We start from the raw sequence: 72,089 nt of genomic DNA, 5'->3' as shown, positions 1-72,089 counted from the left end.
TCCCTGACAAATTCAGGTGGCCAGTCTTGTTCAGCTAAAAGAATGGCATAACCCTGAGAGAGCTTCTCCCAAAAGAGTCCTCATATTTTTCTAGTTATGCCCCCCTCCATCCGGAGTGTTACTTTATATAACTTACGTGGGTCACTAACCCTGGTATCTGCAGTTTCAACTTGGATTTACTCATTCAAGTCCACTGTCTCCAGATGATCCTTCAAGTTCTTGTGAGCTACTGGGACTTCTGCTGCGCTGTCCAACATCGTTTGAGCCAATTCCCCGTTCTTGAGTTGTGTCCTCAAGATGCTCGGCATGTCTGATTTTTAGACCTGCTGCCTTCTTTTTGGTGAATTGAGTTTTATTATTTTTTGGAACGTGTTGATCATCTTTGGACTTCCCGCGTTCTTCCTGTGTTCTGACCGCCATCTTCTTTCGTATTTCTGTGATGACGTCTGAAAGGTACGAGAGGGGCGTGTATCAGTATCTTGATATCTATCAGGTTTTCTCAAATTATCCCTATTCCTGAGGTTATACCTCCTTTCAGAGGGCTCCTTTTGAGGAGACCTACCTCGGGACTGAGATCGCTTCTCTTTAGAAGTTTGTTTAGTGTTCTCCCACTTCTTTTAAGGAGGAGTAGGACATTCAGTGAGTTGGGGTTTCACTGGTTTACCACCCAAAGTGTCTCTATCTAGTTCTTCACGGGTTATTCTGGCTAGTTCTTGAGGTTGCTCAGTTACATCAAATTCTCTTAGCTTTTGGCGGATCGCCACGGATGCTGCTTCACCTTTAGTATTAGCTAATACTATTGTTGAGACCAGTTTGAAATCTTTCAGTAATTTCATACCTAAATTTCAAGCAGGCTCTGCCCCATATTCATTTTGAATCTGTTGCAGGACGTCTGGTATTACCGCCATAGACAGAGCACCATGTGTTTTGGTGTATATTGCAGCAAAGACTGGACCCCAAGTGTCGCAGTCCTCCAGATGTGGAGCGATCTCCATAGGTAAACAGATTTTTAGAATTCTGTGTTTCTCATGAGGGGTAGTATCAGGAAATACTGCCTCGATTTGAGTAATTTTTTGAGCTATCCAGAATGGAATTTGTTCCCGTTTTGAGGGTAATTTACCAACAACAGAATGTAGAGTCTGTGGTGCAATTTTATTTGTGTTACCCTGCTAACGGGTGTGTTGCGGAATCCTTATTGCCGTTTGTTCCGTAAACCAACAGAAAGAAATACGCTACTGCAATATACCAGCTACCATCCTAGAGGACTCAGAGATGGTTTGCCCTTCGGGCAATTTCTTCGTATCAGGAGAAACTGCAAGTGGCGTCATGACTACTTTCGAGAGGCCGATATCCTAACAAAGAAACTTATCGCCAGAGGATACCCTAAACGACTTGTGTCAAGAGCCCGCAAAAGAGCATGGTATTGCCACAGAGAACACCTGCTCACCGGTCAACCAAAAAACCCCTCAAAAGAATCCCGTTTGTCTCTAAATTCAGCCCCAGCAGCAACAAAGTGGCCAAAATAATAAAGAAGAATTGGTCGATCCTCTGTCCTTTTGCTCCCTTCAAAGAGGAACCTCTCTTCTCGTATCAACGCGGGGTTAACCATTTGGTACATGCCATTACTTGGCCTGAAAAAAACACGGACCGCCACACGATCACTGCTACATGGGGTCTACCTCCAGTTCTGGGCCATTACAAATGCCAGAATTGTTCGATGTGTGACGTTACCATCAATACCAAAGTGTTCAAATATAAAGACAGAACCTACACCTTGAAAAATCACACGAACTGCAGATCTACCGATGTGATCTATGCCATCGAATGCCCTTGTGAATTAATCTACATTGGTCAGACCACCCAGAGTGTCAAGAACAGAATTATCCAACATATAAGCCAGATCAATTGCAAAGTAATCACAGCTCCCTTGGTGTCTCATTATCTTGACAAAAACCACAAGGATACAGACATCATTTGGCAGGTTATCGAACGAATGACACTTCCAACCAGAGGTGAAGACATTAGATTCCTCTTGAACAGAAGTGAATGTAAGTGGATGACATTATGTGACTCAGTCAACAGTGGATTGAACACTCTTGATGAGTGGAACGGAACCATCACCATCTGAAATCCCTGTACTGACCTCTCTGTTTCCCTCAATGATCTGCTTCCTCTAACCCTCTTCTATCACTATTCAGGATTCCCTCAGTGTTCCTACACGATTTAATATTGTATTAATTGGTTCCTTTGTATAACCACTGTAATTATTTTTCGTATTAATATGACATATTGCAACCATCATGCATGTTAATTGCCTGTGCAGACACTAATGCTATGTTTACATTTTGATGAATTAACATCTGAGAATGATTTGTATCTCGAGCTGCAGTTATATGTATCCACCATAACTAAGTATACTGTTACACACATCCTTAATTATTGGTCTCCCATTGACTACTTCTCATGCCTGCCTTTAGCCGGCAGTCTCCGACTTAATTGGGCAATTACTCAAATTCCCACACAGCACCAAGTTCAGAGCGCACCCTAGCAACCGGAGTGCCCCCTTGCTCTGGTCCCTCCCCGCCCTCATTCCTGCCCCCTTCTCACACTCCTATCACCAAGGGGCTTACGAACGCGTTCTGACCCACGTCACCGAGCGCTATCCACCGCCCAATCCTTACATAGCTCTGTCGCAAACACACGGTTGCCCTAACAACGCCCGGACAGCGATTCATTCGTGCCTTCTTGCCCTCAAGGAAAGGTACGTCTCACGCCAGTCCTTTTTCCTAATTCGTACGGATCGAAACGCCGTCGACTCATCAGCAAGATCCTAGGCGCCCCTCACAGAGTGGTTCTCGCAAAGAATGACAAACGGAAAATAACCCTTTTAAATCATTTAAAAACCACTCTGTGTTTTTTATTCACTGTATATATCCATGCACCAACACCATGCGCCGCCCACGCTGATCACTCTGTCACTTGTGTCACCGCAGTGTTATTCACCTCCTCACTTGTGCACCTTGTACAACTTTGGGTTCTTATTCTTGAATTGTAAATTGCAGTGCGGATAGTAACTGTAATTGTACTTGCCCAATCCTTTGGAAAGTTGAGTAAAATGATGCCTTGAGCACACGTGACAATCATATAGAGTCTCCTTGTTCCTCCTTGGATAATGTTGTATTCATATCCTCACTAACTGTCTACAAATCATACCAGTTAAGATACTGTATTGTTTATATAGTTCACTACCCCAATCCCAACAAGGTTGACGGGTTACCACTCCTGTTTATTTATACAAAACCCTATTTACAAGAGCAGCGTAAATGGGAAGCAGCGCCAAAATAAGACCAGGGAAAACCTGGTCTTAACTTGGCGAAACAAGGAGAAATGCTTAATTTCTCCTCGTTTTTGTAAAACGCCTTGGATTGTTGATGTTCAGGAAGGCGACCCTTCCTGCACATCAACAATCTTTTAAAAAAATGACATTTTGTAACTTCCATGTGTGATGCATTAAGCATCACACATAGAAGTGACAAAATGACATTTCAAGATTGTTTATGTGCAGGAAGGGGGACCTTCCTGTACATAAACAATCTTCCCCTGTTAAGTGTAGCGCCAGCGCTGGGGAAACGCAGGGCTGCACCATATTCTTGTAAATATGGTGCAGCCCTGCGTTTCTGAAGTAGTGGAGTGTGTTGTTAAGCCAAGGAGGCTGGTCTGGAGAAGCACAAACTCAAGGAGTGCTGGTCTGGAGAAGCACAAACTCAGGATTCAGAACATAACACAGTGGTTAGCATTGATTTTAACAATAAAAATGAATTTCCACCCAAAGAAACCTTTTTAAAGCATCAGGATACTGGAAAAAAAAACATGTCACTAACTTGTACCTTGCAGTTTGCAAGCAGCTGTTTGATGACAGTTTTTTGGTCACTGTGCTAGATTACGATTGTCCCTTATGAACTGCACTGTAACAAAAGAATCTCTCTGACAAAAGCAGTAACCCACTGACCGATGCATATCAAATACTGTTTTTTAAAATGCATGGTTTACCTTCTTTGCAGTAGGCATATTAACCCTCTGTGCTACATTACTTCAGTCACAGCTGCCACTGGACAAACTCTCATATCTCTCCAGCAGGGAAATTAATCACTTTCGTTATCTTGACACTTTTATTGTTCTTTGAAAACTGCTAATTAAACAAGATACTTTGCAGTGCTTTAAAACTGCTGCCTGCAGACCCCCTGGGAATGTGTCAGGGACCATAGGAGAAGTGTGGCTCACTGGTTAGAGGAGGCAGACCTGGAGGAGAAGTGTGGCTCACTGGTTAGAGGAGGCAGACCTGGAAGCAGAGGTCAGCCTGGGACCAGGGTTCAATTCCCGGCTCGGCGGGGTCTTGAGTCCTAAAATGTCCATGGACTTGACAATTCTCGCTCCGGTGCCTACTCGATTCACGGGTTCACGCTCTGCGACTCTGGGCAATAGCTTGCTTAATCTCCACAACGGCCCCTCGTGGCGGGATGCCTGGCTTTCACCTTGCGGATACCCTGCCGGGGTTATCTCACAGGGGAATACCAGGACGGGTTCCCTAAGCAAGCGCTTAGAAACCGCTTGGTGATTTGTGCTATATAAATTCCTGTACATTTACATTTACATTGGGGGTCCGCGGACCACAGTTTGGGAAACACTGTACTAGAGGATAAAGCACAGGTTAATTTTGTGACTTTGTATTTTGCCCTGACAAGGATTTCAGTTGTTTCCTGAGTGGGACTTTCACCACCCTAAACCAATAACCCAATATCTTACATCCAGTTGTTGGTTTAATTCTGCAAATGTCATTCTTGAACTTCCTAGGTACGTTTAAAATATCATGCTGAAAAATGCAATCAAGCCTATAAGTTGTTGTTAAGGCAAGATGCGTTATGCTTGCTTATGAGTTGTAGAGCTACAGTATTTCGAATTGAAGAAACAATGAATCATTGTTTAAAAGCGAATGGAGTTTAATGGAATTATTGTGGCACACACATGAATTCAAGTTCATGAAACGCAACTACAAAAAATGTCGGGAGAGATGATGGCGCACTAGCAAAGACCCCACAGACCGAGCTACCTTCAAATGAGCCCTCAACAACAACCATCAACACATACATGACACAAAGAAATATGCCATGGTAGTTCACATCAAAGCCTCCTACAACTGAAGAAAGGAATTCTTCAACTTTGTCAGGGAGTAAACCTTGCTGTCAGCCACCGAGAACACTATCTCCCCAACCCAGGACCTTTGCAACACCCTGGCAGACTGCTTCAACAACAAGGTATCCACCATCTACAGTAACTTCAAGCTCCAATCCACTGACCTCTGCAGCCTCTTCATGCCAAACTACCCCTCCCACATGCCCCGCTCACAACTTGGGAACAGCTTGTTCATAGAGCATCACAGCCATCATGAACTCCATCCACTCCGGAGCTGCCACAGACCCCTTCCCCCACCACTTCTTCAACCTTGAAAGCAAGGAAATCAGCAGCAAACTCACCTCCATCATCAATGCAACCATCACAACTGCCACCTTTCCTTATCAATTGAAACATGCACAGGTCAGACCCATCCTCATGAAACCCCAGCAATCTCAAGAACAACTGCCTTATCTTTCTGATTCTGTTTTCTAACAAAGTCCTTGGGAAGGGCATCAAAAGACAGCTGACCGAATTCCTGGAGAACAACAACCTGCTGAATACTTCCCAGACTGGGTTCGGCTCAAACCACAGCACTGAGACTGCCCTGGTTGCTGCCACGAGGCCATCAGAACCCTCCACAACTGAGGAGACATAGCAACCTTGATACTCCTCGACTTCTCAGCAGCATTCGACATGGTATGCCATCACACCCTCATCAAGACACTCCGCCACATTGGGATTAAGGGAGAAGTCCTCAACTGGATCGCATATTTTGTCACAGAATGAACACAGAGAGTCCGCCTACCTCCCTTCACGTCCGAACCAGAGAGCATCATCTGCGGCATCCCTCAAAGTTCATCTCTCAGCCCCACGTTGGTCAACACCTACTTGACACCTCTGGCAGACACCATCAGAACCCCCAGCCGCAACATCATCTCCTACACAGATGAAACCAGCTCAACCTCTCTCTCTTAGAAGACCCCCACCACCACCAGAACCAGCTTCCACAACTGCATGATGAGCAACGCCGACTGAATGAAGGCCATCTGCCTGAAGCTCAACACGGACAATTCCCCATGAAATGACACCTGGTGGCGGGCCAAACTTGGACCCACAACAACAGACCACAGCATCAACCTCGTCATCATCCTGCACAGCAAACTCGCCATGAAATGCCAGGTCAGCGCAGTCTCCTTCGCCTGCTTCCACACCCTACAATGCTCCGAAAGATGTTCAGATGGCTTGCCATCGTCACCCAAGCCCTAGTCACGCAGCTCCTAAAGAGACTCTAGACGATCCAGAACTCCTCTGCCAGACTCATCCCTAACCTCCCTAAACGAACCCACATCACCCCACACCTCAGGAACCTCCACTGTCTTCCCATTAAGAAAAGATGCCAATTCAAGATGCTGACACAAACGTTCAAGTCCCTCCACGACTAAGGACCATCATACATCAACCATCGCCTGAACTATTACCAACCTGCCAGACACCTATGCTCCGCATCCCTCGCCCTCACGTACAACGCTTGCATATGCTGAAGCTCCAGCAGAGGGCACTCCTTTTCCTACCTCACCACCAAAGCCTGGAACAGCCTTCCCCTTCACCTCTAACAGCAATTTCCCTCACAGAATTCAGAAAGCGACTCAAACCTGGCTCATTGACTGACTGCAGCAGAATCACAGCTCCTGGATACCCTCACAGGTGATTAGCCGCGCTCTACAAATCCCTACTGATTGATTCATTCAGCAGTTCGTGTGTTCTGTTCACCTTGGATTTACATTTTGAATCAGAACAAATGAGCTGGCACCTTTATGCCAGTGCCAATACTTTTATTTTGAGGAGAAGTGAATCACATTCTAATTGAACTCAGATGAGTGTTGTGCTCTCTTTCACTACTATATTTATAGTGGATTGCGTTGGTAATGCTGCCGCAATCTTCTTCAAGCCATTTATTATACAATGCCTCCAATGAGAAAATCAAGTCTTGTGATTGCAGTCTTGATTCTGCATAGAGAGAGCATTAATAAAGAAAGCAACAAACCTCACCATGCCCATGTGGGCTAATGATCTGGTATTGCCATGCCACTGAAAAGACTGAGGCAGAGATTGTGGTGCATGGTACAGCCCATCAAGCCCATCAGAGCTTCCTATTACTGCGCATAACTCTATCACATGCTCCCTGCTTTATGTGTCTGAATCCAGGGCATAAACGGGTGAATACCCGATTACCGCTTATTCCTATTCTATATGCAACTGTGAAGTGATGGACCAATACCGCATTACTTCATGGACATTCTATAAAACAACCTGCACATAAAGCAGAAAAAAGACAACTCCAGGGGTAAGAGCATGTGGAAACAATTTTACCTAATTTCTCTATTATCTTCGGATTTAGCACTCTAATGAAATGAAGGACAAGTTGTCCTGAAGCATTATACCGCCAATGGCTGCAGCCATTGCCCTAGGACCCCAGTTAGATTGTACCCTCTCACTAGAACGCATCAAAACATTCTACGAGTTCATAATTCTGTTGTTCAATGTATGAATAGCCCGACTGGAAATGAAAATGTCAGACTGAATAATTTTCTGACTGAGAATGAATAGCCTTAATATCCTGGTATACATTTTACCCTGGAATACGAACGCATTCTTATTAAAATATTTTGGACGAGGTTAAAATGAACCCTTTCATTCGATAGATTTTCCAGCCACTGTTTGCGTTCACTTACTTTAGTTTCCACAGGACAAAGTCCCAGTCTGCGTGTGATTTGGCAGGCGTGGGGATCTGTGAATGCAGACACTGCTGTCCCAAACATTGCACCTCACAACTCAAATTAGTGCTCGTTAGACTAGACGTGTGCTTTAAAACAACAAACAAGGCAGTAAAACTTGCCTTTCATTTTTGTTTCTTTAACTCTGAGAACGTCTCAAAAACATGAATATTCTCTTCCTTCTTTTCTTGAATGTTGTCTCTCTTGATTTATTTAGAAATCGTCGCTGTTATTACAATTCATAGATACAGTAGCTCCTTTTGTTCTTTTATAAACGATAGTACTGCAGTTCGTCTCTAAGCAGTTTGCAGTTTCTTTCGAAATGCCTCCTGTTTTCTCAATAACCATGAAGTCTTTCTTTAGCATTTTCACAAAAGCCTCTCATTTTCCTCACCTTCCTCTTAGTTGAAACCGTGTCTGCAGTTTTAATTCCCGCAGTGCAGTCGTGGCCAGGACCAGGGTTCTAGTTGGAGCTGTGACCATGAGCCGAGAGCTCCAGTGTGTGGGGGAACAAGCCCTCATTGGTTTGAGGATGACTTGGGGTGCCTGATTAGATGCATTGTTTTTTGGCAATGCTCAGTTAAGAGTTTATTCTGTTCAGTAGATTCTGCGGATCTTAATGGCTCATGGGATATGGGTCATTGTTGTGATACTGAACTTTTACAGGTGGTAAAGTGTTGTAGGTTTTGAAATCCCCTAGTGCTTGAAAAGACTGTGCAACTCCAGTGGGCTTGCCTTCGCAGGTATAAAAGCAGCAAGTGCACAGTCCAGTGCAGAGGCAGTGTGGGTGTGTTTACAGACAAGGCTTGAAATCCCTGTAATAACAATGAGACTGCAAGGTAGTTACAAACAGATCTGCAGAACAAGACATGGATTTACTGAGGGAGCAACTGTCATCAGATGCTGCGGAGGGTGCACACAGATTTTGTGGTAATACAGGGGACACTGATCATTTCGCTTTCGCCACATGCTCATGTTACACGGCCCCATGTCTGTTTGAGAGCATTGCTTGGGCTTTGGTTATCTCACCCCCTCCCCGGCCCGCTCCTCCATTTGAGCGTTATCTGACCACTGGGGCTACTCCATCGCCAACATCGTGGCCCACTAGTGATGCGGTTTTGGCCTGGCGTAATCAGTAGAGGATAAGCCGCCCGCAGCCATAAGGAAATCGCTAACCCCCTACCTACAGTGTTATCCTGCTGCAACATAACTGTCCCTATTGGAGTGGCAGAGGTGAAGAGGAGCGAGAACTGCTGCTGCGGGCTCCACAGCGACGTGGCCGCCAGTTGTGATCCCCCCCCCGCTGAAATCTTCCTAATAATCCTACCAGGACTGTACCTGACCTCAAGATGGCGTCTGGAATTAATTCAGTCCATGGTTTCTCTCCCCCCACCCCAAAATCTGACAATCTCTGAGTACTCCTGACCTCCATCCTGACAGCGGAGCCCGAGCCCTATGTCCGACGCCCGGTGGAGTTGCTCTGTTCAGCTATTGAGGAGATTGGCCTTGGTTCATCCCCTGACCGTCACCTACCCAGCCGAACTTTGGGCACAGTTTGGGCACAGTTTTTCTCCCCATCTCCCTGTCTCGCCCACCCCCCTCATCGTATTTCCGTAACTCTGCGTTTTCGTTGTCTCCTATCTAGCTATCTGTTCCCATTTAGCACTCTTTCTTTCTTTGTCTTACTTTCTTTGCTTCTATCCCCTCTCACCTGAATCTTTCCCCTTGCCGACTACACCGTCTAGCCCCCTGTCCTTTTGTGCCCTTTGACTAAGCACTCCTTCTCCCCTTGTTGGGGAAAGATCCAATATTTATACTCTGGAGTCTTAGCGAACCCGCTGAGAGAGTCCACAGTGCCTAGGGAGCCACTCACAGCTGAGGTATGGTATGGCACCCCTTGCCAAAGCACTCCCTCTCCCCTATTTGGGGAAGGATCAAGTAGGGAGACCTTGGAGTCTCAGAGACCCCTCTGAGAGAGTCCATTGCGTTTAGGGAGCCTCTCGCAACAGAGATGGGGAAATTATACCACTTCCCCTTGGATCACAGCTTACTGGACTTTGGACACAGCTCTGACTCGTCTACCGGTTTGTGTCCCCGTCACCACCCTCCTTTTTCCATGCTGTGTCTCTCACCCTCCCCTTCTCTTCCCTCCTGCTCTTACCCCCTCCTCTCTGAATCTCTCCCCATGCTTGCTTTTTCCCTTACGTATATGTCTTTTTTGTTTGTCTCGACCTTACTTGTTACTATGTTGCCAGGCTCTTATAACTATGTAACCTTTGTAACAATGTAACCTGCAATTATGGTCTGAATACTCATGTAACGCACTCTGGTACCTCCGGGTCTAGCCAGCGCTATATAAATCCTTTAATATAAATAAATAAATAAAAATAGGCAGATTTTGTGATTACCTCCATCACATCTTGAGACAAACTTGGAGGGGTTGGACAATGAGATAATTGCCACTAAAATCAGGGATCTACCTTGTAGATAATGGGGACGTGAGAAAGGAGATGAAGAATTTCCTCATTGATTTGCTTCTGCCTGTTGATCAGAGATCCAATGTCTGATAGATTTGCGTGATCTTATGAGAGCCTAAGTTGCCATTAACAGTTTGCTTCTAGTGGACAACACTTTGGTAGTAGCTGTAAATTGCACACTGAAGGGGATATAGCATGACTGAACAGTAGAGTTGGCTGTGGTGAAGGTGATATTAATTTTGTTAGTCTTGAAATGATTTTAAAACAGTGCCCTGCATAACATCGCCCAGCATGGATATTCCTGTGTCGTCCCATCTCTGAAGCCCATGCAAAGACTCCACTTGTCTAAGAAAGATGTCCCACCATAAGGGAGTCTCCAGTCTCAATCTTCCCCAACACCCTAACCATCGGAGAGAGAGCCTCCAGGCACATATGAATACCTGCGTCAAGGGGGAAGAAAGCTTAGACCTCCTGCAGAGGAGGTCTAGGAGTGGGACATCACCTATTACCCATCTCTCTGTCGCATATGCTGGATCATCTTGAGCGCAATTAATGGCCAATAAATGAGAGGCAAAATAGTAATATTGCACATCAGCACTGGCAATGCCCCCACAATATGTGGACTGATAACATGTCCAGAAGGCAATGCGCAGCACGCCCTCATTCCATAAGTAGTGGTTTAAAACTGTGTTTACATGTTGAAACCAAGATGCTGAGATAATGTGGGGGACATTTTGAAGCTGGTAAACCCTACCAGGAAGCAAGACTATTTTGAAAATGGCTGATTGGCCGAGAAGAGTGAAAAGAAGAGACACTAGGGTAAGTTGAGGAGCTCTTATTTATTCGCCTAGATGCATAGGTCTCCCGGCAGCAACTGCCAACATCTGAAAGCATACATTCTCTCCTCGAACATAGAATCTTAAGAGATGCCCCGCGCGGGTTGACACGCAGGACATTAACAGGACATTAACATCTTAAAACATCCCCTTTCCTTCATTGCAAACAAAGGGGTTCAACATTCCCTTCAACATTCCCTCACCACCCACCAATAACAAAATAATTTAAAAAATAAAATAATAAATAAATAAAAAAACAAAATCCCAAAAGCAGTTATGTACAAATAATGATGACAGTTCAAGATACAACAAAATCACGATACTTAGCAGGCACAGATTTAACTCTTGATGATTTTTGCTGAAAATTAGAACTGTAATCAGTGGAAGTTGTAGTTGTAATTGGATTCATGACACTAGAAGAATCAAAGGAATTTAAACCAAATTTGTCCCTCACAGATTCAATCTTAGATTTGGGTACAATTGAAATACAAGACTTATTCCAAATCTTACCATTGTCAAGTATTGCAACATGATCTTTCACTTCCTTGACTTGTAAAGGAGGAGAGAACTTGGCTTGTCCTTTGCGTATAAGCACCTTGACACACTGGAGATGTTCTGATGCTCTTTTGTGCATATTTTGCTTGAGCAGCACTCCTGATATCAGCTACTCTCCCAATTTTGGTTACATCAACATCCTTTCTCAGCATCCAATCTTTATTTATTTATTTAAAAAAAAACCTTTATTGAGTTAATCAAAGTATGACAAGCGCAGGCCTACAACCACAGAGGCCGGCCGCAAACACAGGAATCAGATCAGGAGTCATGCACGTACATACGACCAAATAATATCGACAATACAGATACAGCATGTGATTGTATATGCCTCAACGCAGAAGGATATCAAAGGTTTAATTTTAAAGTTATAAAGAAGCAGAAGTGGCTGTACTATCGGTGGCGTCACACCATAACATGAAGTTAAGAAGAGATGGGGGGAGGTACCCCGCAGTGCAAACAAGTCCAGGTGATGAGCAATATGAACCTTGGGCACACTATGCCCGCCGAGGCTGACGAGGAATAAAAGACAATGTAATAGCAAGCGATTAGCGAGCACACCCTCCCGAAAACCCACCCTCCGGAGACAGTAAGGTATAGGCAAGTATAGACGCCAAACAGAGAAAGAAAAAAGATGAGAAGAGACAGCCAACCCTACTGTAAGGGAGGAAAAACCCTACCCAAAGAAAGAGGAAAGAAAGAAAGGGGACCATAGAACAAAACAAACTAAAATAACAAACCCCCCCAACACCTGCCACCCTGCACCCCTGTAATGGCTACGGCCTACCCCACTAACAGCGTGCCTGTCGCCCCGGAACACCCCAAAGAAGGGAAATAAAGAAAGCGGAGGAGGAGAAGAACAAACATACTCCCAGCCACCTATACCCCCCCGCCATTAGCGACCTCCCCAAAACATATTGTCCATCATTAAAAGCAAGTATTAAGCACCAATATGGGGAGGACCTCAACCAAAACCACCCGACTCCCAGTGAGATACACAGTACAATCCCGGCATAGATCACAAAGCGTAGCTAACCCCAAAAGTCAAAGACAACCATGACAGTTCGGTTCTTCACGATAATCTACTTCGCCAAAGCCAGCAATCTCGCAGAAAGCGAAGCGTCCCAGATAGTACAAAGCAGTGGCATCGGATCTAGGGCAGGATACAAGATGAAGTCAGCCCTGACCAGTGCGATTCTTTATGAAAACCCATGCCACCCAAGCCACAGTATTCATGTGGTAATCGAAACGTCCATAGCAGTTTGAAGCAGCTGAATCGGACCGAGGACAGGATACAAGATGGCGGCATCCACAGGACCAACGGGGAAAGATGAAGGAGATAAGCAGACCTCTCCGTCGGTCACTAAAGAGCTGTTCTTGGCGATCAAAACCTTCGGCAACGATGTTTCGCCGAGCAGGAGTCATACCGGGAAAGCTAACTACGGTCTTAGGTGCAACATTCACGAGGCCAAAATCATCGACGTGAGCTGAGTTAGGCTGCCGCGCGGGAACCTCAGAACAGTAGGCCAAATCTTCCACTGGAACCACAGAATGCTGATCGTGTGTCGCAGCATCATCGTCCGGTCGCAAGCAGATATTTCCCAGCGTTTCTGACATTCGGTCATACGTGACTGTGAATTGGGAGTGGAGCGCCCCAATGGCGGCCATCACTGACCTCAACGATGGTGCGCCATCTGTCCTCTCCATCTCCCCCCCCAAAGAGACAAAGCAGGACTCGAGCCCCAGACTCACTTCTGAGGCTCCAGGCACACACGAAGCCGATGGCAACAGCAGGCACTCCCTCAGCTGGTGATCATGACACCTTCGCCGACCGCGGGGGCCCCCCCTTCAACACCGCCGTCCCCAGCAGGGTCTCCGGGCGAGCGCCCCCGACCGCGGCGCACGATGCACACCCTGTGTCACGAGACCGAGTCCTCAGTGCCAGCTGGTAACTGGATTGCAGATCGGAGATGCAGAAAAAGATCCGAGTACGGAAGACCGGACGAAACACTGGTTCCACAGCCGCTGTTGATCAATCCCAGCCCGGATGGGCTAGAAATCGAGGTCCCGGCTTCAGCCCTGGAGTAGGCCGAAAACGGAACACGACATAACTCCACCACCCAGTATGTTAGGGAGTCCGGGATTGCACCACCGGTATCAGGCGAGCTTCATACACACGGGAGTCCGGCGTATGTAAAGGATAAATGACAGGATATGCGAGCTGCCGGCGGAGGTCGACGGAGCCGGGAGCTTAAGCAGCCATCTTGGATCGTAGCGTAGCTCCTCCCATCCAATCTTTATTGAGCTTGGAGCCAGCTACTCTTCCTCTGAGCAAGGTGAAAGGTGACATACCTGTACTAACATGAGGAGTGACCCTCATAGCCCACAACATGTCTGAAATTACTTGTCTCCAATGAAAGCCATTTATAGAAGCCAGTTGTAATTGATCTTTAATGACACGATTCAGGCGTTCAACTAAACCATTGCTACATGGATGATATAAGGAAGTGAGAACATGTTTAATCCCATGCTTATTAAAATAATCTTCCATTTCACCAGAAACTAACTGGGTATCATTGTCAGATACTAACTCTTCAGGGAAACATTCCCGCAGAAAAACTTCAGTAAATAAATTGATTATAGTAGAAGAATTGATAACTTCCACGAATTTAACTTCAGGCCACTTCGACATGTAGTCAATCAAAACAAATGCGTATTTAGGGGTATTACCCAAATCATTAAATGGGCCAGCAACATCAAACGCCAACTTGTTCCAAGGTACATCTTTTACAGAAATGGGATTAACAGCAGAAGGGCAAGTAACTTGAGTTTTATCGCTAAGAACGCATGCCTTACAATCACAAACACAGTGTTCGATGGCCCGATCAACACCTGGCCACCAAAAATCTTCAATGACTCTGCGTTTCATGGCTCGAATACCTAAATGACCTACATGAGCCAAGTCAAGAACAGATTTGCAAAGTGATGTTGATACAACTAGAAGACTACCTCTGTGTAAAATTCCATCAACCAAGGACAATTCATCACAAATTCTTCTAAATGGAACTAATTCGGAAGATAACGCTTTGTCATTTGGCCACCCATGAGTTAAAAAATCTATGACTTTACACAAATTAACATCCTCAGAAATAGCAGGCTTCCAATCAGTTTCTGATAAAGCAGCACCTGTGTCAGATACAGAACTGACGGCACACACCATCTCAAGTTGATCAGATTCTTGCTCGTAATCGTTGTGTGCAAGAGGTAACCTTGATAAGCAGTCAGCTAAGTTGTTCTTTATACCAGGTACATATTCTAAACGATAATTGAATTCAGCAAGTCTGTACTGACACTTGGCTATGCGAGGTGTGGCCCTTCCACCATCCTTGGTTGTGAAAAGATCTACTAATGGCTTGTGGTCAGTTTTGAGAATTATGTGTTTGCCCCACAAAAAGTTTCTAAAATATTGTACACCCCACCATAAAGCTAATGCTTCTTTTTCTATTGTGGAATAAGTACCCTCAGCACCTCTCAGGGTTCTGGAAGCAAAAGCAATCACTTCTTCTCTATTGTCAGTTCTTTTTTGCATTAAGACAGTTCCCAGACCAACATTACTGGCATCCGTAACCACAATACACTGATCATTCAGGTCAAACAACTTGAGAGGGCGTGCTTGCACAATCACTGCTTTCAATAGGTTGAAATCATTTGCGCATTGCTCAGACCAATCATACTTAGCATTTTTCTTTAAGAGGTTGCGTAAGCAAACGGTCTTGTCGTAAAAATTTGGGACAAATTTCGCATAATACTCAACTAGTCCTAAAAATGAACGTAGTTGATCTTTGTTTTGCGGTTCGGGTGCATTACAGATAGGGTCTAAAAGTTTCATTTTAGGTTCTACTCCTTTGGCTGAAATATGGTGACCTAAATAATCTAGTCCATCTCTGAAAAACTTACATTTGTGCTTCCTTAGAGTTAACCCATACAATTTTACAATATCTAAAACTTTCTTTACTCTATCATTATGTTCGTGTATAGTCTTTCCATGTATGAGATATTCGTCTTGAAAGAAGACGACTCCTGCAGTGTCTCTGAAAAGATTACCCATAAGGCGTTGGAACACTGCAGAAGTCGACGCCAAACCGAACGGCATTCTGAGATAACGAAATGCACCTTCAGGAGTCACAAATGAAGTGAGATGTCTGGAATCTTTGCTTAATTCAATTTGATGGTAAGCTGAAAATATGTCCAGAGTGCTAAAATATTTGGCACCTTCCAGGGTAGACAACATCTCATTAATGTTAGGAAGGGGTTGGCGATCTATCCAAATACATGAATTTAAATTGCGCAAATCAACACACATCCTGAGAGATTTATCAGCCTTCCGTGCCAAAACTATGGGACTTAACGACTCTGACCCTTCAATTGGTTCAAAGACACCCAAAAAACGCAGTCTTTCTAATTCACTTTTCAACTCACATCGCTTACTTAAGGGTACTTTACGAACTTTGTGTGCTATGGGTTTGGCTCCTTTTAAAACTATGCGATGTTGGAAACCCTTGAGCTTACCAAGTTTATCGCTAAATATTTCAGGATAAGTACAAACCCACTCATTTTCACTCGATGTGGTCACAACATGTACAGGCTCAGGCTGCGAAAGTGAAGCGTAATATTGCTTAGCTTCATTTCTAGATAAAACCATGTTGGGATGATACTTAGCTCACCTTGTTCATGTCATCCCAAAAAATTAGCACCATCTTTAACAACATAAATCGCACATGATGTGCATTCGCCTTTAAATCCTAGTTTGTTTTAAAATTTGCCCAAAACTTCAACTCTTTTCCCAATATATGCAAACATTTTGATGGATGATGACGCCAAAGAAATTTCACCCAAACTTTCAAAATCTTTAACATTGATTAAGGTGTATGGGGAACCTGAATCCGCAAGAAATTTAACGGATTTGTCATTTAAATTTATGATGCAAGTAGGATATTTCCTCCTTTGAGGTTCGTTTAGAGATGCAATCTATACAATACCTTCCGCTTCCATGGGGGAAGCAGGTAACATCAATAATTCATAGCAATTGTCATCATCATAACAATCAGTATTAAAACATTCTATATTCTTCACACTTTGAGACGGTGCCCTTTGAGGAAAAGTAATTTTACACATGCGTGCAAGATGACCTTTCCCTCCACATTTAAAACAGGACTGATTAATAGCAAAGCAAAACTTGAAATTTCCCAGATGTGATCTGCTGCCACAGCGATGACATGACAAGGCTTGAGCATCGTTCCTAGGTTTGCTGACAAATGCTCCAGGAAAGGTAGTGTTGGCAGCCTTGGAAGATACCGGAACATTTACGTTGAAAAAGTTATTACTTTTTGAAGGAACCTTGGACGTAACTAAATTAACTTCAGATGATGCAGGTGTAGAAGTAGTGGGTGTACTTAGTTCCTTCATACAAAACTGAGAATGTTCAACAGATTTAGCAAGAGTCAACACAGTTTCTAAATCAGGATCATATGAGGACAAAAGTTTTTCACGAACTTTCTTGTCACATGTGCGTTCAATTAATTGGTCTCGAATGTTTCATCCCTAAACTCCCTGTAGTTGCAATTTACAGCCAAAATTCTTAAGGCAGCAACAAAATCATAAATAGATTCGCCAGGCATTTGTGCACGTTGCAAAAATTTGTAATGTTCTAAAACAATGTTGCGTTTTGGGTTGAACCTTTTGTCCAATGTTTTTATAAGTGAAGCATATTCATCAATAACCAATGAGTCACCCTCTTCATGAGAATCATTGGATATTCTCACTTCCTCTAGAGGTAGAGTCTCTAGAATGGATCTGCCTTCAGCTCCAAGATTATATACAAGCAACGCTCTCTTCTTTTTGGAGGTAAAAGTATCACCATCAATAGCATCAATGTAGGCTTCAAAAGTTGCTTTCCACTGTTTCCAAATCTTCGGAGGTGGACCAGGAGACTGCAAAAAGGGAGGTGGAGAGGCTACTTTCACCATTTGTGTGGATGAGTTGCTGCTGCCCCAACAAACAAAGTGAAATATGCCAAGTTTTTATGTAAAAAAAATATTTATAAAGTGAAGTTTTCTTTGAAATGAGTAATGAAAGTAATGAGTCTGCTGTTTCACAATGTTGTTGAATTCAGGCTTCACAATGGTTAAAATTAGAATTGTCACGAAAAACAAAATCATGCGTGTAAAACTTGCATATCAGAGCGCGCATGGTAAATGCGGTGGAAAATAATGAAATAAGTGGAATTTAAAATGACTCCATGGTAACATAAAAAGATGAGGGTTGGAACGCAAGCTGGAATGCACACTGTCGTGACGCTGACGTAACGCTGAGACGCCATAGAGCTGAAGGCGTGACAGAGCGGAGAAAGTTGGCGTATGTAGGGTCGCGCGGAGAAAGACGTGCGGGAACCACAAGAAGGCAGCAAAGTCGTATAAAAAAAATGGGAAGCAATCCTCAAATGAGGCACTCACGAAGAGAAGGCAAGAAGGACAGGCACGAAGGCAGGAAGATTCGAATGCAGTCCAGGGCACTCGGGAAATGCGATCATCAAACGTCGCAGTTACCTCGTCGAGAGAGAACTTCAAGACGTCCAGCAACACTTGAGAAGACCAGCAGCATCAGGCGGGTCCTCGTCGCCAATGAAAAGAAGCGACACTAGGGTAAGTTGAGGAGCTCTTCTTTATTCGCCTAGATGCATAGGTCTCCCGGCAGCAACTGCAGACATCTGAAAGCATACATTCTCTCCTCGAACATAGAATCTTAAGAGATGCCCCGCGCAGGTTGACACGAGGGACATTAACAGGACATTAACATCTTAACAGACATTGACATTGAGGACCATGTCCTCACCTCTTCCTTGTCACATGAAAATAGTGAGCCAATATTGCGGTCCGAATAGATGGTGGGGTCTGAGGAGATAAACACCCTCAAATATCTGAACCTGGTGGTAGCCAGTGTTAACCCGGTGGTCCACCCCATATCGCCTGCAGCTCCTCCCAAAGGAAATACCACACATTTCTCGATATTCACTTCTAGCCTGGCGGTCTTGCAAAAGATCTACATGATCTGTTGGATATTGGGCCTGAAGTCTCAGGATTTGTAGGAAGAATAAGTTATCGTCTACATATAATGCAATCCTATCAGACATCATAGACTACCATTCAAAGCCCCTCACCTGGGCATCCACCCTCACCCAAGCAGCCAAGGGCTTCATGGCTAGGGCAAACAACAGGAGTGACAGTGGCCAACCTTGTCTGGTACCCCTATGAATCTCAAACTAAGCCAAGACCACAGGAGCCACTCAGACCGAGGCAGTCAAATCAGTATAGAGCAGGCAAATGATAAAAATTGCTGGCTGAAATTAAAATGCTGAAGAAGGGCAAACAAAATAGTCAGCTAACCCAGTCAAAGGCTTTGTCTATATCGGCAACCAAAACCATCGCCAGCCTCTCCAATTGGCCGAATATGGCTAGGGCATTACAAACATACTGAATATTGTGTCCGGGTAGACTAGGTCAGGCATACATTTCATTAATCTGCTAGCCAGTGTTTTGGCAAGATGCTTTACCTCTATGTTGAGGAGAGAGATAGGTCGATATGAGGAATGGTCCATAGGCGGGCGTCCTGGTTTTAGAAAGACCACAATTTCTGTGTGTCTCCAATCTGGTGGGAGCTCCGATTTCTCAAGCTCCAAGTGAATGACTCCTAGTAAATGCTTCCTGAGTTGCGGCATAAATGATTTTAGGAATTTCCCAGGCAAACTATTTGGTCCTGGGGCCCTCCCATTCCTCATATCCGCCACGGTCATGGATAATTCCTCTTCAGTAATTATTTCATTGAAAAGGGCATGGGCCGAGTCTGACAGGGACCTAGGGGGCAGAGCCTTAATAAATTCTAAAATCTGGTCCATATCTAATGTATCCCTCTGAGCATATAATTTGCCATAGAAAGCAGCAAAATTTTGAGCCACTTTTCTTGGACTTGACCGTAGCTCGCTGTCAGTGCTGCAAACTACTGGAACTGGGGAGGCCTTGTACTTGGCCTGGCAAAACCTGTAAAGCATCCTACTTGATATGTCCCTCCACTGGTATATGTGACTCTGAGCAACCTGCCATGCCTGTTTAGCATCATTGAGGAGCAGCTGCTGATACTGATGCTGGATTAAATGTAGCTGCTTCTGTACGTCCGCGCCGCCCCCTTGGCGATTTTCCTCTTCCAGGGTATGTATCTGAACTTCGAGGGCCACTAATGCATGAGTCTTATGGTTACGTTTGTCAGCACTGAAGCTAATATCGAACCCTCGTAATGTTTGTCTGAGTGCTTCCCATAGTACTATTTTGTATGATGCAATAGGTGTGTTGATAGGGAAGTAGTCTGTAATAGACGATATAATAGCGTTTTGTATGAAGGGTTCTGCAAATGCCATGGTGCCAAGCGGCACCGGAAAGGAGGCCGTACCAGGCCCGTATGAAGCCTGAGGGCTACCGGGGAATGGTCAGACCACCCCCTCAGCAAAATATCATCATGTGACACCCTATGTGTATATTTGTGTAGTGTGGATTCTTAAATAGTCTAGCCTAGAAAATTAACCATGGACCTCGAATAATGTGAGAAGCCCTCCTCAGCTGGATGATATGCCCTACATGCGCCAGTCCAACCCAGAGCGTATCCCAACAATCCTAATTTGGATGACCCCATATTCACTCCCCCCAGCATGCCATCTGTCTACCCCTGGATTCAATACGTCGTACCACACACCACACCACCACGCCTGGCAGTTCCCCCTGCAGACCAATACATTTGTCAACAAAAGCCTGTCCTAATGGAGATGGGGCATTTATACTACCCAATGTGAGTGGTTCCCCATATAGTGCCTCATCATAATGACATACCTTCTATAATCATCTGCCTATATTCTATTGAGTTGCAATAGGACTCTACAATGGATTATTATACCGGTTCCCCGTGACCACGTTGTGATCCCAGAGTGGAATGTCTGTGTGTATCCGAAGCGAGCCAAGCATGGTACTTTGGACCCTAAGAGATGTGTCACTTGTAAGAGGAGACCACCAGTTTCTTAGCCTGTTTCAGCACAGCACCACATACATTCCATGTAATGGTCCTTATGTGACCCACAGGGCCATCACAATTAGTATTTGCCATTAATAATTATGGCAGGTATCTCCGGGTGCGCAGGATTATGGATTTCCGAGAGTTTCTATAGCAGGGCTGCTCTGTGACATTACATTAAAAAAAACTAGTTACCATCCTCCACTCACCTCAATACTCAAAAGTACAAGAAGTATCTGTTGCGAAAGAAACCCCTTCGGGACCTCAATGGGGACCACGGAGGGGGCACACCAATGGAACCTAACTCAATGCCTGTTCTAGAAATACAGCCTAATATACATTGCCCACATTATCGAAATATGGAAAAAGGTCACCACACACATGCATCACTAAGGACACTGTCACATATGCTATCTTGCTGTCTTTCAGATGTTAGCGTTCATCATTTTGACACCTGTCTCGCCAGGATGATCGGGAGCGATCACGTCTCTTGTAATTGTAGACTTTTTGGAAGGATGGCGGCACTCGCTCAAGGCTGAGTCCATATGTGGTGCAGTGTGTGTGCTCAACAACACAGTTTCATCAGTCCAAGTAAAGACCTGCTTGGGCATATAAAAAAAACAGAGACTATGAATTGAAGACCACTCTCCAGCACGCTGGCTATAGCAACCTATATTGTATCATATTGTATTGTAATTGCATATATATAGCACTTTCTAACCCTGACGAAGCCTCAAAGCAGTTTTGTCAGCGAGTAGCATGCTACTATGGAACTCATAAAGGATTAGTGTTGAATTAGTATAGTGAACTATGAAAGTAATTTGAGTGGTCGATAGGTTAGTCAGTTATTTGGATTCAGGAGGATCACAGAAGTATAGAAGAGGGAAAAAAGGTTTGTAGTCAGATAGTACTTGTTACCCCTGATGGGGTGCTGAAATACTTTTTTGCAGAGTAGCATACTACTTCGGAACCCATAAAGCATTAGTTGTGAATTAGTATATTGAAATATAAAAGTAATTTGAGTGGTGGATATTAGCCAGTTATTTGAATTGAGAAGGATAGCGGAAGGATAGAAGAGGGAAAAAGGTTTGAATTTATATAGCGCTTATTAACCCTGATGGGGTGTTGAAGCGCTTTTTTGGTGAGGAGCACAGTACTCCTGAACCCATAAAGGATTAGTGCTGAATTATTATAGTTAAATATGAAAGTAATTTCAGTGGTGGATATGTTAGTCAGTTATTTGGATTGAGAAGGGTAGGGGGGGGATAGAAGAGGGGAAAAGGGTTTGCATTTATATAGCACTTGTTACCCCTGAGGGGGTGTTGAATCGCTGTTTTGGTGTGTAGCACGCTAATCTGGAACCTATAAAGGATTAGTGTTGAAAATTAGTATAGTGAAATATGAAAGTAATTTGAGTGGTGGATATGTTATTCAGTTATTTGGAGGGAAAGAGGTTTACATTTATATAGCACTTATATATGGTATTTTAAGTTCACTGAGTCTCTGTTTCATTGTCACAAAAGATTTATGTTGTTGCTGTACCATCCTCGTATAGTTTAGAATATCATTATGTGATGCGATTCAAACAGGATCTTATCTTGGCTCCGGGCATGTTCAAGAATTGCATCCCTATCTAAGTAGTTGAGATGCTTGGCGATTACTGGTCCAGGCCTCACACCAGAGGGGGGCTTACTTACTTATTAACGCTCTATGGGGGTGCTCTATTACATAACGATGCAAGAGGGTTTCTGTGGGCATTATGGATTGAAGCCATTGTGTCAAAAACTTGTCCATGTAGGAGCCCTCGCAATCCTCAGGGAAACCCACTAGGTGCAGGTTGTTGCGGTGTGCACATCCCTCAGCATCTTCTACTCAAACCACTAATTCCTTAGTCACAACTGTCAACTTATTTACTTTCTGCTTGAAGGCCACCATCGAATCTTCAATGACTACACCCTGGTTTCGGCCTCAGTAATACGATCCCCTGCATTTCAGATATCCTGGTACAGTAGGGTGACCTCGGAGTCAACTGCCCCTATCTTGGCATCAGGCATGTCTCTAGACTGCGTAATGGCCACAAGTAATGCTCCATTGTCCGAGATGGGTCCAGACACACCACTCGGGTACATAACTGCTGCCCCAGCACTGGTAAACTTATCAATGTTGCTTTGCTTGGCCCTTGCGCCAGAAAGTTAGTTTTTAATCATGGCGAAGCAGTTAGTTAACTATTCTTCTGCAAGACAACACCAACAGCAGTTTGCAGTTTGCGCACAACCGACCAGGCCACCTGACAAATCTCCAACGGGTGGCATGTGGGGTTGGAGACTCTATCTAACACCAGGGCCCAGCAGATACAAGTACAGGGTTGTTCTGGCTGCAGCGGGCACCGGGCATTTCCCTGGTTGGCCGGAGGGGGTGTGGCTGTTTTGTACCCATGGGGCCAGTTTTGTTAATGGGGGCCAGTTTTAATATCAACCTCCTGTAAAAAAATGAGAATGGTGATTCTCACTAGCATCCCCGCTCTGACAGGGCTGATTGCTATTCCCTGTCCGGCCGTGACAAAGGCAGCTAGTCCCCGGCTGCAAGCCACAACCCAGGGACTGACCGTAGCTGATGTATAGCAGCCTTCACTGTTGCGCCAAAGGACTGTTTCACATGTGCCCCAGTCATTACTGCAACATATGGATTCCTTACCAGGGCTCAAGAGAGCTTGTCCTCCCCCTTATCTTGCTCACAGTAGTAAGGTAAGTCAAAGTTTAAGAGCCCCAAAGGGCAGCGCACTCCTAACTACCGTAATTTCCAGGGTGCCCCACAGCAGCAATCAAGCCCTCCCAATAGCTCTGGCCTCGAGCGGAAGCCATGTGCTTAATCATCGTGGGAGGGGGATGGTTATGAAGGGTGCTGCCCAAGGCAGCTTGTGACTCAAGTCTGAATGGCCTCCTTGACATGGAGGGCCTGAACCACCAGGCCTGGGTGTGCCCTACCAGAACCCCCAAGACTAGGCCTTCAGCGGCCCAGGCATGCCCCAGGGCTCATGGACCCCATAGCCCCCAAATTACACAGTTCTTGCCCTCCCAGGGCACGTCCGCACTCCCCACACTCACCACCGCAGTGAATCCAGGCAGGGACATGGCGGAAGCAGGCTTCAGCCACACCCATACAGCGCCTCTGCTCTCGCTATGCTGCTCATAGCAGCTGCGCTTGCCGCTATGCAAGCAATACCCTGCAACAGGGGTATTGCTGCAGGTGGGGGAGGCCAAAACCCATCAGGAACCCTGCCTCGGACGGGGCCAGGGCCCATGAAATCTCTCTTGGGGTGGGCGCATTAGTTTCCAGGCTCTGACCGCGGACTGGAACTGTGGCCCAGTTCAGGCCTCACCAACTTCCAGATCAAACCTCACCGCAGAGCTCCGGCCTGAGCCCCCACAAGGCGTTGGGTGCTCCTCCACTCCAGTGGGCCCTGTGCAATCACTTCGCCATGGTCACGGATGCTCCTAATCCACGCTGTATCCTGGGCAGTGTTGTCTGTGATGATTAGTGGATGTGGGCATGATTGTGATGGATTACTGCAGCGACTGTCAGGAGCCGTGCTAGAAAGCATCTGCCATGTTGGCCCACTAGACCACGCCCCCATGCCTTTTTACTTTTATAAGTTTTATTATTGTTATAGAAGTGGGAGGCTGGGTTTATAGTGGAAAAGGGTCAGGGAGATTTTTAAAATATGTTTGTATTTCAATTTTTGTTAAATTAACTGTAAGATTGATAATTAGATATATGGGTTATTTAATTTGTAATTTTAATTGTGTTTTTTATGTGATATTTGTTCAATTTGGAGTTTGTTACAAAATATTAAAATGTATTTTACAATGTATGCTGACAATATGTTTAATGATTGATTTTTAATAATAGTTTTTCATTTGTGATTTATGGTCTGATATTCTAAATATATTTTGCTTTAATTATATTTTTGATGGTTTCATTTTTTATTTGCTATATTTTGTTATTATGTAGTAATGTATTTTCCAATATATTGGAGATTTAATGATTATTTTTTTAAATAATAATATTTAGATTATATAATATATTTTTTTCTTTATGGGGTGTTATATATATTGTGCTATCTTTAGTTTTAAAGACCTTCAAAAAAATTCATTTCAGATTGGACTTAGAACAGTTAATGTAACCACTTTAGGGTCCAAAACCTTTCTCTATATAGTATGGATTGGAGTGAGAATAGTAAATATGAACCCTTTATTGACCAAAAAGTTCCCCAAAATGCTTTAGTTTAGAGTGGGAATAGTAAATGAGATATCGGTCGGACACCAAATCGGGACCGTTTTGGGACCGACGACCTTAGGTCAGTGTTTCCGACTGCCTGATTACGATGCGAACAAACACTGTTTGACATTGTTATCGGCCCCTAACTGTCCAACACCACCATCTAAAGGACTTGGTAGGAGTAGGAATAGTAAATGTCACACCTTTAGTCTTCAACAACGTCCCCAAAATGGCTTAGGATAGAATCGAAACCATAAATGGGAACCTGTAGTGCACAACACCTCCTTGGCTAAGATTGGACTAGGAAAAATAAATGTGACCAACACCTGTTGTAAATGTGACCACACGTTTTCAACACTTTCCCCTGAATGGCTACAGTTGGAGTGGTAAAAGAAAAATGTGATTACTTTAGTGCTCTTCATCTTCCCCTAAATAGTTTAGGTTGGAGTAGGACTAGGAAATGTCACTCCTTTAGTGTCTGTCAAATTCCACTAAATGGCTTAGATTGAAGTGGCAACAGTGAATGTCAGCTCCTTAGTGTCCAACACTTTCTTTTTAATGACTTAGGTTGAAGTTGGAATAGTAGATAAGACAATATTAGTGCTCAACACCTTGCCCTAAATGGCTTAGATTGGAGTGGGAATAATAAATATGACCCCTTTAGTGTCCAGCACATTTCCCTAAATTGCTACGGTTAGAGTGGGATTAGTAAATATGACTTCTGTAGTGTTCTACACCTTCCCTTAAACAGTTGAGGTTGCAGTAGGAATAGGAAATGTGACCCCTTTAGTGTCCTCCGCCTTCCCCTAAATGACTTAGGTTGGAGTGGGAATAGTAAATGTCACTACTTTAGTGTCTAACGCCTTCCCTTAACTGACTTAGTTTGAAGTTGGAATAGTAAATGTGACCACTTTAGTGTCCAACTCCTTGCCCCTAAATGACTTAAATTGGAGTTGCAATAGTAAATGTGACACTTTTGGTGTCCAGCACATTTCCCTAAATCAATAAGGTCTGAGTGGGAATAGTAAATGTGACTACTTTAGTGTTTTGCACTTCCACTAAGTGGTATTGGTTGGAGTAGGAATAGGACATGTCACCCCGTTACTGTATGCCACCTTCCCTAAATGGCCTACATTGGAGTGGGTATACTAAATGCCACCCCTTAGTGTCCAACACTTTGCCCCAAATGGCTTAGATTGGAGTGGGAATTGTAAATATCACCCTTTTAGTGCCCAATACCTCCCCTTAATGGTTTACTTTGGAGTGGGAATAGTAAATGTGACCACTTTATTGTCCACTACCTTCCCCTTAACGACTTAGGTTGGAGTGGGAATAGTAAATATAAGAATTTTTGTATCTAACTTTCCCAAAATGGCTTAGGTTGGAGTAGGACTATTAAAAGTGACAACTCTAATGTCCAACACCTTCCTGTAAATGGTTTAGATTGAAGTAGGAATACTAATTGGGATTCCTTGAAAGTGCAACATAACCCCCCAATATGATTTAAGTAGAAGTGGGAGTAGTAAATGTAACCATTTTACGGCCTGATTCACAGAGGATAACTTACACTTTTGTGTAAATTTATGATTGTTTGATATTCACAAAGGTATTTTACTAGTAGTATCTTTATGACTGCGGAGTTTCCACACATAAAAGAAAGGAAGGACTGTCCTTTCTTTCGTTTTCAATATTTTATTTCCTGTATATGTTTAAATATACTTTTTTATAACAGAAAATATTCAGTTTGTATTTGTTTATTTTTATATGTCTCATATTTTTTTGTGACACATGTTATAATTGTTTAGCATTTTTCACATGTTGGTAGTTTCCAACATTCTGTAAATATGTGTCAATGTTTATAAAACATATATATTTATTATACACTCATTTTTTAATAACAGGTTTTATATACTTTTTAAAGTATATTATAAATAGTACTATATTTTAGTATTTCTTTTTTCATAGGACTGCTTACATTATACTTCACATAATTATTTATATTTTCTTAATACATTTATTGAATTTTTTTTACATATTTTAGAACATTGTTACCTATTTTCTTTAACTGTTTTAAACAATTTTTGGCTAAAGTTCCATTGTTTTTATATGGAAAAAGTATTTTTTTGGTAATTTTCGTTTAGCTGCCATTTTTGATTTACTGCTAAGTGTGCTTTTATAATAGATTCCTGTCATTTTTTATCAGATTTGCTGAGAAGGAGTCAGTTACCTTTTGATGATCATTGGATAAGGTGAGGGATTTAAAACGTTTTTCTATAACGTTTTGGGTGTGGGGAAGATATGGGTAGATCTAATTGAAGTGAATTAATGAAAAGTGAATTTATAGAGTACATTAAACCCGACGGTATCCAAGCGATAAGCCAAAAATCAGAGTTCATAACCACACCAGTGCCCAAATAGTTCAAATGAGAAAAGTCAGGTTATCTGAGATTTTTTAAACAGGACAAAAGAGTCAAGTCTAGCAATGTGGGCGGGCAGAGTCTTCCATAACCTGGCTGCAGCCCCGTAAGTGAATTCCCCCACCCCCCCAATTGACTTTAGTTTTAGTGTTAGTCTTTGTTTTAGGGGTGTTTTAGTTGTAGTTTATGTCCTGATGTGTATTCATATTGTGCATTGGGCTAACTTAAAGTTTGGTAGTAGTCTTGTGTTTTGTTCTCATGTAGTCATGTTATGTATTGTGTTTATTATAGTTTTAATGTAATATTGATGTTGCATTTGGTAAAATCAAAGTGCTATGTCAGTGTGGGTGTTGCATGTTTTTTTTTACAGGTTTATGGATTGGAAGTCATCCAACAAACCTGAGGTTTGCATTTTTAAAATGCAAAAACAACAATTGATGGACATAATGCAGAACAATGTCATACATTCACCCCAGTACAGAGATCTGGGCCTAAATCCATCATTTTTTTGCACTCCACACCACCCCAGGTCAGACATGGCCATATGCAAATCAGCCTTGACCCTGTGCCTCATGGGAACAGTCCAGCCCAAACTGCCAAGCCATGTCTTTCCTGGACCGGAATCAAGCATCCAAGGACCGGTTTCTGGCTATCAGCCTTCATCAGCCTTCATCAGCCTGGATAGCTTGACTCCAGTGGTGTGGAGAGCATGGGACTCACATCTGAGCATACCCATCCCACTCGGGGTGACAAATGCAAAAACAACAATTGATGGACAGAATGAAGAACAATGTCATACATTCACCCCAGTACAGAGATCTGGGCCTAAATCCATCGTTTTTTTGCACTCCACACCACCCCAGGTCAGACATGGCCTTATGCAAATCAGCCCTGACCCTGTGCCTCATGGGAACAGTCCAGCCCGAACTGCCAAGCCATGTCTTTCCTGGACCGGAATCAAGCATCCAAGGACCAGTTTCTGGCTATTAGCCTTCATCAGCCTGGATAGCTTGACTCCAGTGGTGTGGAGAGCATTTTTAAAATGAAATTAATTCGGTTTCTAGTGAACCAATATGGCTAGTTATTATTTCCTTTGCTTTCTCAGGTTTCCAGGAGCAGGATTTCTTTTTCAAATTTTTTTTTTATGGCTCTTTGTGATTTTGGATTACCTTTATGGATTTACCTTACACCTTTTATCTTTGCATTTTTGGGGTGTTTTTTCATACTTTACTTTATTTTACTAGTGGATTGTATTTTGACAACATGGACATGGAGGACGATCTATAGCTACAGAACAGAAAGTATAATATATTTATTTGTAGGTAGAATATTTTAGGTTTTGTATTTGCTGTAATTAAAATCCTTATTTTAAATATCTGTGTGTTGGATTTAGTTGGCTAAGGGTTGTCTTTATGTCTGTTGTTGTGTTTTGTGGTTGTTGCGCTGATTTTTAATTACTCATGAAATTTTTTTTATTGAACAGTCTTCTTTTCTATGTTATTTGTATTTTTTACTGATGTGTAAAATTAAGTTGCTTAATATTTTCTAATATATAGTAATGGTGGTTTTCAACTCCTTTAAGGTTAGTAGGTAGCTAGGTGTTTGATAATAGGGATTCTGCTATTGATTCCATGCAGTGTACTCGTTTGTTGTTTATAAAGATTCTAGCTTACATGGGGGTGAGCCATGGCCAGAGTCCTACATATTACTTTGCAAACTTTGTGTATTACAGGCAGGCATTTCCAATCCAAGATTGGTGGTGGGCGACGTGCCACCAGCAATATGAGTCATTGTTTGTGTCGGTCTGGTAGTAGGTGCCTGCTGTGCCTATTGTCTTTCTAACCAGGAACACAGCAGAGTCCTGTCCACATCCAATTTTTATTTTTGGAGCAGACACCTGGCTGAGCGAAATGAGTGATCATCTCATGTTGCAAGTTGTTCTGTGTGACAATTATACTACACAGGCAATTTTTCTTCCTTATGTGAGGAGTGGTTTTCCCTTAATACTGTCTCTCATGTGGTGGTGGCCCTATTACACTTGATATGACATGGAATGCACAGTACATGCAGTGACAGTAGAACTGTTTTAGTTGGTAAGTACTGGTAATACATTGAAATGAGAATGCATACATCACTGGAGACATCTGCATTAGTGTCTACATGTTGACCACTGTGCATTTGCCAGTTGATGGTTCATCTGCAATAGTGTTTCACGACACTCATTCACTGACTGGTGACATGCATAAGGGAGTGAGATGTATAACTATAAAGATAATACGTTAGTGTCTACACTCATCATTACAAGGCAAACTGAATTTGCAATACCAAAGATTGCTGTGATGTGCCAGCCCATTAGGACTCTAGTGATCTCACATCTTCATGCCATAGATATTCAAGGACACCCAAAACCTTCAAAGGTGCATTGGCTTGTACGTGTACAATCTATGAATGGCTTTATCACCTGTACCAAGCAGGATTGGGGATGTTCATTTGGCTGTATGAAGACCTATGCTGTGTTAATTCATTCTGAATATCTATCTTACAAATGTTTGGACCTCAGTGTTTTCAGGTAACTTTATATGCTACATGTGATACATAGGTAAACTGCTACTGTACTTCTGTACAGCTTTTAATAAACTTTTCAGGTAGTTGCCATATGATGTAAGTTGGAGTCCAAAGTCCCATCAGTGTGCAATGAGCATTTGCATGTGACATGATGTCTGCCACAACACAAATTGGCGGTTCATTGGTGTTCCATTCTAACTTCATGACATCATGATGCGCTATAAGGGATAGGTAGATCTGAAGGACGCTGGGCCTTTTGTGAGCATCATGTAATTCTCCAAACTGTATCCATCCTACTTGATTACATAATTTTACAATGGTATAATACAAGTGCCAAAGCATGCATGGTGATAAACTATCCTAGAATGGACATAAGGATGGAGTGTGTCCAACTTCATCAATGTAATTGACCCCGTCTGGGGTTATGAAAGGAGTGGACCCAACACTTTGCAGGTTATGTAGCATGCATGCATATGCTCATTCTAAATTGTAAGCCTATAGAGTGAACCATGAAGCTGGTGTGATATATGGACTTCTTCAATGTTTTCTGTTGATTTGTGATGGTCAGGTGTGGAAACGCAGTTACAATAAACTGATGTAACATGTCATTTCAGATATATCCAGGGCAAGCAAAGGAGAAGGAGCTGACGTCGGTGGGGACACAGCTGGCCACAGTGGTTCCAGACGTGAGACGTCAGATACGGAGGGACCCAGTGACCAGGAGGGTGTGGGAGTGCCACTGAGGACAGCAGCTCAGGATTGTCATCATGAGAGTCATTCTCCGTTGGACATTCCCGTGTGGGGGTGGACCCTAAAGGATCAGTACCACTTTCATCCTTGCCCACCACCCCCAGTTCCATTGCCACCCTGTCTGTGGTCCTCCAACAAATTGGCAAGCCCCTAAGAGTGTAGCAGTCTCCTTCGCTCCAGGAACCCCACCCTATGCCCTTGATAGCCCCGCTGCCCTAGTGAGGAGGCTATTGACCTCCTGAGGACCATCTCTGTAGTTCAGACTGCAGTCCTGAATACCATTTGGGGGGCAAGGCCACCAGCTGACACAGATGGTGACCTACCTGAAAGGCATTCACACTGCAATGTCTGACCTACAGTAATCTTTTCAGGCTCTGGCCTCCTCCTTCACTGCAGCATTCCACCCATCCCAACCTTCTACCCCACCTCCTGCCCCATCCCTTTACAAATTCTTTATTCCCATTCCTGTTCCAAGCACATGCACATTTAAGCAAGCACACACTTCAGCAGATACAAGCACCACACACAGATACAAACCCCACAAAACCTACAGGCATGCAAGCACTCACCAGGCACCACCCACCATCCCAACATGGTCCCATACAACACAGCAACAAACCTAGAGCCCTCCAACCCCACATCCATGCCAACAAGAACCACAGCAACAGACCCAGACCCCGCCACACCCATAACCATACCCCAGGCACCATAGCAACAGACACAGACCCCTCCACACCTACTACCAAACCCACTAGGTACCACAACAACAGACCCAGATTGCTACACACATACAACCATACCCCCAGGCACCACAGCAACATACCCAGACCCATCCACAACACCCAGGGCATCCACAGCACACACAGGCCAAAAATGCAAACGTTCACAGTCACCCACACAACACACAGTTCAACCATGAGAAACAGCTCACACTTCCACTCACTCTACCCCCAACCCAAACTACATCCAGAACATCCTACCTGTTTTTCCTGTGCAGATATCTTGTTTCCCCCTGCCTGTAGTCTTATGACACCCATGCCCACTGCTCCCAAAGTCCAAAAAACCACTCCCAAAGGTCAACCCATCCCTTACACATCCCACTCCGCCCCAGAGAAACTAGATCGACTGAACCCAGCCTAAAAGCCCCCCAAAACTCCAAAAAACCCATCTCTTCCTAAACCACAACCCCGCCAAGTACCATCTTTGAGGTGCCGGCTATGCCCAATGGATGCCCCTTTGTGAGGAGGTTCCCTAGCAGTGTCGGAAAGGGCAAGTATGTTGGCACAGCATTCTGCGGTAGCATCTTATTATATCATGGACTAGCCATTGGCCTTGGACAATGTGGTTTGCGAAATCTGTTCAATAAACCTTGTCATGGTTTTGAATACATTGGTTCTACCACTTTTTTCTAATGATTTTCTGTTATTGTATAGTTAGTGATGTGTGATGACAGTTGTATTTCTTTCGTCCTTGATTGCTACTCCAGGGGATGTGGTTAGTATGATGTGACCTTGGACCCAGTGCATGAGTTGTACAGGACAAGGGGAAATGTTGGGTGTATGTCCATGTGCGATATAAAAGCAGATGAAGCATACATTGCATTGAGTGACATGTTATGTGGTAAATAATTCAGCTTGGCCTGTCTATTGTCTACATCATTTAGGTTGCACTTCTCCCTAAGAAGTTGGTTGGATATGTGTTTGAAGTGTTAAAGTTAGGTATTTCTTTATCTACACATGGAGGGTGTTAAATTGTCATACTTTTGTTGAGGTTTTTCTGGAAATGTGTCAATTTTGTAGTGTGTACTTTACACCTACTTTATCTAGATATATGACAAATGTTGATAGTGCTGCGTTTGCTTTCATGACTTACACTTAGACCTTCTCTACACATACATGCCACTTGAGCTCTTGGTTGTCCTGATATACTGTAATTCACAGGTCCTGTGCACATTGAGTTTTACATGCATATGCAAAAGGTACTCTGCCTAGGGCCCCAGCATTGCAGGATTCCCCATGATAGAGGCATACCTATTCTGCAGAGAGAGTGTTTCCGTTGTGCCCCTAGAATACCGCTCACACTGATTCTTTGTAATCATTTACAGGCATTGCCTTTTCATGTGGGTGATGTGTGAGGCCAATACCGAGTTGTAGCAGAGAAGGTGTTTTTCAGTTTAGTGACACATCCATACAGATGTAAATTTGATATCACAACAGTACCTAGGATGTGTGCAATTTGAGAGTTTTAGGGAGATTGATAGGTGTGATATTGGCGAGGAGGTGCTGTTGCGTGACACAATTTAATACACACATCACTATCACTGTTTATGAGTCCAATATACATGTGCTGTAACTGTGATTTGGGGAAGGAAGGCATCATGCAGATGTATTTGGGTAATATATTTAAATGAATCCCACACATGTGCCCCAGTAAATATGTGTGACCATGCCACACCAAAACTCTTACCTAGTCCATGGCGGAACATCGTTTTGCTGAGGAGTGTATGGAAACAGTAGTAGTTTGACTTACCGTTGGTTGCGTCCCCAACGGTGTAGGTTTTAGATGTGATCAAGCAGGTACAGCAGCGTCAGGACGTGTATGATCGGCTCCATGGAGGCACCGGAAGCATAGAGGTGAGTAAAGATGAGATTCACCCTTATATATCTCCCTTTGCGCCTGCTCAGATGTGGTGGTTGGACCGCCATCATCAAGCTGGCTGTAAAGCAACTCCTAAATCGGCCGGTGGTTTCGCTGGCGGTCTTAGCCTCCGACTGGGGCATTGGCCTATTTTGCTGCTGCCACGGTAGGATTTGGCAAGTGGTATTGACGGGACCGCTGCGGTCCTTTGTCTGTATAACTGCATGTATTTTATTTATTTATTTATTAAGAAGTTGTACATAGCGCTGGCCTGACCCGAGGGTATCAGAGCGCTTTACAACAGTTAAAATGCAGGAGTCACATAGTACGGCATAGGCTTATATATTGGCTCGGAAGTCCCAGCGTGCACGGCAACATTAAGGTGTGGAAGTTCTGAGGTAACCACGATGAGTGCACTTTGTCTTGTGCTGTACCTCTTTCAGGGAGGGGGGAACGAGGAGGGGGTTGGGGAGTTGGGAGGAGGTAGGTCTTAATGACACAGTGTCAGGGTTCCAAATGCAAAAAGAACAATTGATGGACAGAATGCAGAACAATGTCATACATTTACAGAGATCTGGGCCTAAATCCATAGTTTTTTTGCTCACAGTGTCAGGGTGCTGCAGAGTGCAGGCTTGTGTGCTTCGGCGGTGACTAACAGTTCGGGAAGGCACAGTTGAGGAAGAGGTCTTTTAGGAGTTTTTTTAATTTTACAAAGGAAGGGATAATCCTGATATCAGCTGGGATGGAGTTCCATATTTTTGGTGCATTTCCAGCGTAGGATCGTGCAGCGGTTTTTTGTTTGCTTGTTTTCATAGGGTGTTAGAGCACCTGATGTTCCTTGTTTGACCGGCCTTCTTGAGTTTGAAGGCCAGGTAGTCAGGTTTCCCTGTGTGCTGGGCTTTGTGGGTGAGGCAGGCAGTTCTGAAGCTGGCATGCATTTCTACTGGGAGCCATTTTAGTTCTCTGAGTGCGAGTGAGATGTGATTTTATTTCTTAACCCCAGAGACCATTCTGGCTGCTGCATTGAGAGTTGTTTTGTAGGGAGCTAGGTGGGATTTTGCTGTGCCGGTGAGGACTGCATTCCAATAGTCGATTCTAGATAGCACCAGTGATTAAGTGGCTTGTTTGTCCTTGGGTGGGATGAATGGTTTTATTTTGTTGAGTAGCTTCAGATTGAGGAAGGCACTCTTTGCGGAGTTCTTAATGTGTTTGGCCATGTCAAGTTTTGGGTCTAGGGTGATTCTTACTGATTTTACAGAGTAAGCCAGAGTGAGATTACCGTTGAGAGCATCAATAGCTTTTAGCCATTCAGTGATTTGAGAGTTTTCTTCTTTGTTGGAGATGAGGAGGGTTTCTGTTTTGTCTTGGTTGAGTTTAAGGTGGTTTATTGATAGCCAGAGTTGGACTTCTTTAAGAGTGTCATTGAGTCTCTGGATGTCTTCAATGGAGACGGTTTCCAGATAAATCTGGGTGTCATCTGCATATAGGTGGAAGGGGATATTGGCTTTTTTATTAGTAGGGTGGTGAAGGGTTCCATATATATGTTGAACAGTTAAGGGGAGAGAACTGAGCTTTGTGGGACACCTCTGCTGATGGGGTGTAGGTCGGACGTAAAGGGTTTGATTTTTATCCTTTGGGAGCTGTTGTGTAAGAAGGAGCAGGACCAGTGTAGGATCACCTCGTCTGCACCTACCCTATCTTGGAGAACTTGATGAGTAGATTGTGGTCAACCGTGTCAAAGGCTGCTGATAGGTCAATGAGAATGAGTAGGCAGCATTGGTCAGTATCTAGAGACTTGTGAATGTCATCCACCATGTTAAGGATCGTGGTCTCTGTGCTACAGCCTTTTCTGAAGCCCGATTGGTGGGGATCTAGAAGGTTGATGCTGTCCATGTGCTGAGTCAATTGTAGGAGAACGCACTTTTTGAGGATTTTGAATAGAAGGGGGAGATTAGAAACGGGCCTGAAGTTTTTCAGATCGTTGGTGTCAAGGCCTGGTTTTTTCAGTAGTGGCATGACTTGGCCGACTTTGAGGCAGTCTGGTATGACACCGGTTCTCAAGGAGCTGTTTACGATCTCACACCAGAATGGGGCAAGGGAGAGTTTCAGCTTTTTGGCCAATTGGGTGGGTATAGGATCTAGGATGTAAGATGCGAGTTTGGAGGTGTTGTGTATTGATTTAGATTCCGTATGAATTTCCTGATTCATGCCCTCATATAGGTACAATTCCCATTGCCCTTATTGAGGCATAGAAATCCAGCCCTTATTTAGGCATTGCTCATGCTAACCAAATACAGGCATGGCTACTTACATCTACGTCTCAACAAGTTCTTGGAAAACCAGACTCTTAAGCCTTTAAGACTACCCCTTGCTTGGATCTTCATGACACATACAGTTTTCTTGTCCGCGATTTTGACATTCACCACGAATGACGAGGATTTACAGGAATCATTCGAACAGCAAACCATCAAGTATCAACAAAGAGGTTATCCACAAGACATTCTAGACACATCTCTTAAAAAAATCTCAGAACTACCAAGAGCAACTCTATTACAAGAGAAAGTCAAAATCGCGGACAAGAAAACTGTATGTAAATGTAAATATGAATGTATGTGTCTTGTAAAGCGCACTGCTGCCCTGAGGCGTCGTGGCGCTGTAGACCGCTGGGGAACCCTTCCTGGCTATCCCTGTGAGATGGTCCCTACTGGGTATCTCCAAGGTGAAACCAGGCATCCCCAGCGAATGTGGGTTGCCGTTGTAGAGATGAGGCAAGCTAATGCCTAGAGTTGCTGAGTGTGATCCCTGGTTAGAGTAGGCACCGAGGCGAGAATTATCGAGTCCACTGACCCTGGTCCACGACCCTGCCGCATCGGGAATTGAACCCTGGTCCCGGGCCGTTCTCTGCTTCCGGGTCTGCCGCCTCTAACCAGTGAGCCACACCACTCCACTGTGTCACTGTATGTGTCATGAAGTATTCCACTGAATCAACAAAAATTAAACGCATAATTAACAATCATTGGCCATTGATCAGAATAGAACCTGGCCTGAAGGGTCTGTACAGTGAAAAAATTACATTCGCATTCCAAAGATCTAAGAACTTGAAAGAACTATTAAATACACCGAAGAAAGAAAAAACAACATGGAAAGGAATGCTGAGATGTCTAAATTGCACGCATTGCAATAACGTTATAGTGGGGAAAACATTCACCCACCCTACAAAAGGCAATCAAATTGAATTACACCATACCAGTACTTGCGACACCACTAATTGCATCTACGCCATCAAATGCCCTTGTGGCAAAATATACGTGGGACAAACTGAGCGCAAAATTAAAGTTCGTATTACTGAACATAAGAGCAACATTCGCCTCTAAGATGAAATCCACCATAGCTAGTCACTGGAAAGAAGCAGGTCACCAAATCGCGCAATTAAGATTCATGATTTTGGAGACTATTCCACAACGCCGAGACATGGATCCCATGAAACAGAGATTGAGAGCAGAGTACTATTGGATCAAAAAATTGAATTCCATGCATCCGATCGGGATGAATGACCGGATCGAACATTCATGTTTTTTGTAACTTGATAATACACAGATACCATTGACTGACGAAATGTCCTGAGTCCCCATTCAATTGATTAACTTCAAAACCTTCGTTTTTTTTATATATGTACCATGTATGTTTCAGTTCACACATATATATCATGTTGCCTTTATCTGAACCCTTTGATTGTATCTTATTATCAAATGCATCATTTCAGTTTATTTTTGATATTTGTATCCATACAACTTTATTATCCACTGTTCGTGTTACTCGCACTTCCTGGTGTGAAGCGCACACACTCATATCACATGGTGTAGGCTTGGGTTACATCCGCTTTTCCTATTGGCTATCACATGCCGATCATGTGATTTTTAGTATACATACCACCTATCCTATGCAGCGTTAGGAAAACCTACCGAACCTCGACACACGAGAGACGCGGCATTGTCCGGTCCCACGTAAGATCCATTTAGTCGTTTCAACCTCGTTCTTGTGCATTTCACCCACAGAACGTTATGTTTAAATTGAGCACATGGTACGTTTATAACTTTGCTGTCACCACTTTTTAAGACATTAGGTAACTTTCGGCACGTTTTTCATTTATCGAATAACTTCACTGCGTGCTTTTCCTTTAATTACTTCCACTATGGTACACTGATTATACAGACATGACGCTATATTCCGTGGTTACTTTCACTTTTCGACACATTTCGGTTCCCTTCTCCGGTATGCATGCGGTCTTTTGTACTTCCACTGACATTGAACCGTGATATTGTATTGTGGAGTTTTTGATTTGGTCCTGTTAACCTTTTTTACAGACCCCTGATGAAGGGTCCCTGTTGTGTTGACCCGAAATGCATTGGGTGTATTAAAGCATCGAAAACAACATATGAAAATTTGCACCATAAGATTATCATGATGTCTGCAACCATCCGTTGAACCAAACTATGGTTTTAAAAAAGTGACTTTTTGATGAAAAGTTGAACATTGAAATTAATAAATCGAACTTCGTGAAGAAACTTACATGTTTCATTGTTGATTGAGCGCACATTCTGTAGGGTAGGCGACTCTACCCACAACATAGTCTTCCATTTGAAAAGGCACGGACAGACTACGTGCGACTAATGCAGCGCCAACTTGATCGAATTTAAGCATTGACCAAGATATTGTCTTTTAATAATTGAGTGCACGGGGATAACACATGTTCTGCATTTATGTAGGCCAGTTTGAGGAAAATGTCATACATCATGCCTCCAACCCCTTCAAAGAGAATATTTCTCTTTGGAGGAGGTATATTGATAATGTCCTCTTTATCTGGATTGGATCAGAGGACCTCCTAACTACATTTTTCATGTGACTAAACCAGGCTGATGATTGTCTGCGGTTGACCTGGTCTTACAGCAACACTTCGGCTGTATATCTGGATGTAGATATTACAGCAATTGATCATGGTTTGGCAACTAATGTTCATCAAAAGCCGAGTGATAGGAACTCTCTATTTCACTATCGTTCTTTCCACCCTAGATCCCTTCGGGATAATCTCCCGTAGGCCAGTTTTTGCGCTATCCTCGCAATTGCTATACTACTGATAAATTTGTGGAACAATCAGAGGAATTGGCAAATACGCTTAAAGAAACAGGGTATCCTTTTAAAACCATCAAACAAGGTCGCAAACGGGTATTGAACACTCCTCGTGATGCCTTTCTGGAGAGGAATGTGAAATTGAAAACTGAATGCCTTCCAGTAGTTACGACATTTGACCTCCTATCTATTAAAGTCGGACAGATAGTGTGGAAACATTGATCCATCTTAGACACTGCCACCAATAAAATGCCTCCACCTCGGTTTGCCTTCAAGAGGGCTCCCAGTCTTAAAGATAAGCTGGTACATACCCGTACGTTAACAGCACCTTTGTTTTCCAATCTCCCCTCAGGTCATTATCCGTGTCGGGGGTGCTCAGTATGTGGGCTGACCCAGGCGACTAAAAGTGTGATCTTGGAGGGTGGGAGAGAGTGGTTCCTGAATAGTTTCAGCAACTGCAACACCACCAATGTCATCTACAGGCTTACGGGCTATTCTTGAATCCTTGAAGGAGACAACAGAAGTAACACTGGGTCCCCATTATTGAGAAAGTGGTCAAATACCTACTATAAGTGCAATGCTTTGACAAAAGAAACCATTTGAAATATCTAATGTTGTTTTATATTTTTTACGCACAGTGTCATTCATTAATGCTCTACTGTGTATTTTGCACTACAACTGTTTTACAACAAGAGTTTAGGTGTCTGTAATCCAAAACTAGACGATGTGTATTGTCTGGTTTGGAGACAGGAAACAAAGGAGTGTTCATTGTTGAGGTGCATGTTTCAATCACCCCTTACGGGCAACTGTGGGTTGCACTATATTGGTTTGACTTCACGGAAGGTCAGAATTTGGATACAAGAACATCTAAGTACCCTTAAAGCTAAAACATTAACAACACGGCTCGTCCAGCACTTTCAAGAAAAACAGCACGACTTTAGGGATCGGAGTTGGACTGTTCTTGAAAGAGTGATGGGTGATACTCATAACATCAAATCCATTTTGGCAAGAAAGGAAGCAAAATTGATTTTTTCTGAGAAAGCTGATCAGGTGGGACTGAATGATTCCTTTGAATGGAACAAAATTAGTAGATTTTAGACCTTCAGCAGAGTTTCCCTCCCTTTTCCATCGTTTTCTGCGCCCTTGTATGGACTGATACTTCATCTAAATATATTTAAAACCATTTTTTATGGGGCTGGACCTGCTGCACAATAGTAATTGTTGGCATCCTGAGAGATCGATTCGTGCTTCAACGTTATTTTCAGGGAGTCCCCTGGTAATTTACTAGGCAGTGTATGAATGTGCCTTAGGGGGAGTCTTTCACTTAATTCTTAACCCCATTTCGTGTCGCGCTTTACCGCGATAATTACCAGGTTGCAACACAATTTGGTTTCTACGGGGGGGGCAAAACAATCTGGCTGTGGTTTATAGTGATTACCTCCGTATATGATGAGTTGCATGGTGGGTTTTAATAGTAACTCCGCATTTTGGACCCCTTTTAAGATGGCCGCCCCTATGAGACCTGACGTGTGAGAATCACGGCGCTCATGGGATTAGGGGTTGTGACGATCCATTTACGTGAGACCCCCGCCGGAGGACTCCGAGCTGGATGATTATAGACGCCGGAGGTACTCGGTAGCGGTAAGTGGGTCGTGTGTGTGGGGAGACTGTGAGTCAGCATTGGATGTATGACGTTATAACGCATACTTTTACAACGCCTACCTTTACCACGCAATTTTTACAACGCAGGATCCATTACAACGAAGTACCATTACAACGCATGTATTTACAACAAATATACCTTTACAACGCATACCATTACAACGTAAGTATTGGTAAGTATATATATATTTTTTAAATGTATATTAATTAAAATTATTATAATTTAATTTAATTTAATTTAATGTAATTAATTTAATTTAATGTAATTTTATTTAATTAATTTAATTTAATGTAATTTAATTTTAATTTTTCTTATTTTTTATCCTGTACCCCTGTACCCCCAAAACCCAAAACTGACCCTAAACCCTAAAAATACCCCTTTACCCAAAAACCCAAAACTGACCCTGAACACTAAAAATACCCCTTTACCCAAAAACCCAAAACTGACCCTGAACCCTAAAAATACCCCTTTACCCAAAACCCCAAAACTGACCCTAAACCCTAAAAATACCCCTTTACCCAAAAACCCAAAACTGACCCTAAACCCTAAAAATACCCCTTTACCCAAAAACCCAAAACTGACACTGAACCCTAAAAATACCCCTTTAACCAAGAACCCAAAACTGACCCTGAACCCTAAAAATACCCCTTTACCCAAAAACCAAAAAATGACCCTGAACCCTAAAAATACCCCTTTACCCAAAAACCCAAAACTGACCCTGAACCCTAAAAATACCCCTTTAACCAAAAACCCAAAACTTACCCTGAACCTTAAAAATACCCTTTTACCCAAAAACCCCAAACTGACCCTGAACCCTAAAAATACCCCTTTACCCAAAAACCCAAAACTGACCCTGAACCCTAAAAATACCCCTTTACCCAAAAACCCAAACCTATAATATTTTTAATAAAATTATATACTTACCAATACTTACGTTGTAATGGTATGCGTTGTAAAGGTATCTGCGTTGTAAATACATGCGTTGTAATGGTACTTCGTTGTAATGGATCCTGCGTTGTAAACATTGCGTGGTAAAGGTAGGTCGTTGTAAAAGTTGCGTGGTAAAGGTTGTATACCGTCAGCATTACATACTGACTGACTCATGGTGTGTTATGAACGTGCCACCATACCCGAATGCCGAGCCGGAGTGTCCTTTTCAGATGAATTGCGGGGATGATGAGAACTTGCAGTATAGATCAACCGACTAATGCTTAACTAAGAACGAGCCCCCACATATGGACATCGGGTGGAGGTGCCCAATTGAGTCATACTGTACAATGTAGTGTAACGGATAGTGTCTGAAAGTTGAGAGAAGGTGTATCTACATCACTTTATGGAAAGTGCGAAAAATTGAGGCACTATTGTTTTATTAATTCTTGCAGGTGACAGGACTTTTTGGCAGTCACCGAGTGGGCACGCGATCAGCTGACGCGTCTACCTTTTAGAGATGGTTGCAGGTATGCGGTGTAGACGTAACCAACTGGTACGGGAAGTTTGATTCCATTTCTCTGAGTGGAGTTTGATTATGTCATTGGTTTAAAGTGGTTTTAAAAGATGGCACTTTCTTTCTTTTTAATACCACACCATCATAGGTTTGATGTGGAACATCCCATGAAGTTTAATTTGAAACCCCACTAGCCCTGAAGAAGTTGCTGAATTGTTTTTGGCAACAAAACATGTCGGCTTAAGAAGATTGACTATGGTTTTATTGGAACCATTTTTAATTTGGGAAAGCTTACAGCACTTAATAGAGTTACTTTAAGCTAGTAAGCTTTACCAATTTTTAACGATGAGAATTATTTGCCTATATTCTCACGGGGGTCCAATGGGCACTTACTGTGATAGTATGCACAGATAGTTTATTCACATTCAGGTTTCTCTATCTTTCCTTCTTGATTTCATGAGTGTGAGAATTCTTTAAGACAGTGCACACTTGTTTTCTTTGGAGAGAAAGTAACCTATGATGATAAGCGGGCTTGCTGGTGAGTACCAGCCAGCGGCCTCCTTGGTGTTATGACCGTGAGGTGCTTTCTCTCTTTTCCCACACTTTTTTCAGTTTATGGTGGGTTTATGATGGTAGGTTGTTTTCATTAAGACACACCACAACACTTGGACTAAAAATGTATGAGAGGGAGTTATAAAAATTAAAGACATCCCTCCAGTGTTGGAATTATAGCGCTGGTAATAACTCTGGGTATGCTGATACATGGAAGATATGTTCGAATGGACACAGCAAGTAAAAGAGTGAACTTACTTCTCCAGCCACAGAAATCATTCCATCATGAACAAAGAGGCTTGTCAGCAGTGAACATCACAGCCGTTCCTATACCAGATGGTATGGTGTGGGACAGAACTGAATATTACATTTTTGGCCCGTCGAAGCTGTTGAAGATTCCACACTTATTCAAGATTTCATTAAGTGACTTTATTACCTCTAGTACCTTTTCTGATGATTGGGACTTTGAGACTGCTAATAATATGATGTCAGATCTAGAAATGTCTGCAGTAATCACAAAGCATGAATATTCAAAGGGTTCATCAGACTATGAACAAATGTGTTGTTATAACCATTATGGTCATCATTTCTTGTACAAATCTGCAACACCTAGAAATGTATATATGTATAACCAATGGGAACATTGTCCTACACCTCCAAAGGGTAGCTCAAAAACTTTTGCAATGAAATTTCTATATTTTTCAGGGTTCAATTTATTCCATGCTGAATCATTTTACTTTAAAAATATGAACAAGACAGGAACGAAAAATGTGTTAACTAATACAAAGCAGATTTATTCTACAGCCTTTATTGCCCAACTGTCTAAACAGGGTTTTGACTTTTGGAAAGACCATATTGGGACAAAAACCTGTCTGGGTTACAAAAGATTGGCAAGTGCAGGGGATAGAAGCTATGTTTAGAGCCTGTATCATCCCTGAGAAAATTATGTTTTTGAATGACACTGTCCAACAAACATCTTGCCTTGGGTTAGCCAAGATCAAAGACATGAACACACTGACCATACCTGTACCTACTAGTAATAGCACTACAAAGGGGGAGGTCGATGTGCATACTATTTTGTATCACAACAGATCAAATCCTGAATGGAAAAAATGGTTGCTCTGGCCCACAGACACAAACAATTGTCAAGATTGATTCATGAACAAAACACAGGGTTTCACTATCAATATGCCAGACCCAAGATATATTCAAAGACAGCATCCTGGGATAGTAACAGCATACAGTGTAGGGAAAGTATGCCTTGATTGGCTACGGAAATCTATACTTGAGAATATAAAACAACACTTATCTTTACTTAAAGAAGTCGCAGACCTTAGAGAATTCTTGCTAGGACCAAGAAAACCGCGTCAAAAACGTTTCATATATGCCGGTGTATACGCTGCTTATAATGAAATTTGGAGGATTACCCAAGCAGAGACCGCAGAACGAATACAAGAAGTGGATCATATTCATTTAGAGAAATCTCTCTCTGAAGTAGACAATGGGTTAACGACTCTGTCGTCCAGGATATATTCATTGGACTGTATTGTGTCTTCTGCCATAGACATCATGGAACAAGACTTGGTCATGTTGCAACATAGTCAGTCTCAGTTACGTTCTATCATGCTATTAGGCTGGATGCTACAAAACTGTTTAATCAATACTACGTCACTGTTTTCAGAATTCAATCTTACTGATAAACAGATCAAACTGGCACAAAGGGGAGCAGACTATACGGTGCTGAGCATTGAAAAATTGGAAAGATTACCATTCACGGTAGCAGAGAAACCAGCTACTGAGTGGATAATATATGGTAAAATCACTCTGCCTGTTACAATTTTCCATTTTCAGTATTGCCTTAAACACATACCAGCAGGCAATTATGAAAGGTATGGTTAAGAATACATCAAGACATCCTGGAATTTACCATACACACACAGATGTTTGCGTTGGGGATGTGAAGTGTTTCTTAGCGGTTCAAACTGTGAAAACGCACTAAGCTGTTCTCTCCTTTGACAGGGTATTAATTTACATGGGGCCTGAGATGGTTCCACTCTAAACTTATCCTGTCACCTGCAAGGTTCACCGGCTGCAGTGATTAATCCAATTTTTGGACTACTTTCTAATGGGAGTTACCTCATGTTGAACGATCACATCTGCTGTGGCATGTTGCAAGGTATACCATATCTAGTAACTGTGTCCTCCAGGGTCACTTGCTGTATGCAAGTATTGTTTCCACAAACCAAGACAGCCAGGGAGTCGCCTTATGGCCTTCACTGAACAATTCTTCTATACGAATTGATACTCTAAGCAGAATGAAAGCCATTAATTTGCAAAAAAGTGTGCCACTGACCTCGGCCAAAGAAACATATGATCTACAAGTCGCAAGGACTTCTGCCAAGATACATGCCCTTTTGAATACAAACTGCCCTATACATTTCTCAGAAATTTTGAAACATATCTTAAACATGTTGGATACGAGCGGTATTGTACATCTATTTAAGAACGTATGTTCAGGACTGTTAGCACCTTTTCAAGCAGTCCTCGGAATACTTCCCAACTTTGTGCACTCTGTGTTTGCTGGACTGCCACTGCTTTTTGCACTTGTTGCAGGGATCCTATTTTTGCTCCTACTGCCACGATGTGGCAAGCCAAATCACCAACTCCATTCCAAGCACCATAGAGAGGGTTCTATTGGAGATCAAGTGTCTTGAGCGCATCTTTCAAATTCAAGGTTTACTTCGTCTACGAGAATTAAATACCACATGGTTTCTGCTATTCAGACCAATCTGGCAAGATTGCATCTTACGTTGCCTGCTTTGAGGTGAAGAGTGTGTGCTAGACATCTGTCTAACACTCCCATCAGTCATGCCTACGGATATCGATACTCTGCTGGACCCAGTAACGGCCCATGCTCTGTGTTGTCCACAGCGGCTACCAATCCAGATGACGGAATTCATTGAGATCTCACAGACGCGAAATGCTGCTGCTGAGGTACGAGAGGAAACAACAGGTGGGCAGGTAACATCCAATACGAACATTGCTGATGCGACCAATTCTGAAGGCGATGCTTCTCATTTATTTTCAGTTAATCTTCTAGACGAGGTAATCCAGCTTTCACCTACAATGATAGATGCCTTTTTGTCTACAGGCATAGAAGAGTTCATGTTTTGTCCCAGCCCTTACACTGATTTTTGATTTTGGCATACAATGTTCTGAGAGACTTTGAATTTGACCTTTATATTTTCAAAACAAGTTACTAACTTTGGAACTTTTACCTATGATTAATTTTTTTTCTCCAAATTTGTATTTTTCATTTTTTGGCACAAGTAATCTGCTTATAGTAAAACTGTTCATCGAGAACAAGAATTCTTTGAATACTTCCAGAGACAATATATGACCTTGTCCACAAACAAACAGTTTTATGTACTCTGACATGAAATGGTTTTGGCTCCTTTTCTTCTGTATTTACGAGCCATTTCATAAATGTATGTTTTCATCATTCATTCAATTTGCATTCCAAATGTCAACATATCCTTAGAATAAAACAAGCTTTAATTTGTACAGCACCAAGGCATTTCTTATGCTTACGTACAGTTCTACTGCATTTTGCAATGTATTTTGGACATATTTTTAGCACTTCATGTGTAGATATATTTTAGATATGTTTAACATGTTTAGAATTTAGTAACGTCATAAAGTGGTGTGGGTGTTGTGTATCGATTTAGATTTCAAATGTATTTCTCAATTTATGCCCTTATATAGGTGCAATTCACATTGCCCTTATTTAGGCATAGAAATCCAGCTCTTATTTAGGCATTGCTCATGCTAACCAAATACAGGCATGGCTACGTATGTCCGTTCATCTACGTCACAACGAGTTCTTGGAAAAACAGACTCTTAAGCCTTTAAGACTTCCCATTGCTTGGATATTCATTTCTCCAAGAACTCATTTATTATGCATGAACATCTATTCCATAGGGGTTTATTCATGATGTTCTTATGCCTGGCTTTTACGTCAATACTGGCATTCCTAAACACCTTCAAGATATAAATATGCCTTCACTTGCTATGGCAAGGCACGGTGCGGTTCGGCTACCTATTTGCACGATGCGGCTCGCCACAGCAAGTCCCGAAGGAAGTCCAAGTCCCCAACTGACACACTGACCAGACGCTGTCATCCTCCTCACCGAGAATCCAGCTCCAGTGTTTCTGACTCCGATTGCGGGGTGTTAGAGATCGAGTCCCGGGAAAGAGATACCAACCTCTCTCATTCTAAGGTATGGAGCTGATCAGAACCTAGAGAAACTTTTGGCAACTCTTGGCATAACTAAACCAGACTAAAACAGCACCTACTTCTTCCCTCGTACAAGACTTAGGTTAGGTACACTGGGGTAAGATTATTTTAGAAGCACCAGATGAGTATTTTAGCCTGTGTTATTTATGTATTTATTTAAATGAATATATGTCATAGCTACAAGACATGCTATTACAATTTTATTTAATCTTACTGCAAACGCTGTACATGTTATACTTCGCATTCTGTCTTACGATTGTAGCAGTTCATATCTGTTGCATGAGAAATAAGACTGTTCAATAAACCCTTTTTATTGAAATGCCCATCTCCCTATTTCTGTGCAACACTCTGTAGAAACAAAGCATGCACGATTGACTTAGTGAAACGGTTATCTATTGTTTCCACGACTCTAAGGGAAACAAAGTTGTCATGTTTATGCGGTTGTCTGAAACGAATCCCTTCTTGTTCATTCGAGAAAGTTTCTAGTGACCTCTGAGTTATCTGGCACACACAAGTAATTAAGTTTAATGTACTCGATAGAGACATACTGACCTCAGTCCTATGTCAAAACTATAGTGTATATTATTCCAATACGCAGAGCCTATCAGGGATATAGGAACTACACTACAGAGGTGGAGATCAGTTTGAGAATTTCAGCTTCGGGTATGGGGTTGAAAGATTTCCAGGCTTTCATTGGCTGGTTGCGTGTGCTGGCTTCAGACTCTGGGGTTGGGTTTTTGCAAAAGGGATTGCAGTTGATGTCTAGTGAGAGCTCAATCCTATTGATTTTATATTTGAAGAAGTTGGCAAAGTTGTCGCACAGGTCTTTGGAGGCCTGACCTGAGGTTGCAGAGGGCTTGGAAGTTTGTTGCCTGATGATGTTGAAGAGTTCCTTGGGCCTATTTTTCGCGTTGTTCAGAGCGGTGTAAAGAAAGGTGGTTTTTTCATTGTTGATGTGTTTTTTGTATTTCCTTCGGGTTGTTCTGAGTTGCTCATGAAGGTTTGTAGAAGGGTTGTTTCTCCATAGTCGTTCGGTGGCTCTTAGTTGTCTTCTTTCAGCGTTGATGTCCGTTTTGAACCAGGATCTGGATGGAATGTTCCTGGTTTTTTTAGGGGGGCAAGTTGGTCTAGGATGGATGTCATAGTTGTGTTATAGTGAGAGGTGAATTCCCTCTCAGGTCTCCTAATACAGTGGTCAGACCAACGAGGTTACGGCGGTCGGACTGCCAATGGTAGGATGGCAGTTTTAGAACTATGAGCTCGTAATCAGGCCCAAAGTATTTTTTGCATCATGGCTTGTTAAAAGTTATTATTTTATGTGGAGAATAGTTTTCATTTTAATTTGTTTTAGCAGTTCATAGTAAATACTACTTGTTTATTAGGTAGCAAGGTGTGTATCAGGGGTATATTAGTGTTTTGGTATTCACCATGTATGTTGCATATTCGAGTGAATAGTTTAGGGCACATTTTGAATAGTCTTCCCATCATCCATGTTTGACATTGGCTTAGTCTTAATAAATTATCTGCTATAGCAACTGTAACATTGTGTTTATCATTATTTCGTTTTTTATGTCGGAGGAAGGCTGAAATATTGTGTGTGAAGATTAAGGGGTTGATTATGATGGCGGGCGAACACCACCGCCCAGCCGGCGGTGGCGATCAGCCCGCCATCACAACCACATTCACCCCCATCATATTACCATGGTGAGAGGTGCCAAGGCGGACCGCCGGTCGGCAATCATCACGATTGCTGGCCGGGCTGAACTCTGGCACATTATGGTGGCGGTGCCTGGAAGGGATCGCCATCCATATTATGAAGCCTGGTGATTCAAGCCTTTCCATGGCGGCATCGAAGGGCTGGCGGAAATTACTTTGAGTGCCTGTTGCGGGTCCCCGGGGGTTTGGGGGACTGCACTTGGCATTGCCATGCTCAAGGTGGCAGGCACCACTCAGTGCATGTCACGTTGTGCATGGCAATGCACAACATGCCTCTTTGGCATTGGAGCGGGTGCTGCTTATAGCAGCGCCCTCCGCAATGATAAAGATGCGGGATTCAACCGCTAGGGTGGCGGTCGCATCCACTGCACCTCTGGCAGCCGGTGCCAGCACCACTAGGTTGGCAGGCAGACTGAAGTCCGCCTGCCATCCTAATGGGGCCCTAAGTGTTCAGGAACTTGGATGTCTTGATATTTTCTAGGAGGGCAGCAGTATCACTGGTGTTTTTTTAGTTTGTGCTATTAAGTGTTTTAAAGTGCATATAGCTGGTGGGTGTCCTGTGATGTGTTCAGGTACTTTAGAGAGTATATATTTTAGAATGTTAGTAATGGCTTCTTGGAAACTAGTGCTTGCCTCTTTTAAATCTTGATGTACATGTCTAACTTCAGTGACATTTGGGGGGTGGTTGTGTTCTTTCATGCTTATAACACCCATCATTTTTCATAATAACTCTCCATTAACTAGCATTAGAGTTGCATTTTGCACATTTCCAATTAACATTGTCTGTACTTGTAAGTACAGGATGGCATTTTTTTTGTAAACAATATTTTATTTTGCGATATTTTTGTGAATCAATCTTGTTTTCAGCAATATTATTTCACTGATCCATTGTTACATGTGATGAAACAAAATAATATATTTATTAGTAAGCTTTTATACGCTGCGCCATACTGGTCCCCTTCTCGTCCTCCTCCTACTGAGTTAATGACTATAACATAAGCATTGTAATCTAGCATATTCTACATTATTTGTTTTAAAGCCAGTGAATGTAATTTTTGATACAGCACCACTTTCTTTGTGTCAACTCTTCCTGAGTATTATTCAGGTTGTTTGACATGTTTCCTATCTTTGTTAATTCCAGAGCAGTATTTCTTAAACTGTGGGTCACAAATGACCCACTGATGCATGGCGAGCCAATTTTTGGTGGGTCAGGAAAGTCCAAGCAATAAATAAAGATGCCTTTAAATTCTTTGTTTATCATGTCAGATTTGTTGGTGCTTTAAAGACAAAGGTCAAAAATCGGGCTATGTCTTCTGACAAATTGCTGCTTATTCTTTTAACATGTGACTGGTGTTCTCTGACTGGAAAGTGAAAGGAGGTTTTAAAGTACATTATGTGACAATCTCACCTCATCTTTTCCAATCTGCACACCTTCATATCTTTTTTTATATAGCACCTTTAAAAAAAAAAAAGATCTCTGGCAAAGAGCCCCCTTGTAGGTGCCCGTTAGGCATTGCAGCGCCCGCCTAAAAAGGAGCTGTCGAGTGATGAAGCATGCCACCCAATTGGGTGGGTGAGGTCTCTTGCTCCTAATTTTCTAATATCCTTTTGACCTGTCCTTTTACTGAGAGATGACATAATATGTACTTGCCCTTGTGACATTTAGGAGCTGCAAACCACTTTTCTCTGATCACGTTAAGGAGCATGTATTTTGGCACTTGATCACTACTGGTCGCCCCTCTTATTCGATATGTACTCTAGAAGGTGTCAAAGTTCTGTCTCCCATGTTCTGTTTGAGAAAGGTAATGTTTATTTATTTTGTATCTGTTTATTGCTTTTATTGATATTACACCTCCATAATAAAAAAAGAAACTAGTCCATAAATACAGTTTTTCAGTACAGATTATCAACTTTCACATTGGTTATTTCACTTTTCTTATACATCATGAGCATTTCATACTTCAACAAGTTTCTGGTTTGACATGTTGCCAGAGTTCATAGTGTGCATTGTAATGTTATCAACTTGACAATTTATCATACTGAACATAGCACTCATTAGCATAATTATACAAAATATTGGCATCACGTCCTCAATATGCAAGCCTCTGCCCATGGGGGCAATGCACTGACAGTTTTTCTTTATGAGGCTAAGTCAACCCGTGGTGTTGGTTCCGGATGTTCAAACTTATCCAGCTGTTCCCTACAGGTCTCTGCAATTGAGTATTTCCTGCATCCCCTTCTCTCCTCTTGTGTCAGTGACCCATGTGCCCTCTGCGCCCATTGGACCACATCCCTCCTCCATAGCATGGTGGATGGGGCCTGTTCAGTCTTCCAAACCATGGCTTTGTGCCTTTTGGCCAGAGTGATTGAATGTGTTGGAAACCTGGAGCCCACCCACCCTTCTGTTGCCAATTGAGTGAGTCCCAGTAGACATACTTCGGGTGTACAGAATACTTTCCACCCCAATGCTTTGCCCACATGTTCCACAATCTCTCTCCAAAACACAGCTACCACCTCACAGTCTCTTACCATGAGCATAAAGTCAGCCTCTGAAAGTCTGTATGTAGGGCAGCTATGTACAGTGTAGTATGATATTTGTGTCAGCCTTCTGGGTGTGAAATAAGTTGCATGAAGGTAACTGAATTATACATATTTGAGGCTTGCATTACAGGAGTCCTTCTATGTGGTTCCTAGGGCTTTCTCCCTCTGTTTGCCTTTGAGCGGTTTCTGGATGCCGGTTTCCCATTTAACTCTGAGAGTGGACAACAGTGGGGTAAACATGTGGAGTAGCGTTTTCTACAACCAGGATATTAATCTGCTCCCTCCCCCATCATAAACAATAGTTGAAGGACTTTGTGTATGTTGGGCTAATCCTGTCCATGCCCCCACACCTCTCGCACTATAACCAGTATCCTCCCATATAAGAGGTAATGTGTGCTAGGGAGGCAAAGGTCCTCCATCATTTCCTTATCTGCGAGAAATGTTCCCTCATTATAACAGTAAGATTGAACAGTCAACAGTGCTACAGTGAAAATACCTTTTTTTAACTTTTATTGTAAGGACATATTTAACATACCCTGCCTTATGGGCAGTAAGGCCAATTTAATGGTGACTTATTCATATTTAAAAGGAAGGTTTAGGCTCATCAAAAGAAGATACTTTGACAGGTTGAATTTTCAATTTAAAACAAACTGCACAGCCAGGCTACAAATAGTCGGCCTGCAGTAATATATACACAGCTACTGTAGTGGATGGCACAATTGGTGCTGCAGTGCACTTGTGACATTTAACTTACAGGCCATGGGTACACGTTGGTACCATATACTAAAGACTTTTCGGTAACTTAAGGATACCAATTAGAGGTATCCCAATTTAATCAGGTGAAAAGGGCAGCATAGGCACTTTTAGCAACGGTTAGCAGGAGTAAAGTGCACAGAGTTCTACAGCCAGTAAGAACAGAAAATAAGGAGGTATACCTCACAAATGATTCTCATTGCAAACCCTAGTCCTCCACAGCAGAGTACAGGGAGAACTACCGAAGCCCATGGAAGTTCTCATCACTAAGATAGAAAAAACAAAAAATACCATGAGGATAGGAGTGAACAATCCCAGGGTGGTGATCAACTGCAGACTTCATACCCTGCTGGGAGATGGGCCAATTCAACAGTTTAGGATTCTCACCCCACCTTAGCATCAACCATCTGATGGCCTGTGGTCTGTGTCAACCTGAAAATGCAATTGCAATTCAAATGAGTGGAAGGAGCATTTCTCTATCTCTTCCCAAACTGATGGTAATCGGTTAACCCAGTGTTAGTTTATGGAAGTGATCGGCCTTACCACAGTGAAAAACCACTTTAGAAGTTTTCCAATGTCACAGTATGTAAACCTTAAACACTTGTGCCCTATGTTCTAAATACCATGCACATTTGGGTCGATTCCAATCCGGTAAAATCCCCGTCCGTACGAATCGTATCCGAAGCCGTTTCCGTACGACTCGTTCGGACGCCGTACGACCAGACGATTCCGATCCCGATCGGCCGACCCAGACGCGATTCGTAAGGTACACGTCGATTCGTACGGAAAAGCGCACGATCACCTACACACCATACGGCGCGTACCCCCCATGATCGCAGGGGTACGTGCCGTACCCCTGTGATCATGCGGGGTACGTGCCGTACACCCAGCGTACATGGGGTACGTGCCGTACACCCACCGTACATGGGGTACGGTGCGTACCCCATGTACGCTGGGTGTACGGCACGTACCCCGCATGATCACAGGGGTACGGCACGTACCCCTGCGATCATGGGGGGTACGTGCCGTACCCGGGGGGGCGTTCCGTACCTGTTTCGGCGCGAACTCTGCGTTTACGACTGTTTTCGGCTCCCGTAGGAAAAGGGTCGTACCCGACACGAATCGTACTTGCTGGGTCGTAAAAACCAGCCGCGAACCATAGTGATGTCGCGTACAGCCGGGTCCGAGTGAAACTCGTACGGAGATTTGAGTCGTACTTCGTCCTGTACGACTCGTACGGAGTTTGGCACCTGGTACGGATCGTACTTCGTCGTACGTACGGGACGTCTACGGGTACGATTCGTATGGGGAAAAAACTCTCCGTACGACGATTCGGAGCGCATTTTACCGGATCGGAATCGACCCCATTGTCTCCTGAGAGAGAAACTTACTGGTCCACACGTTGCTGATATGATAACTCAACAGAATGGTGCAAAGTTCTTCTTTCAACTTAACTTAAATGAAGGATATCACCAATTGGCGCTCGAAGAAAAATCCAGGTACATTACAATCTTTTCTATGAATATTGGTGTGTTTTTCTATAAGAGATTGAGTTTTGGTGTATCCTTTGCTGAAGAACAATTCCAAAACGGCATTTGCCGTATCATTAACTATAGTGTTGACGCATTCGTTTTTAGAGCCACACAGAAAGAACACACAACAAGCCTCTCATGCACGTATGTCATTTGTTGTCCATTGCAAGGTTAACTCTAATTGCAAACAAATGTGAATTCCACAAGAAAAGCTTGAAATTCTTTGATCATATCTTTTCTAATGGGTGCATGAAAACTGGTTCAGCAAAAGTGCAAGCATTGTCTTCTGGAAATCTCCACAAGACATTTCATTGTTACCATCCTTTCTTGGACTGACCAGTTACTGTTCAAGATGCATATGACACTTTGTTGTGGTCAGTGCGCCGTTATGAGAAGTGACGAAAAAATGACATCTTTTAATAGGTCACAAGAGGGTGAGAAGAGCTATGATCACATCAAGCAACACATTGAGAGTGCCACTGAAATGGCCTACTTTGATCCCAAACTACATACAGAGGTTGTAGTTGATGCTAGCCCTGTTGGGTTGGGAGCAATTCTTGCATAAAACAGTGGACAGCCAAATGCCCAAAGACATATCGTAGCAGACACCAGTAGGGGCCTGTCACAAACAGAATGTGCTTAATCTCAACCTGAGAAAGAATGTTTGGCATTGGTCTGGGCTTGTGAATATTTCTATGTTTTCTTGTGCGGAAAACCTCTCACTGTAGCGGCTGATCATTAAGCAGTGTTAATGATATTTGGCAATCCAAAAGCAAAAATGCCTCCTTGAACTGAATGTTGGGGCTTGAGGTTACAAGTATACAATTATACAACTATACGATTATTAATCATCAAGGAAATGATCAGAGTTCGGGTGATTATTTTTCAAGAGTGCCATTACAATGCCTTGGTACCCCATTTTAGACAGCGGAGACCTACATCATTTGAATTGTGAAATAGAGCACGCCAGTTGCCATGTTTTTAGAATAAATTGTCACTGCTACTAGCCAAGATTGCAACATGTTTAGATTAAAGGACATTTCTGATCATCTATCGAGGAAAAGCACTCCAAATCTTTCACTAATGACAATGAGTATTTGAAGTTCAAAAGATGTTAGTGATGAGCTTTCATTGACCAAAGAAGTATTCATTCTGTGAGCTACATAGATTGTTATTCTTGAGAGTCTACAACAGCAAGTAATCAATGTTGCCCATGAGGGACATCTGGAAGTAGTTGTCAATAAGAGAGTTCTCCTTGACTGAGTCTGGTTTCCATATCTCAGTGAAAGAGTTGAAAAGGAATTAAAGACTTGTCCCATATACATCTGTCTTTCATCTCAAGTCACTCAGCAGCCTTTGAACATGTCAGACTTGCCACATCATGCCTTGGAGAGAATTACTATTGATTTATTTGGCCCTCTTGAGAATGGACATCATCTTCTAGTCATTGTTGATGAATCTTCTTTTTTTCCATTGGCGGAAGACCTTTCATCCATTTCACATGAAAAGGTCATTCAAAAACTAGATGGTATTTTTACGACATGGGGTGTTCCTGAAGTATAAAAGTCTCACAATGGCCCTTTGTTCAAAAGTCGATAATTTAAAGACTTTCTAAATTACCTCAATATAAAGCATTACAAAAACTCCTCTTTTGCCCCAGGCCAATAGCTTTGTAAAACGTTTTTTGAATACTCTAAAAAAAAGCTGTTCAACATGCTATCTTGGAGAAGCTCGACCCCAAAGATATTTTAAACACTACTCTTTGAGATTACCATTTAACCTTTCACTCAGCATCAGGGGGAATCCTTGCTACTCTCATGTTTGGAAGAGCCATGACGAACAAGCTGCCCCAATTGACCAACCTCAGAACTAAGATTGAGGAATACGTTCACACTATGGACTTTGGTTGCAAACAAAAGATGACTATATATGATCACCGACATCATGCAAAGGATATCACTTTTACAAGAGGAGATCGAGTGCTGATCAGACAATATAGAAGAAGGAAATCTGATGCTCCTTTTGAGGTTGAACCCTATCTCCAAAACCAAAGGACACATGGTGACTGCCCAGCATCCTGGGAAGTCTCTTACAAGAGATTCCTCTCACTTTCAACATGTGGCCCATCACTTACAAAACCCCGATTTCAATGTAGAAACTGGGTCTAGATAGACTGTTGATGACTCTGTGTCTGCTAATAATTCCACCTCACCTGTAAAGATCACTGACACTTCGACTGCCAGTTCCCGTTTTCCAGTGTCCCGATCAGGACATGTGATACATGCACCACAACGCTTAACTGAAGAATTGTAATTGCTAGTGTATCTATCTATGTATTCATGTATTTATTTGTATATGGATTTATGTTTTATGTATCTATTTTTTAAAGTTATGACTTTTTATTTAACAAAGAGGGAGCTGTAGTATCTTGTAATAAAAGAACCGTGGAACTCTTTTGGTTCCAACTGTATACCATAGGCATGTGACGTAAGCATTGGAGGGATGAGTTGAAGGCAGGCTTAAAATTTTGAGTTCTGATTTAAATACAGTAGACTAAAGACATGTAAAACAACTCCCTGTATGTGCCATACTTTTTTGCGAGGTTGGCAGGATGCTACATAAGTGAACTTCTTTTCTTGTATGTAGCCTTGTCTCTTTCCCCACTCGTCTACCTTTTCCCACTCATACCCTCTTCTTTTCTGCTCTGCTTGTGGTCTGCATGGTGTCTTTGATTCCTTCATATTTGCACTGTTTTTAACACCAACTGCTTTTCTCTTAACAACCTTCATAATTTGTGTCTGTGTATGACTTTGAAAGACTCTAAAAATCTTCTTGTCTATTAATTAGCTCCTCTGAAACCAATCTTTAATTTTACTGTTGATCTTCTCTTTAAACTTTATCCCACTATCTGTCTTTGTTGGCTACTTTTCTTATTCTATCTCCAAGTCTGCTTATTGTGCATTATCTCTAAACTAGCAGCCCGTCCCGACGTTGCCCGGGAGCAATTAGGCTTCAGGGCCCCCTCCCGCCCCGCTTTTTAACCTGCAGACGTCACTTTTTCCTCCTGAAATTTACTTTGCTTCAGGGCCCCCACCCGCCCCACTTTTGTAACCTGCACACGCTACACGTCACTTTTTCCTCCTTTTCCTCCTGTAATGCACCATTTGTCTGACATTTGTAGTGCACCGTTTGCCTCCTCTTTCTTGTCCTCATGCTTCCCCGACCGCCGCCCGACCGCCGCCCGCCCGTCCTGTCCCCCGCCCGGCCCGTCCCGTCCCCCGCCTGCCCCGACCCCCGCCTGCCCCATCATGAGTGCCCTTACCTCTGCCGGCGCTGCTCCCGCCTGTCCGCTCGCACCACCGCTCCTCCTCTGCGCCATGTCTGCCGCTCCTCCTCCGCCGCCGGTCCTCTGCTCCTGACGTCACCGCTCCTCCCCCGCGCCATGTCCACCGCTCCTTGGACGCCGCTCCTCCCCGTGCTCCTAACGTGACCACGCACGTCGCGGCCGGCGCTACTTTTGAGGGACTACTTTTCTTTTATCTAAAATTTTAAATAACGTTTATTTTTTTAATTTATGTAGCCTATAACCATCTACACACCCTGCCGATTTCAACGGTGTATCGGGTGTGTAGATTGGCGCAGTGGTTCCTGAGTTTACCCGCCTCAAAGCCTGAAAGTTTCTGCTTTATTTTAGTAGTATAGATGTGCGCACACACTGACCACTCCTCATTTCACTGCTCATGTCAAGTCAAGTCAAATAAACATTATTTGTTAAATAAAAACCATACAAAGTCAATGGCAATTAAAAAATATTCATGAAAAGAATACATATTTATAAATACATCCATCCATAAAAATATAAAAAGACCATGTAAAAACAGACACCAAACGTGGCTAACAGCAAATAAGAAGATCTCCTATTCATTAAATAGCATTTTCCTAAGTCTAAGGGCACCAGAGAGGAAGCTTGCCACCCCAAAACAAACCAAGGGAGAAGACAACATTTGTAAATACAGCAGAGCTGGTTTCACTTGTGCAAAATAGTTATTTTTAAATAAAGGGAGAATACAGCTATATCATAAAATACAATAAAAATCACAAAGGAACAAAATGCGTAATGTCTTGTGTGGAGAAATTATCACATTAACAAGGTTTCAGATCTCCTTGCTTATGAAACCCCTTCGGGACAGCTAGGAGCCAATGTGTTATGTTAAATCTAAACTTTGTAAATAAAAAGCGATGATATGCATTATTTACAGATGACAAATAAAATTCCCCCCGAGGACAAGTTATCAGCGTAGTGTGTCATTTCACAGTGTGTTTGGAGAGCTCCCTTGACTCTCTTTCACCTTGCCACCTACACAAAAACATATTTTTTATGGCCTGCATCTCCCTAGGCCGTATGGGTCTTTGGTTAGTAAACATCTCTACACAGCTCACACTCTCCAACATGTCTTTAATGTACCTAAACCATGGTATATGTAGAACGCGGTGATAGATCTACAATCTTCAATAACCAATTGGTTATGTGTAAGGACAGGACTTGACCAAATTTTAAACCGTCACATAATAGGAGTCAAGGCAATATAATCAACAATATATCCTAACCCAACCTTCTCATAAATCATAAACAAAGGTGTACTCGCAGGAACTGAAAGAAACTTTCCACTATCTGCCAGCTGTATACATTCTGTGTTTTTGAAGTGGTCCTCAAGAACATTCTGTTTCTCCTTTGAGCAACATATCCACTGCCTACCACTTCACAAGAGGGAAATGAAGAAATCTCTAATGTGTTTACAATTATAAAATAAATGTGTTTTCTACCACCTGTAGCTCCCTGATGTCTTTATACTCCCAAGCATCACAACCATAGCTTGCCTTTGGGATGCATTTTTCATGATAAACCTTTACTAGGGCATGCACTGATTTGGCCCCAAGTCTCTTGGCAAAATCCATTGTTGCACCTTTTGCTCTCAAGAGTATGTTTCTTAAGGGATAATTGTGGGGTCCAGAACTTCTTTTAACAAAATGTAGCCCTAAATATGGAAAGGTAGATACTTTGGTAAGTTCAACCCCATTATGGTAGAACCTTTTACAGGTGGCCTTCTGGCAGCCATTGGTCATAGTGTGCAACTTAGTGTAATTAGTAGAAAGGTCTAAGGATTTCATGAATGCAATAAAAGCATCCAGAAGATGCAAGAGAAACACAACAGTCTGGACAATCAGGACCACATCATATGCATATGATAGGGTGGGAATAGGGTTTGAGCCCGTCCTGGGAATATATTCCTGGAAGTAGAGGTCAAAACGTTCCCAAGGTTATTATTATTTAGGGTAAATAACAGGAGTGCCAAAATGTATCCCACAGTGGTGCCAAAATGCATCCCTGTCTTACCGCCCCCTTTGCACTCCCCATTGTGCAGATATACTATTGTTCTCATCATAACTCACCACGGCAGAGAGATTAGAGTGAAAAGTATGTAAAAAATCCACCAGCCCAGCCTCTATGCTTATTTTCAGCTCTTTATTTCTTCCCGTCCTCTTCATCACACTTCTCAGATTTGACAGGCTTTCAGCCCATGTTTAGTCTTTCCCCAAAGAAATCTTTTCCCATCTTGCACCTATGCTGTGGCATTAAGTCTGTCTTTGTGCTCTTCCTCCATTTTTGCACATTTTTCAGGCTTCTTAGAAATCCTATCTCCTTAATATGACATTCATTAATAGTTTCTAGTAACTCTTTTCAGGCGTAGCTTTATCACTATTTTGTGCATCGTATAATGTTTATTGTTATGTACTGTAAGTTTTTGTTAATGTTCTCTGTATAGTGCCAAGGAAAGGACACTATAAATAGATAGGGCAGGGCTCTGTTGTAGACTTGTGCCACCTTGTAGGTGGAGGCCAGGTTCAACCCTTACAACCCAAGATCCAGACAATTGGCTTGGACTGGATAGCTCCAACCAACCAGACTCACGTCAGGGAATTCCTTGGCTTGACTAGATAATATAGGAGGTTTGGTACTATTGTGGAACCCCTCACAGAACTGACCTCTAAGAAAATGCCAAAGCAGATAAACTGGATAGTGAGCTGTCAACAGGCTTTTGACACTCTGAAGGGAAGCAATGTGCTCAGCACCCATTCTAAAGGCTCCATATAAGCAGGTCATAGTGCAGACGGATGCCTCTGAACATGGGATAGGAGTGATCCTACCCACAACCAATGATGATGGCCATGACCAACCTGTTTTATTTCATTGTCAAATAATTTTTATTATGGTTTTAAGAAGGTATATAACAAGAATAAAAAAGAAAGTGACATAGTGTGTTACAGTTCCCATTAACCAGGGATATCTTCCAGGAATTCAAGACATATGCAGTTGTCCTGTATTCTGTACGAGCATAAGAAAGTGTCAACATTAGTGGGTGGGTGATGGATGCTGATGATGTGTACAAAATATTTAATCTAAGAAATCCAAGGTCTTAAGTCCAAGCCTCATTTTTATTTCACTGGTCTTTTATTTTTAGTTTTGAGAATATCCTCCACATTTGTTAAGGGAACTGATCGGTGTTCCACCATAGCAGGAATATCCAGTCTACTTTGTCAAAGGCTTTCTCCTCGTCGAGTGTTATAGCAACCGTTGGGGAGTCGGATAAGTTCGCTTTTTCTATTGCATGACGGAAAATCCTTAAATTATCGCTAGATAGTCTGTGTTTGAGGAACCTTACCTGAGTTGTATGAATACATTTAGGTAAGTGTTTTTGTAGCCATTTGGCTAATATCATGGCATATAACTTGCAGTCAACGTTAATCAGGGATATCGGTCTGTTGTTGTTGGTGAAATTAGTATCTTTGCCTTCTTTTTGAATTACGGACTTAATGAGCAAGAGCAAGAAATGGCTTCAATTAATGGTCCAATTAACCTATAGGAAATCAAAAATGCCATCAAAAACATCAAATCAGGTAAGGCCCCGGGGCCAATGCCTATAATGCCACCATCTATAAAACATTCACTGAACAGTTAAAACACCCGCTTCTAAACATCTATGAACAATTCGCCTCCACTGGACAAGTATCTGGCATCGAAAGATGATGCATCGCGAACATTTTACTTTATTGACCAGAGTCCTTAGGGGCGACACCGCCGGTGTGTGAGTAGTGTGCGACCCCACCCCCATTTGTAACTTTAAAGCTCCCTTGAGCAGCGGGCTGACAAGCCTGGGATCCCGCACCTACGCGCCTGAGTGGTACTATACCTGGCAGATACTGGCAGCCATCGGCAACCCCAGTACACGGCCTATCCCTGCTGATGAGGGGTAATTCCCCGAAACACGTGTCCAGGGATGGCGAAGACAGCGAAGATAGCAGAAGATCGAAAGATGATGCATCGCGAACACTTTACTACATTGACCAGAGTCCTTAGGGGCGACACCGCCGGTGTGTGAGTAGTGTGCGACCCCACCCCCATTTGTAACTTTAAAGCTCCCTTGAGCAGCGGGCTGACGAGCCTGGGATCCCGCACCTACGCGCCTGAGTGGTACTATACCTGGCAGATACTGGCAGCCATCGGCAACCCCAGTACACGGCCTATCCCTGCTGATGAGGGGTAATACCCCGAAACACGTGTCCAGGGATGGCGAAGACAGCGAAGATAGCAGAAGATCGAAAGATGATGCATCGCGAACACTTTACTACATTGACCAGAGTCCTTAGGGGCGACACCGCCGGTGTGTGAGTAGTGTGCGACCCCACCCCCATTTGTAACTTTAAAGCTCCCTTGAGCAGCGGGCTGACGAGCGTGGGATCCCGCACCTACGCGCCTGAGTGGTACTATACCTGGCAGATACTGGCAGCCATCGGCAACCCCAGTACACGGCCTATCCCTGCTGATGAGGGGTAATACCCCGAAACACGTGTCCAGGGATGGCGAAGACAGCGAAGATAGCAGAAGATCGAAAGATAATGCTTCGCGAACACTTTACTACATTGACCAGAGTCCTTAGGGGCGACACCGCCGGTGTGTGAGTAGTGTGCGACCCCACCCCCATTTGTTACTTTAAAGCTCCCTTGAGCAGCGGGCTGACGAGCCTGGGATCCCGCACCTACGCGCCTGAGTGGTACTATACCTGGCAGATACTGGCAGCCATCGGCAACCCCAGTACACGGCCTATCCCTGCTGATGAGGGGTAATACCCCGAAACACGTGTCCAGGGATGGCGAAGACAGCGAAGATAGCAGAAGATCGAAAGATGATGCATCGCGAACACTTTACTACATTGACCAGAATCCTTAGGGGCGACACCGCCGGTGTGTGAGTAGTGTGCGACCCCACCCCCATTTGTAACTTTAAAGCTCCCTTGAGCAGCGGGCTGACGAGCCTGGGATCCCGCACCTACGCGCCTGAGTGGTACTATACCTGGCAGATACTGGCAGCCATCGGCAACCCCAGTACACGGCCTATCCCTGCTGATGAGGGGTAATACCCCGAAACACGTGTCTAGGGATGGCGAAGACAGCGAAGATAGCAGAAGATCTAAAGATGATGCATCGCGAACACTTTACTACATTGACCAGAGTCCTTAGGGGCGACACCGCCGGTGTGTGAGTAGTGTGAGACCCCACCCCCATTTGCTCCTCTTCAGTCAGCCTGCATTCGGAAGGACACTCTCCTCGTCTGCCCGCCTCCCTCCTCCCGCTCTTCCCTGCCTTGTCCCGCTCCCCCTTACCTGTTTCTGAACACTCCGGATGTCGTTTCACGTTGCTGGGAGTCGGAGCCTCCTACCTGGACTTCGTCTTTGGGAGGTTCCGGTTGAAAACAGGACGACTTCCTGTAAATCTGAAAAAACAAAGAAACAAGTCTGTTATCAGGTAATCGGATGCTAGTACAAGAAGCAACGAATACTGGTAAGACTATTTAGACCTTCTCGAACTATTTGCATCAGAATTCCGAAGAGATTTAAAAACATTGCGCTGAGGACTTGATATTTGCACAGAGAACATGATATTCTGGAAAATGATGTTTGTTTAAGACTTTGCTGAAATTAAACATTGTGCTGGTAATATTATAACTGTATGGACATAACTGCAGCACATAAAAGTTTAGGTTTCACTATATTGTATTGGGTACTTACTAAAGTTCCAAAGCTGAAGGTTTTTTAAGCTAATCAACAAATGTGAGTTGGGTATTCTACATTCCAGAACCTTTAGGGTATTGTTGTTGTTTCTTCCTTTATTTGTCTTTACAGAACCCCATTATTGAAGACTCTATATAACGGTTTGAAGGTACAAAGTTAGTGTTGAAGTTCATTTTAAAAAAAAACTAACACTTATGAACCAGTTCAGCACTTGGGGGTGCTTTACAGAAAAAACTGGAAGTGTTTTGTGCCGTTTAAGGTGGTAACACTCTTGCGGTAGAGTCTTTTCTAATTCATCTATCAAACCATAGAAGTGTTTGCATGGATCTTCAGACATTAGGTATGTTAATGAGAAATGAGGAATAACAAATGAATGTCATTGACAACTGATAAGTCATTAGAATACTGATTGTGTTTGGGTATTGTTGTTATAATAGGTCAAAATTCACAACGCTGAAAGTTTGACCAAGGAAGGTCCAGAGCACTTCATCTAGAGAAACCTTTTGGATCCCTCGAGACGAAGATCCAGTGTTTGTTTGTTTCTCTCTCCTCTTCCCCTTTCCCTTCCGAATCAGTCGGTTCATCAAGTGTTCACTTCCTTGTTGGGCTGGCTGGTTCATGGGGGAATTGGGACCTTACAACTTCAAGAAGGAAACAACCGGAACGCCGTGACTGCTTGCGCAACACCTTGTTATAGACCTTGCTATGTGAGGATATATCAAAGCAAGAATTGACAGGCACAGCTGCATCCTGTTAGAAAGGAAATTTTATTACAGAAATTATCGCACAGCTGTTTTTAAAAATGAAAAAAAGTAATTATGCATGGCAGTTGAAAACATGTCCAATTTATAATGAGACAAGAAAGTGTTAGAGGTTACCTTTGTGTCAGCTCTGAAGATCTCCTGTAAGGAAACCCAAGCTGCTTCAGCCCAGAATGCCACCACTGCTCAGGTTGAACTTGTCGCTACGTTGCCTGGTAATTCCAACCCCAAACTTTCATAGGTTTGAGAAATCGCCTATCGTACATATCTACTGATTGTGCTAGAAGATACTTTTTTTCCCTACAGGCAATACCATAGGAGACAATCAAGGTCTGAGAGAACATAAAGTCTTGAGTTCTCCTGCGATAAATCAACAATGCTCCAATGATATTTAAAGAAGATGGAACATTATCTAAAAACTGAAAAAACAGAAGAACAATCTCCTGAGTGGAGGAAACCTAGAATGCATTCTTGGGTCAAAACCTGAGATCTTGTCGAAGAACAAGTTTATTCCGGGAGAATGTAAGATAAGGGTGACAAAGTTTAAAGAAGAGAATTTGCCAATCCATTTTGCATAAGTAATTGCAACACCAGCAATGACACTGTGCCACAAGCAATAGCAATTTTCAAGCTGGAGCTGAAGTCTTCTGTAGGAGAGAGTACAGATGCAATTATAGATTCTATGCCCTTTCCTATAGCACATGGCAGTGTTTTGGAGAAGCACACATTTAAAGAAAGGGAGGATGATCAATGGGTCTGATCCATGATAATACAAAAAGAGCACCTTGAGAATTCATTGTTGCTGCAATCAGAGACATGTTTCTCTTCCCTAGGGATCCCATTGGTGCTAACCAAAGCTAATTGAGATGCTTATCTTCTTCAGGACTTTCTAGGCCCTCCAGACCAATTAGGTAAGGTCAATAATCTTCTGAATCAGGAGGGTGAGCAGGTAAATGATTAGCAGTCTAGTTAGTTTAAAATAGCTGGTTGTTTACATTGTTATAAGGAAATGTATTTTGTGATTAGAAAATGAAACCCCTGCTGATGTTTGAGGCTGCAACAAATCTCCAATCGCCATTCTGGGAAGACTAGTGTAATTCAAGATGGTGGACCTTTCCAGGCTCCTGTACATACACAAAAAACCCTCACACACGATCTCTGGGGACTTTTTTTGCTGATGGACAGGCCTTGGTGAACTGTTCTTTGGGCTGTAGAAGCACTGACAACTTCTATGGATAAATGTTACCTATCCGTATATATGATGCTGTGGTGAGAATTGACAAGGCACATAACTGAATTACTGCATCCACTTGCTTTTTGTACTCTATGCTATCCATAAATGTAATGAAAACCTTCCAGCAAAGTATACTTCAGATAATCTATACAGAACAGGAACGTTAAACAGCATACTCCAACTTTGAGTGATATTGCCACTCACCTCGGGGATAAGAATTTTACCATTTATTGCCTAGTTTATTTTAGCAGAAAAATAATACCAGGCTCCTTGGATTAAACTCTAGTATATGATTTGAAGATGAGAATTCTACTCCTACCAGCCCTGGAGCCTAGTAGCCTACTAGTCTTGGACTCTAGAAAAAGCAGAATCTTGGAAGAAACTCTTTTTGCTTGATATTTTAACTTGACCATAGAGGGTTTTAGTCAATTAAACAAAGATTCAGTAGACATCTGATTTGGGCTTATTCTTTAGATTGTTGAAAGAATACATTGATATTGAGATTTTGGGGTCAGTATGCCCCCAGCATGGCTCAGAAGGTTGCATCCCTTCCCTCAGTTCCCTAAGCAAACTGTGACTTTTGTACCCTTTTTTTATGCCACAGTGCACACACAAATCATGCATGTGGAAGGCTTTTAATATGATGTGAGCTGTGGAGTTGACTGCTCTGCACATCAAGTGCACCCTTCTTTGTTGGGTGTGCAGTCTAAATATCGAGTTTTTATTTTCGAATGGACATAATATCGACTCCAGAATATCGAGATGGCAGTAATATCGAGGTAAGTAATATCGATGTATTTATTATCGATTTGCATGTCTGTAAAAAAATATCGATTGTAAAAATATCGAGTAAGTAATATCGATAGTAAAAAATATCGTTTTGTCTTGTATTTAAAAAATATCGAAAGTTTTAAGAATATCGAAAGTCACATTATCGACAGTCATGATATCGACTGTCATAATATCGACTGTCATAATATCGATGTAAATAATATCGAACATTTAAATGTACATTGTTTTCAATGTTTTATTAGTACATTTGTTGTTAAAATAAATATGTATTTTAGTTATTTATTTATATTGAAATACAAAATATAAATATTAAATATTAATAAAATATATTTAAAATAGTATAATAATTTCTAGGAGCGGGTAGTGGGTTTTTAGGGGAATAGGGTGGGAAGTGTTTTAAAATATATGTTAATTTTTTTTAAAAATATTAAAAAATAGAAATATATATGAAAAATATGTATTCATTAAAAAAAATATTTTTTTTAAAAATAAAAATGTATCATATTTTCTAGGAGCGGGTAGTGGGTTTTTAGGGGAATAGGGTGGGAAGTAATTTAAAATCTATATTAAAATGTTGTACTATATTTAAAACATTTATTTAAAATGTGAAATATTTTTAAAATGTAAAACATTTTTTTTTACATTTGTAAAAAAAAATTAATTATAAAAATATATATACAAAATTTAAAAAATATTTGAATAAAAATTCTACAAATTATAAAATGTATTAATATTCAAATAAGTGAGTTATGTGTTTAAATGGGAATAGTGTTAGAACAGTATAAAATATAAAATAATAAAAAAAATTAAAAAATTAAATAAAAAAACAACAATTTTAATTTAAAAAGAAAATTACTTTTTTTTATAAAAATATGATTTAACACAAAATTTTAGAAAAATAAATGTATTTTTATGTGAATATTACAATTGTAAATATTTTTTTAATGGGATTAAATATAAATGAATTGTAGAATAATAACATATGTATTTATGTAAGTTTAGGATAAAAACATTTATTTGAATATAATTATGATGATATAGTGTAATATTTTGGGATTGGATTAAATATTTAAAATGATTTGATAATGTACATCTTATATTATAAAAATATTTAATTTTGATTTTCCGAATTTGAAATTTGAAATTTAAAAAATAAAAATTATTTTTAATATTTAAATAATGTTTTTGAAAAAATACATAAATAATTAAAGTATATGTTATAAAAAATATTTTTGAAACTGTTCGAATTGTGTATTAATTTATTTTAATTTATTTATGTAATTAATTATGAAATTTAGATTTATACATTAAAATATTGCATTATTACATTAATGTTGTTTTTGGTGCTAATATTGATTAGTGTGTGAATGTTTGTTATACAATTGTAATATCAATAGAGATAAATCTACATATATTTATAAATACTATTGTTACAAACATTAAAATTCCAAAATAAAGTGATATCTGGTTATTAGTATGATAGTTTAAGATTTATTGTTTAAATATATTATAAAATTAATGAAATAAAAATTACAAAATTAATAAATATTATATTGTATATTAATATCTTTGAGTTTACACTTGGTGGAGTGGGAATAGTAATTTGTATGGGTTCAGTGTCCAGCACCTTCCCTGACTTTATACTTGGTGGAGTGAGAATAGTAATTTGTATGGGTTCAGTGTCCAACACCTTCCCTGATTTTATACTTGGTGGAGTGGGAATAGTAATTTGTAGTGTTTAGTGTCCAGCACCTTCTTTGAGTTTACACTTGGTGGAGTGGGAATAGTAATTTGTATGGGTTCAGTGTTCAGCACCTTCTTTGAGTTTACACTTGGTGGAGTGGGAATAGTAATTTGTATGGGTTCAGTGTCCAGCACCTTCCTTGATTTTATACTTGGTGGAGTGGGGATAGTAATTTGTATGGGTTTACTGTCCAGCACCTTCTTTGAGTTTACACTTGGTGGAGTGGGAATAGTAATTTGCATGGGTTCAGTGTCCAGCACCTTCCCTGACTTTATACTTGGTGGTGTGGGAATAGTAATTTGTATGGGTTCAGTGTCCAGCACCTTCTTTGAGTTTACACTGGGTGGAGTGGGAATAGTAATTTGTATGGGTTCAATGTCCAGCACCTTCCCTGACTTTATAATTGGTGGAGTGGGAATAGTAATTTGTATGCGTTTAGTGTCCAGCACCTTCCTTGAGTTTACACTTGGTGGAGTGGGAATAGTAATTTGTATGAGTTCAGTGTCCAGCACCTTCCCTGACTTTATACTTGGTGGAGTGGGAATAGTAATTTGTATGGGTTCAGTGTCCAGCACCTTCCCTGACTTTATACTTGGTGGAGTGGGAATATTAATTTTTATGGGTTCAGTGTCCAGCACCTTACATGAGTTTACACTTGGTGAAGTGGTAATTGAAATTAGTATAGTTATAATGTGTAGTAGGTTTTTGTGAGTTTATAATTGGTGCAGTGGTAATAAGAAAACATTTTTAATAATAAAATGTATTATTGGTAGGATACTATAATAAAGTTTTATAATTAAATATAAACACTTTTGTATTAATTATAATTATTGTTATTGTAGTAGTTAAAAGATATATACATTTTTATAATTATTACTATTTAAAATGTATTTTTAATTAGAATATTTAATATTTACTTAATATATATATAGAATAATAAAGAAGGAAACATACACAACGTTCAATGGAATAAATGAAAAACAGTTTATTAACACTTAAAAAAAATGTAAGTAGAGATATATTTTTAATTTCTATTGTAAAATAGTAAGTAATTAGTTTTTATTATCACTAAAAATATACTAAGTGCATATATATGTTTTTTAACAAATAAATGATATTTAAATAATTTTTATGTTTAATCACATATATTGTAACATAAATAGTTAAAGCAAAAAATTGGTAATATGTACTTTTCAATTTTTAACAATTATTTTATTCACATAGACATTGAATATATTGTCAGATTTAACATGTTGAAAAATATTGTGATATTTGTTGTACATTAATTTTTACATTTTGTAAATTACTGGACATTCAGAGATACATATGTATACATTTTTTATAACAGTAATATTTTTGTGGGTTACAAAGTAGTCATATTTTTTTAAAGAAATTAATATTATGAATATAGAAAATATTTATAATATTAATTTTTACATAGATAAACACACAAATACATTTTTATATACATACATTAGTTTTAAAATAATATTAGCAGTTTTTAGAAACAGATTATTTGTAACAAGGTTATACATTCAAATTTGTTTAACATATAAATTATTTTCAAATATAATTACTAATATATTATTTAAAGTAACAGTTGAATAATTATTTGAAAGTAATGAAGATTTAAGAAATAATTTTCAAAATTTTAAATAATTATTTACATGTAATATAATACTCAGTGTATTATTTTAAAGTGTTGGAATATAGAAATTAAAGTGGTTTTTGGTGTATACAGGGACTACTTTTTAACCGCGTAATGTTATTTAGGCTTATTTGGTGCTTCAACAGATCGCGGTTGGATGCTGCTTCGCGTTGGAGAGGGTAAGTTTGCTTTTACTGTATATTAGAAGCTAATCAAGTTAGTGTAAGTGTATGTGTGGTGTGTTTAGGTTTATTTAGATAGTGTTATTAAGAGAAGATTGTGTTGTCGGTGTTAGGTAGAGTGTACGATATTTGATTTTTACCGCGTTTTACTTGTAGGTGTGTGAGGTTAGCTAATATGTTTAAATGTTTCAAAGATAATATGTTTGGTGTATAAATATGTGTTTTTATATATGTATGGGTGTTTTTGTGTGGGTGGGTATGTATTTAATTTTTTTTCAGGTTACCGTCGCGTTTTACTGTTTTGGAGGAGGTCCTTTTTTTCGCTCAGAGTTGTGTGACGAGTATTATATACTCTTATTTTTACACACAATCTTTGGTTTTCGGGTTTTCCTGGAGCGTTTCTTTTTTTAAATTACTATTTTTGGGTTTTTAATGGTACATCGTGTGGATTACATTGGAGAGGAGTCGCTATGGATTTGCTTGTATTTTAAAATTTTTGGGGGCTTTCTTGGATTGTATGGGTTTTTGCAACGCTTTCTTATGGATTGCTTGTAATTGGATTACGTTTGAAGGTGCAACAGAAATGTAAGTATTTACAACACTTTTTGTGGGTGGGGAAACTGCTTTAATTTTTGCTTTAGTTTCGTTGTATGTAACATTTTGTAAATATATTATCTAAATACATTTCATATATGTTATTACTATGTATTTGATAATTTAATTGCAAATTGTTACATGTAAAAATCAAGGAATTGTGAAAATATAAATGCTTAATGTTACATGTATAGTTATGTTATGTTTAATAGAATAGTTTTTGCTAACATTGATAGATATTCTAGTCCTTTGCTAGTTGGATAGAGGGTAACTTGGCTTTGGAGTGTGTTATACATTTTTTTAGTTTCTTTGGTGAGTTTAGGTCCAATCAGAATTACTGATTGCTCCATTCGGAGCTCCTGGTAACTCTGTTCTTTTTGTAAGGATTGTATTAATTTGTGAAGGGTAGGCGTTCCTCTGCCTGTAGTTGCTTGGAAGGCATTGTGCCATCCTTCAACTGCATTGTTTGTTTTTGCTTCCTTATTTAGTGTGCTAAGGTAGACATTCCACCAAGCTATTTGGTATTTGGGTTGTCTTCTATGGCCTGATCTGTGTAGCCTTCCTACCCATGTGTCTTCGAAGTAGTCAAGCATAGGGCTTAGTCTTTCTTCATTTCTTTTATAGTAGGGGCTGTCTATTAACAAGTTATAGTGTTCAGTTACATCTGTCAGTGGAACATAGGCTAGGGCGATGAGTTTTTTTATTTGATAAGCAAATGTGCTATCTGTGGCGTATTGGATACTCAAGGTAGATTTTTGTAGATGTCGCCATATACATTGGTTAAAATGGTAATAGCAACCTTGTATTGCTGTGTCTGGGTATGTTTTAAGGATGCTGTTTATCATTGCTTTCTCAAAGGCAATGATGATTTTTTGTGGAAATTAGTCGTTAGTATGTTGCTTGACTTCAGTTAGTATTTCTTGATAGGTAGCTTGCTGTTTGTTTGGTAGGAGGGCATATAGGAATGGAATATTAGCATTTTGGAAATGACCATGGATAGTGTATAATTGATAAAAAGGTTTGGGAGATACAGAAAAAGTACCGTCCATCATCCAAGTTTGGCATTGGGTAAGTTTAGTCATGCTGTTTACTGGGGCAAACAGTATAATTCTTTTATCTTTAGATTTGTTATCATATAGTATACATTCATCTTTATTGTGAGTTACAAAGAGTTCAGGGGGAATTTGCACATCTTCAAAAGTTTTTGGTGTGGGAGGAGTAGTGCATGTTGCTCTTTTTTGTCTAGCTACAGTTCTTTTAAGGGATTCTATAGATGGTAGTTGGCTTGAAGCATGTTGGGGAAGTACACTTAAATGATGTTTCAGAATAGCAGTTGTTGGTTGATCAGTACTAGTACTAGCATCTTTAAGGGAATCAAGCATTTGTCTAATCTCTATATCTGTTACATTGGGTGGGTGATTATGTTCCTTAGTATAAGTAACAGTAGTTTCCTGAGTTATAGCTCTACCATAACATTTGTTGGCATAATATTTCGTACACTTCCAAAAAACTTTCAAATCTTTTTGTTTCTCTTGAGTGTAGACATATCCCATGTAACAAAGAAGCATTTTCCCTTTTTGTGAATAAATGAATTTAGCTCCTTCAGTCATGCTTGTATTTTAGTGCTAGGAGGTAATTAAAAGAGAATGTCATTACATTTTTAGAAGATTTAAAGTTGTATTCTAATAACACAGTTTAACACATTTCTGATTTACCTGTATATCTTTTTATGATTTCAAGCAGTTCTTTTCAGGTGTTGATGTTCTTCAAACTGTTATTTTCAGTGTATATATTTTTGTACCTGTGGAAGTGGAGAAAATGTGTACGAATATTTTATAAGTATTTATGAATTTTTGGTAGTGGTTTTTAGGTCGTTTCTATTTAGTTACCTATCTATTAAACTTAGAAGTTAATTTTAAATTATATACTTACTTATTTATATTTAAAGTTTGATGTCCAGGTGTTGTCTAGGTCTTCTGTATTTTCTTTTTGTCTGTAGGATAAAGAGTAAAAATAAAAAATATGTTTTAGGTCTTTGGCTTTTAAATACAGGTGTGAGGTTTGAGAGTTACATTTTCGATGGATATTCGTGTAGTAGTACTTACTTTAGATAGGTGTAGCTTCCTTTATGTTGAAGTCAATAAGTTTTCTTTCTGAAACCTGCAGAGTTTCGTCTTCCTTTAGTTCGGAGATTTAGGGGCCCATTATGATGGCGGGCGGATTGCCCCTGCCAGGCTGGCGGTGGCCACCGCCAGCCTGGCGGGGGGAATCCGGCCGCCATCAACTCTCGTTTCCCCCCCGCCATATTAGTATGGCGGGGGGACCTCGGCGGACGGAGAGACCGTCCGTCGCTTTTCCGCCCCGCTCGCCTTGTGGCTGGGGCGGAAAAGGAATAATATGGTGGCGGTGTCTATCAGACACCGCCAGCCATATTATGATAGGCATTTCACAATGCCTTTCCGTGGCGGCAATGCAGCCACGGAAAGGCATGCAGACTTCACTCTGGGGGCCCCTTATGGGCCCCCAGAGTGAAGGACAGTAGGGGGGTGCACACGGGGGGTACGCAGGTACCCCCCTTCATTTGCATTTACTAAGCGGCAGGCACCGCGCAGTGCCTGCCACTTTGTAAATGCAAATGCTGGAAAGCATTTTTAGCATTGTGGCGGGCGGTGCAGAGAGCACCGCCCGCCACAATGCTAAAAATACAGGATGTGCCCGCCACTGTGGCGGGCACATCCTAATACTACCCCCGGGACCCCCGCCCGTCATCCTAATGGACCCCTAAGTCTGAATTTTTTTTGTTTAAATCTTG

This window comes from Lissotriton helveticus, chromosome 4_1, assembly GCF_964261635.1.
Source record: "Lissotriton helveticus chromosome 4_1, aLisHel1.1, whole genome shotgun sequence".
Classification (NCBI taxonomy): Eukaryota; Metazoa; Chordata; class Amphibia; order Caudata; family Salamandridae; genus Lissotriton; species Lissotriton helveticus.
The sequence above is the reverse complement of the archived record's forward strand: the minus strand, read 5'-3'. Positions refer to the sequence as shown.